Source organism: Sorghum bicolor, chromosome 4, assembly GCF_000003195.3.
Source record: "Sorghum bicolor cultivar BTx623 chromosome 4, Sorghum_bicolor_NCBIv3, whole genome shotgun sequence".
In the NCBI taxonomy this organism is placed as follows: domain Eukaryota; kingdom Viridiplantae; phylum Streptophyta; class Magnoliopsida; order Poales; family Poaceae; genus Sorghum; species Sorghum bicolor.
In genome coordinates this window covers 58,922,086-58,991,197 of record NC_012873.2, presented here as the reverse complement: position 1 = coordinate 58,991,197, position 69,112 = coordinate 58,922,086, and the positions used below count along the sequence as shown (strand labels likewise).

At 43.3% G+C, this 69,112-nt stretch overlaps 9 protein-coding genes across 12 annotated transcripts; 5 read left to right on the top strand and 4 right to left on the bottom strand.

Moving 5' to 3' along the window:
* Positions 1,519-4,908, bottom strand: LOC8068597 (U1 small nuclear ribonucleoprotein C-2). The gene is made up of 5 exons (XM_002452521.2): positions 4,761-4,908; positions 4,422-4,464; positions 3,807-3,848; positions 3,443-3,704; positions 1,519-2,220 (listed from the first exon to the last, which is right to left on the bottom strand). Exons 1-5 carry the CDS (start codon positions 4,766-4,768, stop codon positions 1,889-1,891), a joined length of 687 nt encoding a protein of 228 aa, XP_002452566.1. The 5' UTR covers positions 4,769-4,908; the 3' UTR covers positions 1,519-1,888.
* Positions 4,895-10,348, top strand: LOC8068596 (pentatricopeptide repeat-containing protein At3g16010). Of its 2 annotated transcripts, none has more exons than XM_002454259.2 (6): positions 4,895-5,118; positions 5,912-7,931; positions 8,033-8,132; positions 9,161-9,332; positions 9,662-9,730; positions 9,840-10,348. In XM_002454259.2, the coding sequence occupies exons 1-2, from the start codon at positions 4,923-4,925 to the stop codon at positions 7,744-7,746; spliced, it is 2,031 nt and encodes a 676-aa protein (XP_002454304.2). In that variant the 5' UTR covers positions 4,895-4,922; the 3' UTR covers positions 7,747-7,931; positions 8,033-8,132; positions 9,161-9,332; positions 9,662-9,730; positions 9,840-10,348. The 2 variants fall into 2 exon arrangements, with proteins under 2 accessions (XP_002454304.2, XP_021314610.1); XM_021458935.1 differs by having other exon boundaries at positions 9,613-9,730.
* LOC8068594 (melanoma-associated antigen 1) lies at positions 10,575-13,387 on the top strand. Of its 3 annotated transcripts, XR_002452135.1 has the most exons (8): positions 10,575-11,019; positions 11,111-11,360; positions 11,485-11,637; positions 11,721-11,826; positions 11,903-12,017; positions 12,669-12,725; positions 12,848-12,999; positions 13,137-13,387. XR_002452135.1 is itself a non-coding variant. In XM_002454257.2 (7 exons), the coding sequence occupies exons 1-6, from the start codon at positions 10,975-10,977 to the stop codon at positions 12,693-12,695; spliced, it is 696 nt and encodes a 231-aa protein (XP_002454302.1). In that variant the 5' UTR covers positions 10,575-10,974; the 3' UTR covers positions 12,696-12,721; positions 12,848-13,122. The 3 variants fall into 3 exon arrangements, 2 of the variants coding, with proteins under 2 accessions (XP_002454302.1, XP_021314611.1); XM_002454257.2 differs by lacking the exon at positions 13,137-13,387 and having other exon boundaries at positions 12,669-12,721; positions 12,848-13,122; XM_021458936.1 differs by lacking the exon at positions 13,137-13,387 and having other exon boundaries at positions 12,848-13,122.
* Positions 26,830-29,976, top strand: LOC8068593. Its single transcript, XM_021458415.1, has 7 exons — positions 26,830-27,493; positions 27,697-27,750; positions 27,882-28,076; positions 28,260-28,365; positions 28,456-28,497; positions 28,615-28,671; positions 28,963-29,976. The coding sequence occupies exons 1-7, from the start codon at positions 27,357-27,359 to the stop codon at positions 29,518-29,520; spliced, it is 1,149 nt and encodes a 382-aa protein (XP_021314090.1). The 5' UTR covers positions 26,830-27,356; the 3' UTR covers positions 29,521-29,976.
* LOC8075721 (DCN1-like protein 2) lies at positions 34,061-37,273 on the top strand. The gene is made up of 11 exons (XM_002454255.2): positions 34,061-34,306; positions 34,504-34,565; positions 35,034-35,167; positions 35,264-35,322; positions 35,806-35,829; positions 35,981-36,063; positions 36,166-36,230; positions 36,383-36,432; positions 36,538-36,639; positions 36,743-36,802; positions 36,934-37,273. Exons 1-11 carry the CDS (start codon positions 34,304-34,306, stop codon positions 37,042-37,044), a joined length of 753 nt encoding a protein of 250 aa, XP_002454300.1. The 5' UTR covers positions 34,061-34,303; the 3' UTR covers positions 37,045-37,273.
* LOC8068592 (kinesin-like protein KIN-4C) lies at positions 37,427-46,361 on the bottom strand. The gene is made up of 27 exons (XM_002452520.2): positions 46,176-46,361; positions 45,950-46,094; positions 45,452-45,598; positions 45,198-45,350; positions 44,856-45,106; positions 44,536-44,708; positions 44,315-44,439; positions 44,062-44,098; positions 43,770-43,975; positions 43,586-43,699; positions 43,207-43,293; positions 42,942-43,119; positions 42,427-42,527; positions 42,167-42,265; positions 41,974-42,087; positions 41,789-41,905; positions 41,633-41,713; positions 40,826-40,897; positions 40,658-40,748; positions 40,524-40,549; positions 40,344-40,429; positions 39,694-39,753; positions 39,372-39,599; positions 39,132-39,273; positions 38,938-39,006; positions 38,322-38,840; positions 37,427-38,197 (listed from the first exon to the last, which is right to left on the bottom strand). The coding sequence occupies exons 1-27, from the start codon at positions 46,217-46,219 to the stop codon at positions 37,865-37,867; spliced, it is 3,798 nt and encodes a 1,265-aa protein (XP_002452565.2). The 5' UTR covers positions 46,220-46,361; the 3' UTR covers positions 37,427-37,864.
* On the top strand, positions 51,252-53,397 carry LOC8075720 (RING-H2 finger protein ATL46). Its single transcript, XM_002454254.2, has one exon. The coding sequence runs from the start codon at positions 51,817-51,819 to the stop codon at positions 53,014-53,016; it is 1,200 nt and encodes a 399-aa protein (XP_002454299.1). The 5' UTR covers positions 51,252-51,816; the 3' UTR covers positions 53,017-53,397.
* Positions 56,064-57,081, bottom strand: LOC8075719. The gene has a single exon (XM_002452519.2). The coding sequence runs from the start codon at positions 56,924-56,926 to the stop codon at positions 56,432-56,434; it is 495 nt and encodes a 164-aa protein (XP_002452564.1). The 5' UTR covers positions 56,927-57,081; the 3' UTR covers positions 56,064-56,431.
* LOC8068591 (putative pentatricopeptide repeat-containing protein At1g68930) lies at positions 61,616-64,774 on the bottom strand. The gene is made up of 2 exons (XM_002452518.2): positions 62,416-64,774; positions 61,616-62,307 (listed from the first exon to the last, which is right to left on the bottom strand). The coding sequence occupies exon 1, from the start codon at positions 64,739-64,741 to the stop codon at positions 62,504-62,506; it is 2,238 nt and encodes a 745-aa protein (XP_002452563.1). The 5' UTR covers positions 64,742-64,774; the 3' UTR covers positions 61,616-62,307; positions 62,416-62,503.

The window sequence follows — 69,112 nt, the reverse complement described above, 5'->3', positions numbered from 1 at the left end:
CAGGCAGAGATTTGGAGGTCAAGGAGAACAAACAGGACGGCACACTGCATCTTTGTATGAGGGTGATGAACTCTGCACTAGTCTCTAACTACAAAGCCAAAATTGTTGAACTGAATGTCATCTTGGCAATCTGCCTCTGAACTAGCACCAAGACTGTCCTGCGTGCAGAGTCCAGGGTTTCCTTCTGTCTTCTACGAGTGTCGAGTACCATCATTTTCAGTCCTGACGATTTTTCAGGGCATGCTCCAATACATCAATGAGATATGATTGTATCTGCAATTCGGAGAGCTAGAAGTCGTGGAAACACAGTAGCAGTGATTAGCTGTCCAGCTTGTGGCCAGAAGTGTCTGTCCGAGCCCATCTATTCTTTGATTCCTGAATCATGTTTTGTAATTGTAATCGGTAGATAACAATAAAGGCTCCTACGTGTAATATGATTTGAAATTCTAGATCGTTACTAGTATATTGCTCGTGCTAACTGCTAACGCTATGGTGATGTCTAGAAACTTCAAACTTTTCTTGTTTCCAGCGACCGGTAAAACATCTCTATCCATCGGATTTTATGACTAACTACTAAAAGTCCTCAATGCCATAACCTTCTAGCAAAACCATAAAGTTTTAGCACCAATTGGCCCATATAAGATGTAGAGATCTTACAACATTAAAGAATCTCCAATATAAACATTGATAATCACATATTATGAAAAACAAAAGGAATACAATATACATTAAAAAAAAGAAAATATTGGGAAAGAAATAAAATGCAGGATACCTTTATACCCAAAAGGGTAGCTAAACATCAAATGCTTTCTTGTCCAGAATTCTGGTTTCAGATTGAAAAATCCAAGATAATTTTAATGGAGTCCACAATCTTTCACATTCACAGCAGTGCATGGATTAGAGAAGTTTTTAACAATATCCAATTATTTAAATAGAGAAATAAAGAAGGCAGAGGTTGGCTTGCACTTTAGCATAGCACGCTCGAGTATCCTGTGGAGGCCAGCAGCATATATCAAATATGTTTTCTCAAATTCCACAAGCAAACAACCAAGCTAGAGGGGCAGCACAGAAGGAGAGGATACTACCGGTTGCGAGAGAAGTTGATGGCGAGGCTTCTTGTTGTGTCAGCTATAGATCTTGTAACATTTGAACATCATCACTGGTTGATTTACTCAAGAGTTCTTCTCCATCTCCAGTAAAAACATAATCTCTGGTGCTTTATTTTTTTTTCTCTCTTTAATGCAAATAGCAACTGGTGGACCACACCTTCAGTAATAGCCAGGTTAGTGACGGGACCAAGAAGAGTTACTAATAACTCAATAGCCAGGTAATCTGTTCCCAATGGAAACCAGTGGTAGTGCACTATTGGCATAATGTGCCTGTACGCAAAACTAAAACAAGAAATATATCACTAAGCCATTAACCACCATTAACATCAGTTGAACACCAAACGCAAATGCAACAAATTTATGGAAAGTAATATATAACATATTTGCTGGTAAAAGCGAGACAAACATCTAAAACATGAATACTGGTGAATCATATAAAATAATAAAACATGAATACTGGTGAATCATATAACACATAAATGTGTTATTGAGTTCAAGCATCCCATGCCACATAAATTTCTGACAGGAAACCCAGTTTCCACCTTCAAGCGTCGTTTTTTTTTGAAATTGATATAGAAAGTCGATTACATAGTTAACCTACATCGACTAGCATACAGTGCCCCAAGCACTCAGAAAGTTTTTCTCAACAATCCCTTGAATTCAAGCTGGCAGAAATGGCCTCAGTTAAATGACGGCAACATCAAATTGCAAAGGAGCAAAGCCTTTCTGGCAACATCAACTTCATATGCCTCCCAAGTAAATGAGACTAAGGAACAGAATCAGTGGTTGCCCTCTGATGGCAGAGCATAGGAGAATGCAGGCTGTGGAGCAGTTGGTGGAGCTGGAGGAGCACCAGAAGTCGGACCTGCAGGTGCTGGTGGATTCGCTTGGTAAATGGCTGGAGGTGCTGCACTGTTAGGAATGGGGGCACCTGGGACTCCAGATGTTGGAGGTGGTAGTGTTGGAGGCCTTGGGAGTGGGGCCATCTGCATCGGCATAGAACCAGGTGGAGCGCCCGGTTGTGGCATGGAGCCAGGTGGGGCGCCTGGTTGTGGCATGGAGCCAGGTGGGGCGCCTGGTTGCGGCATGGTTGGTGGAGCACCAGGATAACCTGACATATTTGAAAAAAGAAAAACAGTAACACAAAGTAGTCATTGTTTGGTTTGAATAAGTGACATATATCAGGATATCAATGGTTTTTATGAAAAATGTAAAGGACATCTTCCAAAGGCCATAGGCCAACTTATCAGTTGTGCGAAGTCAGCACAACAATAAGCAACTACCTCCATCCACAAGTATAAGCATTTCTAGGAATTTTAGAACATTAAGGAGGAAGCAAAATGACTGGTAACCTCTAATCGATCGCTAAGATTACTGAGATGCAGTGCCTTTACAGAGATGCCAGATACATAAGGCTCCAATTAAAATTATAAATACCAACATCATGTTGATGCAAACAAATATTTTCTAGTTATGCGGGAGAGATAAGGTTGATTACACAGGAAATGCTTACATCTGTAGACAAATTTTGAATGCTAGAAGTAGTAAATAAGGATGAGGGAGAGGGAGGGTTGATTTACAACTAGTAAACAATGATGCTTATAACACTTGTCAATATGATCTATAACTTACTCTGTACAAATCTATCTTCACAATTACAGACACAGTCTATTTATCAACTAATAGAAAAATAGTACCATGGTTTGAGATAAACATGAAAACAAAAATATCAGAGTACTCTAATTTAAGCATTTTAGGTCTCCAATTCTCCACTCATCACAAACCACATGATTAATTGCTTTAGTAAAGGTAAAAAACTGGGGGAGTTTTTGTCCTAAAAAATTTGTTCCTTTCCCCAGGAAAAAAATATCAGTACAGAACAGTTTGCACATATTTGTTTCCTTGCAGAAAATGAAGACCAGTTTCTTCCGGATTGAAACTGTGCAAAGGGTTTAGAGATCATTTAAAGTCACTAGTAACTACAAACCAGGATGTACTCAAAACAAATAAATCCATGAAATTTCATGATACAAAATGAACCAGACCTAATTAACCGACATATGGTAGGTAATGAGCGTACCAATGCAGAAGAACCTGAATCGGGCCATAACAAACAAACAAGTAGCAGTCTTTGCAGAACATTCAACTTTTGATGTTTGTTCTGCTAATGTTGGAGGCAGGGGTAAATGTAGTTATTTCATCTTCAATGAAGAAAGCAATATATAATTAATGGGAAGAGGCATAAATTATGGGTTATAGACATGTACACATAGTAGCCATCATAATAGATGCTAGCAATCATGATGAAGGATACAAACAGCAGCCCTGTTTACCTGGAACACCTGGAGCTGGTAAAATCGGGGGCCTAACTCCTGGCATCAATGGTGCTTGAGGGAATCCATGAGGCATGCCAGGGGTTGGCAGAATTGGGAGACGAGGGCGGGCTACAGCTCCTGGGAATGCGAGCATATGTTGGTTGAAAGGGGCACCTGCCTGGAAAGCTGCAGCTTGTCCAAGATGCTCCTTGATTCTTTGATCAATTAAACTTTGAGTTTGCTGCTCCTCAAATTGCTGATAGTAGGTTCGAACATTAGCCTAGAATATTTCAAATAAGGTTCAGTAACATTTTATTATAGATGAATAGGCACGGAAAAAAAATTTGGGCTATGGAGACTATACAAAGGATAAAATAAATACCTTGTGTTTGTATCCAGCATTGTGTTGCTTCCGGACAGATGGCTGCAACATTTTTTACAAAAGTAGTCAACTCATGTTTCAAAAATAAGACAAGAAATAAAAACAGAGTACATGGCAGCAAAGAGCAAACACCATTCTTGGATTTATACAGTTTGCAGAAGCAACTATGTTGAAATCACTTGAGTATGTAATATACATGAAAGTCCAAAAGGGAGAACACCTATTTCAATTCAGGAAGCCAAGAGAATTGTAGTTTGTGAATATCTCATACATTATGCTAGCCTGAATATGCAGCTACCTAGTGCACGGCTACATAAAGGATGGAACACTCATGTCTATATCGAGCATCAATAATTTCAAGGACCACACAATGTCACAAAATATTCTTAGGGAGTTGGAAACAAAATTGAATTGAGCCACTTCGATGAACAAACATGAATAGGTGGCATAAATAACTCTTATTTCGCTTATGTTCATTAAAGCTTATACTTGGCAGCAACACAAATTATGCTTAGACTAGATTACTGCATGCAATCCTAAGGAAACCTACAAAGAAATGATGAGCCTGTTACATGTCTCTAGCCTTAGAAAATTGAAGCAAAACAAGACACTAACCGAGTCATGGGTCAGGTAGGTGTCGCAGTAGTCACAGTAATACCTGCACGATAAGAACAAGACAGAAGTCAGAACACGAGCTAAGACAGTAAATCGAAAGGAACACAACAACGCAGCACAGACAGAGGCAGGTAGTATCATCTAACCCAAACCCCAATCCCACCGCATCGTGGAATCGACAAGCCAGATCTTGGCGCAAATCATGGGACGCCAGTGCTAGGGCTTCAAATCCCACGCCTATCACCCCCCCCCCCCCCCCCACCCCAGTACCCCACAACTGTACCCCTGCGGATGGACATATGGACGCAAGTTTAGTAGCCAAGACGAAGAAGCACTCACCGAGGCATCGCAGCGGCGGATGACGGCGGCGGACTCGGTCGAGAACGGAGCCGAGAACGGACGGCGGCGGCAGAGGACGGCGGAGGACTCTCGAAGGGCTCGTGAAGCAAAGAGCAGGGCTGGGCCGGTCAATGGCATGTAGGCCCATCCAAGTCGGGCTCGATGATGGCCCATAATCTTAGTCCACGAGCCCACCGGCGTACCGTGTCTGCACAGCGAGTGGTGCTAACGACCTCGCCCTCCTCGGCGCAGCGCAGCCGCCGCTGGCTGCCAGAGATGGCTCGTCGCGGTGTACAGCTCCTGGTGGCACGGGGGATCTCCTCGTCGCCGAGCCTTTCTCGAAGGATCAAGCAAACAGGTGAGGCGCGTCTTTCTTGTTTCACTTATTTCGGTTTCCTAGCTCGCTTTCGAGAAACTGCGGGCAGTCTCAATACCCTGGCTATCAGTGTAGTGTTGGTGTATGGGTGTGCTTAGCACGTTTTTGGATTTCGCATGAAGTTTTAATGAGAACTATATTGCTCGGATTTATAGAGACCAGACAAAATTGGAAGCAGTGTGGTGGTAGTGGGGCTATGAGGTTGGGATGGATGTAGATTTGCGTTGTGAAACATGCTTTCAACTACCTGGTGTATCCAAAAGGAAAAAAAAAACGATGGATTCTTTTGATATATCACCAGAATGCGGAACATACATTAGTGAGGTGTCGCGATGTACTGTATATGCAGCAAAAATTGTATTGCAGTTTGTTTTATTTGGGGTTCTGTTAGAGTTTGTGGGAATTCACAACCTCAGCTTTGTATAATTGCAAAAGGGAAGATATTACATAAGTCAGATTTGATGAATTGCTGACACATAATATGTCTGTTGATATTTAGTAATGTAATGTGGAATTTGCTATGTTTAGTATGAGTAATTAATTCCTATGTTCAATCAATACCAGAAACCAAGTAGAATGAATTTCCTACAAACATAGTTCACAAGTTGTCCTTCCAGATTAGAAGCTGAAGCGAGTCTTGATTTGACGTGCATTTTGTTAGTTTTTAGTTCTAAGCAACAACAAAAAAGCTTTTCTAATGATGACTGAAATGCCATGTTTTTTCTTACTATCTTTTCCCCTTTCCTTGACCACTCTTGATTTTTTTGGCTTTCAGAAAGTGAGATTGTTCGGATGTTTCATCCTCCAGTTCGTCAGAGTGAGGAAGCAATAGCAACCATTGTGCCAAGATACGCGCATTCTGTGCGTGTCTTGGATGAGAGGTTCATTAGGATCCTGAAGATATTCAAGTGGGGCCCTGATGCTGAGAAGGCACTGGAGGTTCTCATGCTTAGAGTTGATCACTGGTTGGTACGGGAGGTTATGAAAACTGACATTGGGGTCAACGTGAAGATGCAGTTCTTCAGATGGGCTGCAAAGCGGAGGAATTATGAGCATGACACATCCACTTACATGGCATTGATACGTTGTTTGGAAGTAGTGGAGCAGTATGGTGAGATGTGGAAGATGATCCAAGAAATGGTACGGAACCCCATTTGCGTTGTCACCCCAACAGAGCTTTCAGAGGTAGTTCGAATGCTGGGGAATGCTAAGATGGTCAGCAAGGCAATTGCAATCTTCTACCAGATCAAAACGCGGAAGTGTCAGCCAACTGCGCAGGCATATAACAGCATGATAATAATGTTGATGCATGAGGGCCAATATGGGAAAGTCCATGAACTATACAATGAGATGAGCACTGAGGGTCATTGCTTCCCAGACACTATGACGTACAGCGCACTGATTTCTGCTTTTTGCAAACTAGGTCGCCGTGATTCAGCAACTCAGTTGTTGAATGAGATGAAGGAGAACGGAATGCAGCCAACTACTAAGATATATACAATGCTAATAACTTTGTTCTTCAAATTGGATGATGTTCATGGAGCATTGAGTTTGTTTGAAGAGATGAGGCATCAGTATTGCCGACCGGATGTATTTACTTACACTGAGTTGATCAGGGGCCTTGGTAAAGCTGGCAGAATAGATGAAGCATATCACTTCTTCTATGAAATGCAGCGAGAAGGCTGCAGGCCAGACACGGTTGTTATGAATAATATGATAAATTTCTTAGGCAAGGCTGGTCGTTTGGATGATGCTATGAAGTTGTTTCAGGAGATGGGAACATTGCGGTGCATTCCTAGTGTGGTGACATACAATACTATCATAAAAGCACTTTTTGAATCAAAATCTCGTGCTTCTGAGGTTCCATCTTGGTTTGAGAGAATGAAGGAAAGTGGAATCTCCCCCAGTTCATTCACCTATTCTATCCTGATTGATGGATTCTGCAAAACCAACAGGATGGAGAAGGCCATGATGCTACTGGAGGAGATGGATGAAAAGGGTTTCCCTCCATGTCCAGCGGCATATTGCAGCCTGATTGATGCTCTTGGAAAAGCTAAGCGCTATGATCTTGCTTGTGAGCTTTTTCAGGAACTAAAGGAAAATTGTGGCTCGTCCAGTGCTCGGGTATATGCAGTTATGATTAAACACTTAGGAAAGGCTGGACGACTTGATGATGCTATAAATATGTTTGATGAAATGAACAAACTTGGCTGTGCTCCTGATGTTTATGCGTACAATGCTCTCATGTCCGGATTAGCAAGAACAGGCATGCTTGATGAAGCTCTTAGTACAATGAGAAGAATGCAAGAGCATGGGTGTATTCCTGATATCAACTCATACAATATTATCCTTAACGGGCTGGCAAAAACAGGAGGACCTCATCGTGCAATGGAGATGCTTTCTAACATGAAACAATCTACAGTAAGACCTGATGTTGTCTCTTATAATACTGTCCTTGGTGCCTTGAGTCATGCTGGCATGTTTGAGGAGGCAGCAAAGCTGATGGAAGAGATGAATACATTGGGGTTTGAGTATGATCTTATTACATATTCGTCTATACTTGAGGCTATTGGAAAGGTCGATCATGAATATACTGGCCAAGGTTGCTGATGCGCAATAGATGGGAGTTGTTTGTTTTCCACGTAATACACCTAATGCGGGCTTGCTTTCTTGAAAAAAAAAATCTTTAGGAGAGCTTTATCTGTTTGCATGTGTGAAAAGATGTGCCTCATGCTTACTCAGGTGAATTGTTGTACAAGACAATACTGAAGACTGAAACTGATCAAACTGTAAAGGTGTATATTTCACTAATTGATCATGTCTCCTGTATTGTCCAGGCCTAGTGTCTTTTGCTAATACACAATTACAAGTCTAACTTCAGTTAGTTTTTGTGAAGGTGTGAATCATCGAAGAATTTCCTGAAAGGTTTGAGATCATTGAAGCACAAGCCTAACTACTATATGTTGAGATGTTTCTTCAGCAACCCACATTCACAGGTATACATTCCTGAAGTCCAAGCAGGTGTTACTATGCACAACTCTGATTTTTTTTTTTTCAATCATTCTATTACAGTGAAATAAAAATATGGAATACTTATTTGTCACACGTTTCTCTTGTGTGGCCATGTCCTGGATTTGGACATGGATAAATCCTGGTGTTCTTTTGATGTTAGCACTGCTGAAACTGACTTGTTATTTTCATTTACTACTCTAATGGTAATGGGGCCAATGTCTGGGCTTCGTCCTCAATGTATTATAACCTTTTGAGATTGGATTGTTTACATGTTTTTAAACAACCTTTTCACGCCCATGCACCTTATATTATCATCCAACCTGCTCCCTTTGTTGGAGAGGAACTTAAAATTCTTCCAAGATTGTTGACCTAACTCACAGATCACAAGATCACTAACTGTTGTCCATGGACAAAATATAATGTGATTACATAAAGTTCACTGTTTGTATTTTTTTTCATGTGAATTCTGGAATCTGGACGAATCATTATCGGGCGTTTATATATCGCATGCAAGCATCTGATAACCTAGTTAGCACATTTTATTATTTTTTTCATACGTGTGAATTCTGGAATCTGGGTGAATCATCATCTAATGTTATCCTATATCGCATGCAAGCATCTGATAGCCTAGTTAGCATGTTTTATTGTTTTATTGTTTGAATCATTGTATTTCTGCCTTAGGTATGGGCATTATAGTTTGCTTGAAAACAAAACATACAAGGTACTTAGCCTACCCTTGTTGTTTTAAGTTACACGTTGCGGATTTGAATTGGCCAGCAAGCACTTTTTTATCTGGAGAAACACCTTATTAGACATAGGGAGTCCATATAGCCATCTAGGCATATGGCACTTGATCAGAATTCGGAAGCAAGATTAAAGAATGGCATATTAAAAGTTGTTTACCCACATCTTGATCACATTACTGTTTATATGCACAGGATAGTGATCTTTTCCCTTCTGTTATTACTAGAATCATGATGCTAGTGTTATATTTATGACCAATTGTTTTCAGGGGGATTGTTATCTCACTGGAAGATGGTACATTGAAGTTTCTATGCTTGCCTCGGATTGCAAATGATGTTCCAGCCACTGGAAGGTCATTTGCCGGAACAAAAACTCAGGGTGTTGTAACTTATCAGTTGTCAGAATATTTGATTTGAGTGTCCATGCCTCAGAACCTACAGGTGTGTTTCAGTATCATGTCTCCCGTAGGCCATAGCTTCTGTCCATATCCTGCTCAATGGTACTGAGTACCGAGTAGCAAGGTTCCTACTCAAACCAGCTAGGCGAAGGTGTTTACCCAACTAAAAGTTCACACCACTCAAACCAGCTGAGGATAACTTAGTAGGATAATGATGTTCCTTTGTGCAGTGCTCAATTGCACATACTTGCACCCTTGGACCATTGCATGTGAATATCAGACGTTTACTCTTCTTTACTATTGACTTGAGACATGCATTTTAGGTAATTGTGATCAGGCTCAAACTTCTATGCTGAATTGGTGACTATACAGGTGAATGAATCACGTTTAGCTGAAGACTTGGAGCAAACTTGGGAGGTCTTTGCTGAGCCAATACAGAAAGTAAGGCCTCTGTTTTCTTCTGTCCATTTCCCCTTGAAATCTGTTCTGGTTGCTGTCAGAAAGTGCTTAGGCCTTGTTTGTTCCTAAAAACTTTTGCAATTTTTTTCAGATTTCCCGTCACATCGAATCTTGCGGCACATGCATAGAGCATTAAATATAGATAAAAAGAATAACTAATTGCATAGTTTACCTGTAATTTGCAAGACGAACCTTTTGAGCCTAGTTAATCCATACCGAACCTTATGAGAAGCTGAAGGACCTGACGAGAGGCCAAGCTGTCACGATCACGAAGGACAGCATGCAACAGTTCATTGATGGTCTAGACATACCGGAGGTGGTTCGATCAAAGCTTTGGGACTTGGGAGCTAACCCCGCATTCGTATACTGGGCTAGCGGAGGATTTGGCCAGAGACATCGAGAAGTGGGTTGATCTTGAATCTGGATTTCAAATCAAAGTGACTTTCCGTTTAAAAATGGATAGCTCTCCACATTTTTTTTTTCTTTTTGACAACGATATAGAGAAAAAAACAGACGGGAACACCCTGGAAAACAGAAGTTCAATGCTGCGTAGCCTTGAATAGTTGACCAAGATAATTTACGTGGTTCTCATTTATGATATTTTCGTCACATGTAAAATGCATCTCAAGGAATTATGTTAGCTGTATCTTCACGGAAAATTACCGAGCTTAAAAAGTTGCTTGCTCGATTTCTTGTAAGTACGGAGTTGTTTTGCAACGCCTAGTGCGGCAAGCTAAAAATGCTTATGTCACTATTTTTATTTAGTTGCCGGCTTGCCCGGTACTCTGGTAGCGGTAGTGAACGAATCTGGGTAACACGAATTCGATTTAGAACGGATTTGATAATAACAAGTCATTTTGGGAATTGGTGGTCGTCGGCGATTTCTTGAGCCGCAGCTTTGCCGCCTATGCCAACGCCAACCAAGACAAACGGGCCTCAAGCTTTCCAGTCTGGGCCGGATACCTTCGGGCTTGGCTTCCTGGGCCGTTTCGTCTTGTACTTTTCCTTCTGGTGGCTTGGCGCGCACCGTGACATCCAGCCAGCAACGGCGTCTCTTCTTCGACTCTTTTCCTAGTTCGCTTGACGCCGTGGCAGCCCGGCCTAGAGTCCTTCTCGCGCCAACCAAAGCGACGGCTCCTCTCCCCCGCAGCCTAGGGTTCCCCTCTCGTCTCCCGTCGGATCAGTGAGCACGTCCTGCCAAGATCTCCCCTCGCCGCGCTCTCCCGATGGCGACCAGCGACGAGCTCGCCCAGATCGACATCTCCAAGGAGGTACGCACGTCATTCCGCGTCGATCCTCATGCGCTGCGGAACGCCCGCCCGCGAGGTGTTCGACGGTTTGTCTGACCCACTGGTCCTGCAGGAGAAGGACAAGCTGGTGGCGGAGGTGATGCGCTACGTGCTCTTCAAGACGCACCAGAACTCCGACTGCCCCATCAAGCGGGAGGAGCTCACCGGGATCGTCACCAAGAACTACCGCCAGCGCGCCCTGCCCACGCTCGTCATCAACGAGGCCAAGGACAGGCTCGCCGCCACCTTCGGGTACGAGATGAGGGAGCTGCAGAGGACCCGCGCGCCGGCCACGCGCTCTGGCCGGCCGTCACAGTCGCAGCGTAAGGCGTCCTTATTTTTCTTTCTTCACATTTATTATTATTTTTTGTTCCTTTACTCTGCATCGGTCATCACAGTGGTTATGGACTGGCAATGACTGATGAAATTCGTGGGAAATGTCTTTAGTTAACGTGGAGGCCAAGAGCTATGTTCTGGTCAGCAACTTAGACCCTGAGGTGTACAGCAAGTATGTTGAGGACAAAGGCGCTGCCCATCTGTCTGGCTTTGCTTTCGCTGTCATTAGCACTATTCATCTTGCTGGTGGCAAAATGCCTGAAGGTAAGGAAAGGAGGTCAAATTACGTATTTTGGTTGGGAAACGTCATCCTCTGATGTTCCTAAGTGCATTCGATCACATTTCAGAGGACCTCTGGCATCAGTTGAAGCGGGTGGGTTTGAATGAGAATGATGAAACTCACCCTGTTCTTGGTAACAATAAGCAGAAGCTCGAACACCTAGTGCAGCAAAGGTTGGTTTGGTGTGTGGTTTGGAATCTATAGTTTACTGCAAAGAATTTGGTTGCTGTATCGGTTCCCTTGATGCAGGTTCCTGCTGAAGGAGAAAGTTGCTGGACCAGAAGGCCATTTCATGATGTATGAACTTGCTGAGAGGGCATTGGATGAATCCATCAGTGCGAAGATTAAAGATCATATTTCACAGGTTTGTAAGCATCACAATGTGGTGATAGCATTACACCTTTCTATCTGTTAAAAGTACTGACTTTTCCACGGTAACAGCAAAGGTGATAATGTGTCAGGATATATAAATAACAGCTATACAGACCATCATGCTTAAAAGTGATCCCAGATGCTTGTACCATTAACTGTGTATAATGCATCTTTATTTTTGAACCAACCCAAAGAATTTTATATAGTGTCATTACTCATGATTAAGATTGCTATGCCTTCTGGATTTCTTGCTTTCCTATCATTGGAGAAGTTAGTTGGCATTAATTTTCCTTAGCCTGTTAGCCATATGTATGTACAGGAGGTTGCTTGTTTTCTGCTTCTAGTGCCTAGTAGTGCACATGTATTTGTTCCATAAGTCTTTGAAAGATGAATAAAAACTGCAAGCAATTGCGGATCAAAATTTTATTTCACTTCTGATAACAAGCATCATAGAAGCAATCATCAGTAGGGAACTTGACATCCTGAATGCATTGGTAAACACTGAAATCAGATTCTAATGAGACCATGCTTGTGAAAGAATTATCCTTTTTTTCTTCTTATATTGTGAAATGTGAAATAACGTTGTGTGGTGTCTGCTAAAAAGAAACCTCTTCTTCTTTTTTTTATTCTTATTGTTGTGTAGGTTGTGGGCGCAAGCTTGCAGAAGTAGATCGAAGTGGATGGATATGACAATCAGTAGGTATTGCTGCTGCATCAGATATTTTCTTGTTTCTAGATCAAAGTATCACTCCATGTCCATTTCCTTCTAGGAAAATAATAAAGGTACTATTAGTAACATGTTTCTCTTATCTTATCTCTCAGCCTTGTAGGTTATCTGCCTTTGTGTTAGGAGTTAGGACAAGCTGACTCTCAGGCTGGGAAGCTATCTATCATCTTGCATGGATACGAGGCTTGTACTCTGCATGCAATTTTGTACAGGAGATGTGTGCATCACAAGCCGTGACAAATTTGGTGTTAGTATCCTTCAAATTAACTAAATTATGTGGACGACATGCTGTTGATCATCACAGCATGCTTGATACTACTACCTTTCGCAGTGACCTAATGAATGTCACAAAACAGTCAGCTTATGTTTCCATCGTCATTGCAGAAACCGTATTGTCAGTCATTGGATGCGTCGTCCTCTCTCATCTGTCTACCAGAACTTTCACCTTTCAGGGACCTGACCACAATGTAGCCAAACGTGTAGCGCTGTCTACCAGAGCTTTCACCTCCGGCTTTTCAGATGAGCTGTAGTATATCACTCATGGATGTATGATAATATCATTTTTCTAGCAGGATTATTCTAATGACCCACATAAAGCACAAACGCCTAGTAAATGGAGTTTACACAATTACCAATGTTTCTTTTTCAACTTGGTTGCCAATTAAGAGTAAAGATAAAACTAAACGTAGTAAATGGAGTTTCTGATAAGGAGCTATTTGAGAGAACAATACTTATATTGCATATAGACATTGAAGATGTAAAATGTTAGTAAATCATTTTGAAAAAGCACTTACACATTGTAAATATTTTCATAAATATAACATAAATAAAATGCCAAAGTTGCGTCTGAATAACGAGTGGATTCCTGGAACAACACTAAAAGATAACCAAAATAACCAAATCATAGTATAATAGTAGTATACCTGAAGAAACAGTGCATAATGATAACCAAAATGTTAGTACACTTGCTTCACATCTTTTTAAAATCTTGATTTCTTAGGTGCCATTGACTCCCAGGGTATGCATCATAGTTATACTCATCACCATTAACTCCGTTAGCACAGCAAAGGAGCAGGGACTAGAAGATTTCTTAAGCTATTGGTTCATTTACGGGAATGTGACTGCATGCTTGTGCTTTAAAATTGTTTATACTTGCATTTCTGGGTGATTTGTTTAGCGTGGCATAGTTGACTACTCTCTCCGTCTTAAAAAGATTGAAGTTTTTGACTTTAAGACATCATCTTTGATCGTTCATCTTATTCAAAAATTTTGTACAAATTATAAAATAAATAAATCATTATTAAACTATTTTAATGATCAAATCAGTTATATTAGAATAGACGATATTTATAAAAAAAAGTTTTAATAAGACAGATGGTCAAATAAAATGTCTGAAAGTCAACAACAACGGTCTTTTTGAGACGGAGGGAGTACTTTACAAGAGACACGTGACATAACGAATCTTTTGATTGGCTAGCTTTAACTAAAGCAGGCTTTGCCTACATTTTGGTTCAGACGTTCAGATATGGCCATCCAGTTCTTGTTTTACTTCACTAATTACATAGCGTCTAAGATATTACAGTTTGGGGGATTTGACTTGACAAACCTGTTTGCACAAGAACTGAAAAAAAATCCAATCCATCAGTAAACCTTGATGTTTCTGATGTTGAGAGGCCTGAAAGAGCAGTATGCATGTTGCACAGAGCCACAGAAGATGATCAGTGCTTACCACTTGAGCAACAACGCAGTCATATTTTTTGTATCGAGGGTGATGAACTCTGCACTAGTCTCTGTTTACAAAGCCAAAATTGTTGAACTGAATCTCATATTGGCAATCTGCCTTTGAACTAGCACCAAGACTGTCCTGCGTGCAGAGTGCAGGGTTTCCTTCTGTCTTCTACGAGTACCATCATTTTCAATCCTGATGATGATTTTTCAGGGCATGCTCCAATGCATCAATGAGATATGATTGTATCTGGTATCTGCAATTCAGAGAGCTAGAAGTCGTGCAAACACAGTTGCAGTGATTAGCTGTCCATCTGTGGCCAGAATTGTCTGTCCGAGCCCATCTATTCTTTGATTCCTGAATAATGTTAAATTGTAATCGGTGGATGTCAATAAAGCCTGCACGCGTGTAATATGATGTCGACCATGATTTGAAATTCTAAAGCGATACTGCAAGTGCTCGGAGTTAACCATTGACTCTTTCGGTAAAACTGGTGCTGACAGTCAAGTCTTTTTCACCCTGCTGTGCTTTCTTCAGGTTCAGCAGATTTGTTGCAGACCACTGACCAATGATCAACGAGGCGGGAATATGTCACTTGTCACATCATGTTCGCATCGGATACCAATTGCAGCTCAGCTCCATCATTTCAGCCGGATGCTAGTACTAACAAGGCCACATTTGGGTCGTGGTAGCAGGGAGGGCATCATGTCATTACAGAAAAAAAAAGCACCAATTTTTATGCTCCCAAATGAAGTGTCATGTATCCGGATCCCCAAGCCATGCATCCTCTCTGAACCTCTCGAATTGCCTCCGGCTGTCTGTCTGTCTGTCAGGCATCATGTTCTTATCCACGAGCATAGCGATAGCGAGCTCGACGACCAGCTCGGATCCACAGGCAAAAAAAGATGCCGACTGACTTGCGCAACCAAAACCTGGTGGTGGATCCCACGTATCTGAGAAAAGGAATGCTTGCTGGATCCAAAACGAGACAGCTGCAGCTGCCAATCCTTTGCCAACTATAAAGCCTCTGGCTCCTCTGAAACGGCAAGGATAACTTTGTACTGCCTCCGTCGAACGCACTTCTTGTTTTTTTTTAAATCAAACAGTTTAAAGTTTGACTAAATAAAAAAACTATTATCATCCATCGTTAGATTAGTTATATAATATATTTTTATACTAAATTTTATTTGGAGATATTATTTATTATAAATTTAATTAGACTTTAGTTATTTTGATTGGCATGGATTTTATAATTGTATTCTTTCCTCTACGAAGGCGTGAAAGCTTGGCCATACTCCTACTGCATGTCTATATCTCGGCATCTCCCCTGTCGTGCACAAGACCAGCATCTGCACTTGCACTGTCGCCCTCCAGCCCCACCGGTGCAAGCAAAAACGTCTCCTCGATCGCGACTGCAGAGACCTATCCATTAATTCTTCCTCCCTCTATTTCAATTTATAAGTTCTTTGAAGAATCTCGGAGAGTCAAAATATCTCAAGTTTGACCAATATTATAAAAAAAACTAGAAAGATTTATGATATCAAATAGATATTACTATAAAAATATAACTAGTAAAAAACTCAATGATACTTAGTTGGTATCATAAATGTTATTACATTATCATATAAATTTAGTTAAATGCTTAAAATAACTTATAAATTGGGATAGAGAGAGTATTTCCTTTGACAGAGCAGCAGCTAGCTAGCTATATATATATATATATATATATATATATATATATTCTACACCGAACTGTTATACTGAGGAAAATTCAGTATCGTTCAGTATTCATATTTCAGTGTTGTTCAGTATTTCATGGTCCTGGGTGTTGGACGGGATGATACTGAAGGTTCTCCAGTATTGCTCAGTATTTTTTCTACTCAGTTTTGACTTGCGGTGTAGAATAATATTCTACACCTAGGGTGTAGAATAGCGCTGTATATATATATATATATATATATATATATATATATATATATATATATATATATATATATTATATTATATATAGAGACACACACACACACATATATCTTGAAACTGAAACCCTTTGGTGTCATGCTCCGTATTTCCCTGTGAAAGCAGTAGTCCATTGTAGCATCGTCTGCTCTGTCGTTGGCACCTAGCTATTCAGTGCCACCGGGATGGATGAACAGCTGGGGCTACCATTCACGTGCACACGAAGGATCGAAGGAACGTTCCGTATCGCGTTCGTGTACGCGTAGTCAGGGTTCAAAATTTCGGCGAAATTTCGCCCGAATTTCGGTAATTTCGGTGGTGGCCGAAAGAAAAATCCGAAATTTTATTATATACTAATACATGTGCTATATAACTTTAGACTCATATTTTTTATTGTTTATATTGCATATTCTTCTATTCAATAGATGTGTAATCATAAATCATATTGATACTTGTTTAGATCTAATTTTTTAAAAAATAAAAGCATACTTCATGTGCTAGTCTCTAAAAAAATTTCGGTGAAATTTCGGCCGAATTTCGCGAAATTCGGTAATTTCGGTGGTGGCCGAAATTTTTACGATAACGAAATTAAAAACCTTGCGCGTAGTAGAGATATCTGTTTGGATAGGAACCGTAGAGAAAGACGATACGGCGGGGTCGCTATGGATATTGCGTGCCTCGTCGTAGTCGCCGTCGTCGTCTAGATAGTGTCTAGTGTCTACACTGTCTACTCCCTCCGCAATCCGGCCGGGGCTCCCGCCATGCATATGCATCGATCCGAGAACTGCGGCCGCCAATAAAAGGCATCGCCGTCGTTGAGCAGTGCAAGTTGAGCACGCGCTGTGCTCGATCGGCGGTTGAGCGCGGCCGCGCCGCGAGATCCTGGCCGGCCGGCCCGTGTCATCTGCATGCGCACCACCCATGCATCTGCATGGCAGAGAACGATCGGGAGACGGACGGCGATCGGCGTTGCATGCGAATGCGATGTTGTAGGAAGTAGGATCACGTTCGCGTCTGCAAATCGCAGGCTGGAGGCTGCAATGATATAGGTGGGAGCCCATGGTCACGTGACGGCCTTGGAATTTTCTTTACGATCCATGCATGGCGACGTTGTTGATGGTTGATCTATCTATATCTCGGGCTATTGGCTGCATGCAACTGCTGCCTACCTCCCTTTGCGACCTTGCCGGTTCCGGACGATCTGTCGAGTGATTTGTCATTTTGACCACAAAAAAGGAGTATTTACAGGCTAGCATTTCATATGCTAATTAATTTCCATTTTCGGCCTACTAGTACAGTACACGAGTAGCAACAGTAATCCAGTTTTAGACTTTTAGCATTTTTCCTTTTTTTAACAATTACACTGTTAAACATAGTCCATATATATACTCCCTCCAGTCCAGTATATCTGGCGTGAGGAGCCTCCTTCCAGATACCAAGGCTAATTCATTGATACACGCGCCACAATTAATCACCCGGCCGCTGGCCTCTAATCTCTTTGTAATCCTCTGGTCCCTTCCGTTGCTAGTCACGCATGCATGCATGCAGCACTTCGTTTTGAGTAATAGTGGAGCAGAAGAGTAGTTAATTGCCCCTCGATTCTTCATCTCGCCACATATTTTGGCCTAAGCTAAAAACCTGCTCACGCCAGATATACTGGACTGGAGGGAGTATAACACATACACACACCCACTATTATAAATACACATACGTAAACTCTATCCTATGAGTACTTTTAAAAGACTGAGCCGATAGATTTCAAGATTCACAAAGTCACCACTAGCATTGTTGGGTACCATAATAAGGGATACCCAAACCAGAGCAATAAAAAACGCAAATAAACACACTAACCACAATCATCAGGGCATCGGACGCAAGTTCCGACTCGCCCGACCCCTCAGGGCTTCGGACGCAAGTTCCGACTCGCCCGACCCCTCAGGGTATCGGACGCAAGTTCCACCTCGCCCGACCCCGTCCGGGCTCGGACGCTGGACCCCACTCCGCCTGGGCAGCAAGACTTCCACCGCACGGCGTCCGTACCCGCGACATGACAGACACGATGGCTTCCATATCGCGGCAGGGCAAGGCGATAACTATTCCAACCACCCTGGTCACTGTGGCCTTACCTCTGTCACTGTACATCCTTACCTCTTTCGCTGTAGCGTACTGTCGCACAGTAAAAAGCGAATGGGAGAGGTAAAATCAGCACCACTGTTTGGGGTCTTTTCCTACTATTGACGAGATGTGCAGCAGTGTTGGCGATCCGACCCCAGCGACCCGTACAGGGCTCGGTAACCCTCTACAGGAACAGCCATGTCGTCAACCATCCCTCAAGGACGAGGTGGACCAGCCTCAACAGGGTCGGGACTGTGGTTTCACCATTCAATAAAAGACATCCACTCATGTAAATACCTGGCCTTCCCTTGAGGCTATAAAAGGGGAGCCGGGGTTCACAATTAAAGAGGGGTCCAGAGAAACACACACGCACACAACACTCTTTCACAGAGCAGCAGCCCGCACTCTGTCCACACCAAGCCGAGACCTGGGACTTAGCCCTCTCTCGCAACCAGCTTGTACCCCCTACTGCAAGCACCTTTGGGTGCAAGGTTATACAGAACCCACAGCCACACTGGACGTAGGGCATTCTTGGCCCGAACCAGTATAAACCCTCTGTGTCTCACTTGCATCACCATCCAAGTTTGGTCAGTCACGCAGACTTATATTTGTTAGTGCCTAGACCGCGAGTCTAGACGCCGACAAGCATCATCTCGGTATTGATAGAAACGTCGCCTAACACTGACAAGCATAACGTCATTAAATCTTGAAATAAATTCAGAAAAATACGAATAGTCATGCTAAATCGAGGACCGAAACCTGGCCATCTATTTTGCTCTGGTTGTTCTCATCTGGGCCTTGTTTAGTTTCCAAAATATTTTGCAAAATTTTTCAGATTTCCCGTCACATCAAATCTTTAGACGCATGCATGAAGTATTAAATATAGACAAAAATAAAAACTAATTACACAGTTTGGTCGAAATTGACGAGACGAATCTTTTGAGTCTAGTTAGTACATGATTGGATAATATTTGTCAAATACAAACGAAAGTGATACTATTCATATTTTGCAAAATTTTTGGGAACTAAACAAGGCCCAGCTTCTGTTGCAAAACGGAAATGGCAGGAGTCGAAGAAACTAGTAGACAGGCATAGTGGCATACAGATACATACAGTACGCTTCTGAATTCTGAACAGTCACGATCCTTGTTCAAAAATTAATGGCGCAGATTCTCGTCGTACCACAGCGCAGCCGCAGCAGCGAGACAGCCTTGAATCTGGGCCTAAATTTGTCACAGTTGTGCCGTTCTCGTCCGACCACAGCACAGCGCATTTGGATTATTGGTTACAGTCCAACTGGCAACCCAGATGTACGGAGACCATTCTCATTCTGGTGAAGTGGTGATCACTCATTCATCTGCAAGTGTAGTAGGAGCTAGTACTCCTATATCATCTTCGCAAAAAAAAAAAGTACTCCTATATCAGAAGCATCTTCTTCTTCCACATACAAAAACCGTAATGTTCAGAAACATCACCTTTTTTCCTGAAAAAGATCAAGAAAGAAAATGCTTTCTAAATGAATACTGTTCTTTTTTTAGTAGAAAGGTAATAAATTTACTAATTGCGACCGGCCAGTAGATTATTACACTCCTGTTTCTCATTTTCCTCAAAATGTATCAGAGAAGACATTCGTCTCAAAGTAAATCAGGTATTGATTTCTTGCTATCTCTGTAGTCTGTGCTCGATCTGTACCACTCTATCAAACTCTCTGCGTCTCTGTCAATGCAAGCAGAAGGGATCACAATAGGATGCTTTTGTTGCAAATTTTGCACAACTGAGAACACTGCACCGGATCCTCGCCCATATTTCCCTGCCTGTATCTTGCGGATGTTCAGCCGTTGCTTGCGTACACAAGTTTTCATGAGACCTCGTCGTCAGCACTGTCGCGTTTGGTTTTGCGTTGGGAAGGGATGGCGACACTGATCGATCGAGAAGACTCAGGCCTTGTTTAGATGCATCCAAAAACCCAAAACTTTACAAGATTCCCCATCACATCGAATCTTGCGGCACTTGTATGGAACATTAAATATAGATAAAAAAGATAACTAATTGCACAGTTTACCTGTAAATCACGGTACGAATCTTTTAAGCCTAGTTACTTCATAATTAAACAATGTTTGTCAAATAAAAACGAAAGTGCTACAGTGTCAAAATCCAAAAAAATTTTGGATCTAAACAAGACCTCAGAAGTGCATACACTGGATGCAGGAGGATATAAATTGCCAGCAGTGCCTTTGTGATCTTGGCTAGTGTCCATTGCCATCTCTCAAGCCCATGCCTTTCCCCCACACCTTTTCACTCTCACAGCATCTGCATTCCCATGCATATTCATATGGATGGGGAGCAGTCAAGGGATAAGGGGGGTAGCAGCAAAAGGAATTTTTTTTTAAAAAAAAATGCAGGTATCTTGATTCTATATATGCTATGCAAGAGCAACACCAAGTATGCATGACTCTTTCAGCACTAATCCCTCTCAGACGTGTAGACAGGTAGCAGATGGCTACTGAAAGCCATACGGAAGGATTGCATATATGGACCCTCTTACTCAATCGAAGCTATGCCCTGTTTGGTCCATAGTATCTATCAGGAAATTTGGAATCACTCTGAAAGTGATAGACCTTTCAAATCTTTTGGAAATCATGAAGTTATTGGTGGGAAAACAACGACATATATCAACAAGTAGCTTCCTACAAAACCGTACTACACGGAGCTTTATGAACTGTTTGATTTGAGGAATTATGGAACTTTTGGATCTGAAAGATGCTACGGAGCTGATTACTACTTGTACAAGGCATTACCATACCCTGAGTTGATCTTAGATATTTGGGGTTTATCAACGTATCAGTTTGAACACTAGATTATTTTTTTTATTATTATTTTTACCGAGAGCTACCACGTCAAGAAAAGAGTAGTAGGAGCAGTAAAATTCTGTCACCAACCAGCAAGGCAAAGGCAGCAAGCAAGCATGCATATGAGCAACAAGTAGGGCAGGAGGAATTATTAAGGTGGACTGGTGCCCATCCTTGTCGATCACGACCAATGCTCGGTCATGCTTTTTTGGGGTTCCCTGACCTCGCTGATCATTAGCTCTTGCAGGATGCGCCCCATTTGCCATCAATTCCAGATCGAGATGAGCTCCAGTCTGCAGCAGCTCGTCATGCCTGCAATGATGCAAGCCTAGGACTCAGTAGGCTCCTGCTGTGATTGACCCATGGATTGGATGCAAGGTGCGTGTGTCGGTCAAAAGGATGCTGCTCTACTTTGCTGATGAGGCTTTCACAGTAGCTTTCTGATGATGTCGTCATGATAACAAGGAGGGAAAAAAAACTACCTTTGAAGCTTGTTTGGTTTGCATATCAATTCACCCTAATACGTACTCTTAACCTATGTGGGTTAGGTGGACGACCGCATAACGTGCATTTCCATGTACCAGTACATGGACAGCTTTCACTCCCCCCACGTACATGACTTGCACTCCAATGCATACAGAATTACAGATTCTGCAGATCTGATTTGGTTCAAACAACAATATTATTGGGAGAGAGTGGCGGTCCAGTTTGTCAGAACAACAGGGAGCAGCAGCCGCCAGCAGCAGGCAATTTCCCCATTCCCTGCTCAAGGCGGCAGCGGCGCCCCTTGGCCCTTGCATCTTTACTGGCTTTCAGGGCCACACAGACATATTGGCGCCGCAGACGCTAGTACCACTGTACCAGAGATCAAGAATGTGAATAATGGAATCTGTGCAAAAATTTTCTGAGATTTGTGTCGCGGTCTCGATCACTCTCTTCAGATAGACTGATAGAAGGAGAGCTGTAGTGTAGGGCCTGAGCTCCTCGTGTCGTTCTGTGGTGGTATGATGCTGTGTTGCTGATCCAGCAGAGCCCTTTATCTCCATCATTTGACCTCGGACGCAAGATGACTCCAGACTTACGCAAGCAGAGAAGATTTGCCACTGGAAAGTGATCAAGGTGAACGTTCCCAACTCAAGCTTCAGTTTTTCGTTCTGCAAACCAAATGTCCATGTGAAAATGGTGTGAATTCATTCATTTGAATCTGATGAAGGAATCTGAACTCTGTCCCTTCTGCCCTAGAGGCTAGAGCACAGCTCTTCCTCGCCTGTCCGCGCCTCCATGGCCTGTGGGCGCACGTCTTCCTATCCCGTGAAGCCCTGTGGCCGCCGGACCTGCTGTGGGCCCGTTTAAAATGAAGGAATAAAAAACTGAAAAGAAATACAGGAAACACATAGGAATACAGTGACAAAACAGAGGAAAAGAAAAGCACAGGAATTTTATAGAAGTGGGTGTTTGGAACATAGTAGGAAACAAAATATCAAAGCTTCCCTAATGAATTAGATGCTACATGCAACAAGGTACATGCATGGTTCTACTCCCACTGATGATGCACGCTGTGCCTTAATGAGTGAGTTTCTCTCGGACTTCCCAAAGGAAAAGAAACCCAGAGATTGAAGCGGAAAACGTACAGGAGCAACCAAAACTACAAGAATGCCAATTCCTTTGAAAATCATTTGAAATTTCCGCGATCCAAATGCAGTCTCAGCCTCGCCTCTCGAGAACACGATTCTTCTCTGTCCTCACCCTTCTATAGGTGTTCTTTGGAGTTGAGAGTTGAAATTGCATCTGCCGTAATGACCTTTGTATATACGTCAACGTTGTCTCAAAAATTACCTTATGCTACGCCTCACGTGATTACTAGTGATACTAGTCCATCGACATATGCATTTGCATTTTTATTATAATCTTGTATAGGATATAGATATTCAAAATTCGTCATATCCTTCATGGATATAGAGACCGGATTAATGAATTCATTATCTAAAAAAAAGATTGTTTTTAATACCTACATATAACAAAATTATTTACATGTGGTGCGCACATTCTTTTTTTTTTCTTAATCACACAAAAGATTTGTGCGTATTTTCATTAAGAAGGAAAAGTTTGAATACAAGCGAAGCGGTTTACATATGCATGATCGCTCTTCCTCGCTTCTCGCTCTAGTCTAGCCTATTCTCTGAAATAGACGCCCCAAATTCTTGGCTCCTGCAAAGATCCACAGCTCTGCTTGTTACCTGATCATGTCCTTGACCGCGCTGAGCTGTGTGTTTGCCCCACGGAAGCATCTAGTGTTCCGTTCCTTCCATAGCTCCTAGGCGATCAACACGAAGAGGAAGTCTGCTCCTCTGGCGTGTTCCGATGGCCATAAGCCTTGCCAAGCCTCCCACCAGTCGATAATTGCGCACATTCTCCCTATTTATTTTCTTACACAATACACATATTTTCGAAAGAATGAGTATAACGATTATTTTATATTCATAGTTTTCTCTCCTCTGCATGGTACATCCGTATGCCTTGAATGTGCATTTAGTTTGAGGTTAAGTTCGGTTTTCTATTGCAGCTATATGTCTCATGACGTCATGATTAGATTTTACTTTAAAATTTTTATCTTGTTTGTGACATTTTTTATCAACATGTTAAAAGTTTTGTGTTTATGGTACCTTTTATTTACAATTCTCATTTTATATGTTATTGAAAAAAAGAATTTAGGCTATAAGCTACACTACGAGGCACAATTAGATCGTTTGGAACTCTACCGTAGTCTAAATATCGGTAGTAGAGTTTGACAAGGGACCAACATTGCTAACCTCAAAAAAAAAATTATATTTAAGTATAATGATCACTTCTTCTCCAAAGGATTTTCAAAGGTCAGAGAGGTCGTAACTATGACCTAGTTAACTTATAGATACGGAAGTCCAAATGTTAAAATAAATGGGACTAAGGTTTTTTTTTTAAAAAAAAAGGAACTAGCAGACGTACCTCTCATGTTACAACGAAACTTAATAGTACATCTTATTTTAAAGGAGTAGGAGGGCAATGATGCTCCTCCTGAATATTATATTAGACCAAAGAAGTTACAAAGAATCTTGAACAAGCGAATAAACGCACAAAAAGAGAAGATCCAAGAAAATAAAAGGAAAATCATAGCTAACAAATTAAATGTTTTGCAACCATTCATCAGTCACGGCTAGATTAATGAGAGGGAAAAAATACACATATATGTGCCCCTCTGGTAAGCATTTGAACTCAACAGCCATCATTGTATTTGGAATGTTCGGGCGGTGCTTTTTTCCCTGGTGCAGGAGGCCAGAGGCTACGTGAATGAGAGTGAGAGGATCACAGATGGATGGATAGTGCTGTCAAACTGCATGCCATGGTTTTTTAATTGGTGAGTCCCTACCTAAAAAGCTGACCCCAACTACAATTACATAAATTTTGGGACAAAGTTTAAATAGTAGAATTATATTATTTTTAGAACCGAGGAAGTATTAGAGTCATCAGCAGTGAAGGTGTCCAGGCATTGTTGTAGGGATGGGTTGATTCCTTTGAAGATTAGATCATTTTTGCTCATCCAAATGTTCCATCTTAGAAGAATTCTTTTAGGAAACATCAGGGGAGGCCCCTACTTAAACTTTTGTATTAATATATCTGTACAAGTTACAAGACTTGCAAAGCCCAAAAAAAGAGAAAAAAGGGGATTCAAGCTTTGCAGTTCTATATTTCTCCTTCTAAAAAGATTCCTAGTAGTTAGTTTATGTGCTGATGCTATACATAAACCTGATACATCTTGAGATCGTTCATACTACATGAGTTGTTCAAAATTCTATGAGCACAGATTGTGGATCTCGGTCACATATGGGACAAGAAGGGTGTAAATTTTGGGTTAGCTTTATTGGTAGCATGTGAAAGAGCGACGAAAAAATTCTTTAATATTAGATATAGATATAGAATATGAAATATTTGGGTCTCCAACACTCACAAGAGAATGAGTATAGTCGTCCAATACGAATTTGCAACACTAAAACCACACTCCACTAATAAAACATTATTAAAGATGTTTAAAACTTAGTACAAGGATTAAAGACTCACATCTCTATTATATTATGTTTTCCATCCAAACTTGCTGAATAATTCCGTCATCATCACTTCCAACACGTGACAATCTTAATGAAGTTCTCGCTTCCTCTCTAGACAGTTGTAACGGTAGTAAGGGCCTGTTTAGATCTCAAATCTTTACATCCCAAAACTTTTGGCTGTAAACTTTACATTCAAATAGGTGTTTAGATATTTCCCAAATTTTTTGGTCAACAAGACACATGACACGGGTCCCTACAGTTTTGGGGCTCCAAGGTCCCAAATTCCAAATCTTTACAGCCAAGTTTTACAAGCCCCTGTTTAGATCCATTTTTCTAAAAAGTGCTCATTTCTCCAAAAGTTTTGGCAGTTTGGCTGCATCTAAACAGACCCTAAATCTCCCAGAATATGACATGCAACATTTAATGCGATACAATTTTGTTAAGACAACCTAAGCTAGGGCTAGATTATGGTTGTATTTGGTTCAATTTCTGATAAGTACGTATTTACACTGCCAAAAAGCAAAAGGTCAACTAAATGTACGAAATTTGAATCTGCTTTTTAGAGACCGCTGCTTTCACATACTACAATTTTCACGACCTCTTGAACCTTGCTTTCAGCTCTCTACTTTTCTAAATGGGTGAATATAGAGAGCTGATTCACACCTATTTCAACTGAGATTGAGAAGGGAGGTTGGAGGTCGGTTTCATAGTCAATTCTTCAACCGAACAAATTACAACTCTTCTAGGTCATATAGTTCATGGTAGCTTTTCTAAAGCTCATAGCATATAAGTCACGATAGTTTTTCTATGGCCTTGTTTAGTCTCACCAAAATCCAAAAAGTTTTTAAGATTCTCCATCACATCAAATGCTGCGGCACATGCATAAAGCACTAAATATAGACGAAAACAAAAACTAATTACACAGTTTGCCTGTAAATCACGAGACGAATCTTTTGACCCTAGTTAGTTTATGATTGAACAATATTTACCACAAACAAACGAAAATACTACAGTAGCGAAATCCAAATTTTTTTCGCATTTAAACAAGGCCTATAGCTCACAAGCTCACAGCTGAAGTAGAGGCCCATCCTATATTTGTTGACAGCTTGAGCTAAAAAAGGCTGCCAAGTTAGAGAGAAAGCTGTGTCGTCGCGAGCGGCTATCATATTTGGGTCTGATGCGGGCACCAAGGGGACAGCGAGGATCCTGTGCTCATTCATGATGGATGATCCCCTACAATGATCATATTTTCCCCTTAAAATAAAATAAAGTTATGCGGCATATGGTCCATGTCATGTTTGTGGAGGGAGAGAAGCAAACGTACCAGCACTAGCACCTCATTAAAGCGATGGCTGTAGCACAATGAGACTCTCTCTCAAACACACACACACACACAGAGAGAGAGAGAGGGGGCATGGTAGCTATGCTACCTGTATAAATCAGGGCAAGTGTGGTTGCTCCCCCGGTGGTGGTGGACTGGTGGCCTGGCCTCACAAGTCACAACCGGCTGATAGGTGCAGAGCGATCAAAAGTGGAGCTATAGCAAGCGAGAAAAGGAAACGCCTAGCTACTTCTCTCGTCTAGCTACTTCCATTCCATCCATCCATTTCCAGATTCTAGTCGCCCTTCAACTAGCTTATTAGTAGCTAGCTTGAAACCAAGTGCTAGTGCAGCTCCAGCATGCAGCGAGCTACTGTATAATTATGATCTCTGAAAAGTGACGGAACGAAGCTAGCAAAGCCAAGCAGAGCAGCTCGCCGGCCGGCCGCCCCGTACAAGGGTTGAAGTGAAGCTTCGTTCTCTGTATATATAGTAGTAGCTCCCATCCCATCCCACTTCGGAGCTCAGCCACAGTCAAGCTCTTCTGCTGGCTGCAATGGAGGAGCAGCTCAGCCCGCTGGCCGTGACGCACCTGCTCCAGCACACGCTGCGCAGCCTCTGCGGCCACGACGACGCGCAGTGGGTCTACGCCGTCTTCTGGCGGATCCTCCCCAGGAACTACCCGCCCCCAAAGTGAGTCGCCGTTCGTTCGTTTCGTTACGTTCGATCGATCTGCGCCCTGGTCTCTCGACCCTTCTCGTCGTCGTCGTCGTCGTCGTCCTTGACGCGCTCTCTGCGTCTAGTAGTTTGGTTTGTTTCGGCCATGGCCGTCGTCGCTTGCTGGGTCGTCGTCGTTGAATGGAGCTGATTAAATTGTTTATCCGCGCGCTGTTCAGATGGGATCTCCAGGGCGGCATATACGACCGGACAAGAGGGAACAGGAGGAACTGGTACGACCTGCTACCTCACGCTCATGCTCACACAAGTTATATTATTCCTCTTCAGTTTCTTATGGATTTGTGTGTTGTTTGTACGTGATTCCTGGGTTGCGAATCAAATCAAATCATCTATCTCTGTCCAGGATCCTGGCATGGGAGGATGGATTCTGCAACTTCGCAGCCTCTGCTTGTGACCACCACGAGGGCGCAGCTGCTCCTGTCGCCGCCGCCGCCGCGGCGGCCTACACGGAGTGTGCTACCGGGCAGGAGGCCGCCACGGGCCTGCAGCCTGAGCTCTTCTTCAAGATGTCCCACGACATCTACAACTACGGTGAAGGGTACGTGTATACCTAGTAGTAAGACACAATGGTTACTAGTTGAGGACTAAATAATACTAGTCAACCGCAGCGTGATTACATGTTAGCTACTAGTAATATAGTATCGATCGGCAAGTTTATTATCGCGGTCCAGTTAAGTTGCTTGTTGATGATGTGCTTGTGCTTGCGTTTAATTTATTGCAGGTTGATAGGGAAAGTGGCAGCCGACCACAGCCACAAGTGGGTGTTCCAGGAGGCCCAGGAGCACGAGATCAACCTCATCTCCTCCTGGAGCAACCCTGCCGACTCTGTAAGCATCTCTCATCGACCGGATCAAATTACTCCCAAACTTTCAATTGCATCACTAGTGTGATCACTCCTGTTTGTCTGCACTTCGCAGTATCCGAGGACATGGGAGGCTCAGTTCAAGTCTGGTATCAAGGTAGAGCCCGTCTCATCAAGCTTAGAGAGCCAGAGGCCACCAGAGCCCCATTTGTGTGATCATGACCAAAGCTGACCTGACCTTGCTGCACTTCTTTTATCGTTGCCCTCTTTGCAGACCATCGCTCTGATCGCCGTCAGAGAAGGCGTCGTGCAGCTTGGCTCCATGAACAAGGTACACCGGAAGCTAGGCCGATACACTGTTCTACACCCACTCCACTCCACTCCACTCAGCCGCTGTGCACTGCAGCGTGTGACTGCTAGCCAAGTGTGACTTGGTGCATGCACATGATTTCTCTCTTTCTCGCCTGTACCATCAGCAGCGTGCGTGCATGCACGACAAGACGTACACACTAATATGTACCATGCGTACGATCGATCGTGCGGTGTGCCACTGTGCTGTGCTAGCTACTGTGTTTGACGAATTGCTGCGCGTGCGTGATTTGCTCCTCTGCACCGTACGCAGGTGGCGGAGGACCTGAGCTACGTGGTGATGCTGCGCCGGAAGTTCGGCTACCTGGAGAGCATCCCGGGGGTGCTGCTGCCGCACCCGTCGTCGTCCGCCGCGTTCCCGGCGGCCGGGTGCGCCGCCGTCGCTGGCCCCGCCGCGGACGCGGCATGCAGCTGGCCGCCGGGACTCGTCGTGCCGCCGCCGATGATGGAGCTCTACGACCCCTACGCCCACCAGGCGGCGGCGGCGGCGCAGATGCACATCGTGCCGTCGATGAGCAGCCTGGAGGCGCTCCTGTCGAAGCTGCCGTCGGTCGACCCTGCAGCATCCGGCGGCATGGCGGCGGCGATGGCCAGCAAAATAGAGGAGACGGCCGGCGGCGTGGAGCACGGCGAGCGCCACGGCGGCATGGCCGACGATGACGACGGGGCCGCAGGCGGCAGCGGCCGCGGCGTCGCAGGCAACGGCGGCGAGAGCACCAGCGTTGCTGCCGCTGCCGCCGCCACTACTACGACTGCGGCCGCCGCAGTATCTTACTACGTCAACGTGGCCAAGCCCAGCGAGGGATTCTAGCTAGTCCGTCTCCGCGTCTCAAGTTGGCGCCGCATGCACGCGCCGATCAGCTGCGCGTAGGCGTCAGGGGGCGGGCAGGCATGGTAGTTGCGACGTCTTTTTTCCTTAGAGGGGCGCGCCGCGCGCGTTGCATGATTACTCTACATGGAGCCAATCATGTGTCGTGCTCTGTACGTACGTGTCCCTTGGAGTAGCCGTACCTCGACGTACGTACGTACAGTACGTGCGTGTACTGTACTACCCGATCAATCAAAACGGCTATAAAGGTCGGTCGACAGAGGCACCACGTAGCTAGCTTGTAGCCTAGTAGTACATTCAGTGTGGTCGGCATGTATATTGAACGTATGTATCTGTGATGCAGTGCTAGCTAGCATATCATCACCTAATCGAAGGGCATTGGCATGCACCACTGATCATCGATCCGTACAGTAATAGTAGCTATTTTGTTCTGGAAAATGACTTGTACGTAGCAACGCAAAAATGATGTATTGGGACTTCTCTTTCCTGGTGCACGTACAGTACAGGGATCACCACGGCCGAATCGATTCACACAGGTTTTTTTTCTGCAACAAGTAGTCTAAGGCATTGTTTAGATCCAAATTTTTTGGATTTTGACATTGTAGCACTTTCGTTTTTATTTAACAAACATTATCCAATCATGGAGCAACTAGGCTTAAAAGATTCGTCTCGTGATTTACAGATAAACTGTGCAATTAGTTATTTTTTTATCTATATTTAATGTTTCATACATGTGCCGCAAGATTCGATGTGATGAGAAATCTTGTAAAGTTTTGGATTTTTGGGTGTATCTAGACAAGGCGTAAATGAACAGCATGCAGGCCAGGGAGGCAGGGACCGAAGGCCACTATGGTCAACAGCTGCAAACTGTTGCGCATGTAACGAATCCCGCGAAAATTGATTTGCTGTTCCTGCCTCATTGAAAGACGGCACCGAACTTGCACCGTGCATGTCCTCCGATCCGCTGACATCGTTTTCCTGGGCGCTGTTCATGTGCCGCGCGCCCAACAGCTCGTGGTACGTACGTACTACTACGTGTCTGTCGTGGCAGCCGCACGGGAACGCCGAGGCAGCAGTACTCCTGCCGAGAACCATGCATAAAGAGTTGTCGAAGCCGAACGGGGTCGTCCCCGCCGGCCGCCGGCCGGGCCCCCGCGCGCGCGTGTCCGGGGCTCTGGGCGTACGTACGGCTGTTCCGTGACGAGATCAACAGAGGCTACAACGAGGACGGTCCCGGGGTAGCCCGTTCGTTGTTGCCGTTTCTTTCAACGAAACCGTACGGTACCCTCACCGGCGCACCGATCCTGTCTCCCGCCGCCGTCCTCTTCGTTCGCATGCTCCTGCATCCTGATGGACCGATCGGGCGAGCGAGGCCGCGCGCGTTCGTGCGCGCGCGTCCGCCTCACGAGTCACGACTCACGACGACCTCGATCGAGCACGGATCCCGCGCCGCTATCGGCGGATCGGCTGGCCCCGAGGGATTTGGGAAACGTGACACGGCCGAGGGCGAGAACGAATTGCGAAGGATCAGGCCGGCCGGCTAGCATCAGGAATTGGATGGGACACACTCATCAGGCCGTCTCGCTACGCATGTGCGGTCTTCACGTCTTTGACCGCACAGTGGCTAGGGGGGTGTGGACGACGGGAGACGGGGACATGTCCCTCTCGGCTACAACTGACGACAGGGAGCGCAGGCCACCGATTGACGGGCCAACCTCCTCTGACGACCTCGGGCGCGGCCGGCCGGTATGAGAGCAATCTCAATGTATATGGAACAAGTAGTCCATGTACATGGGGCCTACATAAGTAGTCCATAACTATTACTATTTGCTCACAATGTTCAGCCAACAAAGTAGTCCATAAGGTAGGGTCCACTAGAGATTAAAAATTATTCTTTCCAACCATCTCATGTATCATGACGAGAGAGCATGAAGAGAAAAAATAACATTTATTTATTGCTTATGGGTAGTCCATAAGGCTATGAGTATCTTTTGTTATAGACTGCTATATGGACTACCTCCACAATGTCTCAGTTAGCTGATAGAAATTATTTTATTCTTTATGGACTACTTTGCTGCTACATTGTGGTTGCTCCGAGACGAGGTGGCCATGTTCCTGCTTCCTGACCGATGGAGCCCGCCGCGCCGCGCTGCCGGATACTGCCGGTTTGTCCCGACGAACACGCGCCATGCTGCTCGCTCGCTCGGATAAGAATAAAGCTTAGCTAGCGCACGCGACGGCACTTGTATTGCTGGTTTCGCCCCAAGACTCGGGCTGGGTCGTTGGGACTTGTTACGGGGCATTGTATGCACGTCAAGGTCGGGTTCGGGGGACGCGGGAGCGGGAGGTGTTCCGGGAGCTAGAGCAAATTAAAGAGGTGCATTTAGTTTGTGGATACATAGACATCTTCTATGGAGATGTATATATGGTGGAATTTTAGATCTAATCACTGTTTTTACAATTTTTAGGGGTGCATTTGCACCCCTAGCTTCGCCCCTGGGCACGACATGAGATGATTTGCGGCATCGGCATTGCATAATGGCACGTCACTGTTGGCTCGATCCATCCGTCGGTCTCGTCAGCTTTTGTACGGAACAGTCGCTGTGAAGCAACCAGCCCGGTTGACATTGGGCCCAACTACTATGGCCCAACCAGCCCCATGACAAAAGGCTGCTGAGCCTTCCCCTAAAAAAAAAAAGCTGAGGCTGCTGAGATTGTTTGTTGATTAATAAAAAATTATAAATACTTTTGTACGGTACTTAACCATCCGAGAACATTTGTACAGTGTTGGATCCCACCACTGCAGACTGCAGAGCGAGGGCGACAAAAGCCTTTTCCACGCCGCGGCGGCTGGATGCACGGACACGCTGCGTCGACAAGCACTGTACTATAAACAATCGCCGCAGCCAACAAAGCTACCAAAACCCGAAACCTGACCACGAGGCGATAAGGTAGAAGTGGCTAAGCCGTCATGATCAATCACAATCAAGCAATCCACGTCCACTGCCAAGCCAGCAGCCGCCGCGCGCGGTTTGGCGTGGCTCGGCACTCCGCACCGTGCTTTCTTGGGCCATGTTTAGTTCCCAAAAAATTTTGCAAAATTTTTCAGATTCCCCGTCACATCGAATCTTTAGACACATGCATGGAGTATTAAATATAGACGAAAATAAAAACCAATTGCATAGTTTGGTCGGAATTGATGAGATGAATTTTTTGAGCCTAGTTAGTACATAATTGGACAATATTTGTCACAAACAAACGAAAGTGCTACAGTACCTATTTTGCAAAAATTTTTGGAACTAAACAAGGCCTTGCTATCCTATCCATTATTCCAAATTCTATATTTAGCGTAAGAAAAACTTTTCATTCCTTATTTGACATTGAAACCTCTCATTCCCATCTTATCTGATTTTCTTTTTTACTTTAATGCCTGGACACAGCACATTTGAAAACACACACGGGAGAGATTACGTTGGATTTAACGCCGGTACAACCAAAAAGTGAGGAAGGTCAAATAAAAGTAACATAAAGAAGATTTTATGTTTTGGTGTCAAATAAAGAATCTCTACTGTCAAACATCAAATTTTCTCAACAAAATCAAACCTGGCCTGTTGGGCTAATCCCATCGGCGGAGAGATCGACGGAACGAGGATTTTAACTCGTTAGATTTGTGATGCTCTAACCCCTTTGGATCTTCTCCAGTATTCTTCAATATATGTCCGGACTCCTTCCAACTAAAAAAGAGATTTCAAGACACTTCCCTCGATTATTCTATATGCACCAATCATTTTATATGGAGTGTCAAGAGAAGTTAATATATATGTCCGGACTCATTCCAACTAAAAGAGAGATTTCAAGACATTTCCCTCGATTATTCTACATGCACCAATCATTTTATATGGAGTGTCAAGAGAAGTTAATAGGAGGCTGCATGTATGCCTACGCCATAGAGGAGGAGTTGTGCCTTGGTATGTGGAGTAAGGGTCATTGCGCTTTGCAAAATGGTCCAGAGGAAGAACTTTTCTAGTCTATACTCCTGCTGTCTTCATAAAGGTAGTCGTTTTGGACAATATTTAAGTCAAATATTAAGAATATAAAATCATGAATAACTTTTAAGTTGTTGAGTTTAAAAATATGAAAACCATATAAATATATTTATCTTGAAAAATATTTTCATAAAAAAATATACACACACCACTTTTTGATATAAAAATAAAAAGTCATAGTCAAACTTTGGTGATTGCGTCGTTGTCCTAAACGATCAAAACACGTGTAGTTTTACTCATATTAGTACCCATAAGATTCTCTTATGCAAAACTGGGGTGTTTGGTACAGCTCGTCTAGAGGAGCCAGAGCCGTTTTAGAGAAGACATAATTTGTGGTTTTGTCAAAACGACTTTGACTCTTTTATTTTTTTACTTAAAAACAGCTTCTCCACGAAAATATTTGGCAAGACTGGTGTGGAGACCGGAGCCAAAGAGGTGCGCTTTTGAGCGTACACTGAAGGCTGGTTCCAAAAACGTCCGAACCGGGTCAGGTGGCATTTCGGTCATTGCAGAACCCAAGTCCGCCATCTGCGTGTGGAGCTTGGGGGACATTTCAAGCACACACAGTCACACAGAAAAAACCAAGAGGCTGAAGGCCAGACCGCCAGAGGCTGAGCCGCTAAGGCGAGGGCACAAGAGCGCTGAAGCTTCTCGAAAGTCGAAACCCTAGACCGTGCGGCCCCTCGCCCTCCGGCCTTCCACGCCCTATCCGATCCAAAATGGTCCGTCGTCCCTCCCCTCGTCCTCTTGGCAAGGCTCCGATTTGCCACAGATTTTCAGGATCTTTTTTTCTCATTTTTGTGCTTCCTCCAATCGGCTGGTTTTGATATGTCACAATCTATGTGATTTTCTCGTTTGATTCATACTACTCTGTGCGCGCGTGTGATTTTTGACGGATGCGTGTTTGTTGTGCGCACAGCATAAGCTTGGTAGAGGAAGCCGGGATAAGGTGCAGCAATTCATGGCAATAACCGGCGCAAGGTACATTTTTCAAACGTTTTTTTAACTGTTCGGAGAGATCGGTGTTTAGTGCTAAATTGTGGTTTGGTTGGTTAGTGGCGGTGGTCTGTCAATTTTGCGGGCCATTGGGAGGAAGTTCTTTTGGGGTGTAACATGGAATTTTGTATTGTCTTTTATTTATGTGGAAGGATGTGTTACCGCCTGATCTTGATTTGTGATTTTGCGATGGAATTCTGCAACGGGATGGTGGCATAATATCCTCCCCTTTTTGTTTAGGATGGACCACTTTTCCATCTTTTCCCAAAAGTTATCTTTTTTTTTTGTGCTGCAAGAGTGATCCATTGTCATTATCCTGAAAAATCAGTAGGGTTGTACATTACAGTCAGTCATGGGACCAACTGAACCTCCGAGGACTACTGTACATCTTTAGACACTGCCATCTCAACTGTATTTCTGTTAATTTTGTCAAACATCGCATATTTCACACAGTGAGAAGGCTGCGCTTCAGGCTCTTAAAGCTAGTGATTGGCACTTGGAAGGAGCTTTTGATGTTTTCTACAGCCAACCACAAATTGCTGTTGCTAATACTCGACATCTGGAAGAGCTCTACAACAGATATAAAGGTGAAATATTTTACTCTCTTTTGCACCTATCATCTTTTCTATGCCTTGTTGCTGATTTTTTTTACCTGTACATCATTTTGTGTCATGGTTGCTCAGAACCGGATGCTGATATGATAATGGTGGAAGGCATATCACAGCTCTGCAATGATTTACAGGTCATTTTTTTTGTTTTTTTTCCTCTTACTTTGAATGTATGTTACTATAGCCTGCAGTCACTTGTAATGCATAGGTATACTATACATGTTCGAAATTTGTGGACAGTGAACTGTGTTTGTTTCATTTATTCTGTGTTTTCATTTTTCTATGGAATACTTGAACTATTCAATTTTCTTCCTATCTACATTTGCTCTTGGTCTGTGAAGTGTAGTAAATTATAGATTTAGAATATCTGCAACAAACAACCTGTCTACCATGGCTTTGTGGGTTAAGTTTGACTATGTAGACTGGCATGATTGCTAACTTCAGCATTTGTTGCTTATTATTATTTTTGGCCCACAGTAGATACTGCAGGTGCTGCATGTATTTTGTTCCTATTATAAGGCCCGAGCATCTTTTATTTTGGTTGTCTATCTTGTCTTCATCTCTATGTCCTGTTATATGATTCTGATACGGAAATCATGTGTGTTTCCCTTTGTCAGGTGGATCCTCAGGATATTGTTATGGTACGTTCATATTTTATCTTGAATCTACTTTCTCTATATACTAACCAAATGCATTTGCTTCAAGTTCAAATACGAAAGATGACACTGGGATACTGTTATTTGTGTTATTTTGTCCATATATGCATTTTGATTACTTGTTCCCTGTTAACAGCTTGTCATATCGTGGCATATGAAAGCTTCCACTATGTGTGAGTTCACTCGCCAGGAGTTCATTGGTGGACTGCAGTCAATAGGGTGAGACTGATCTATGCAATTTTTATAATCATTTGTGCTACAACTTGAGATTCTGAAGTGTAAATAGATTGAATAGTTTCAAAAGATCTTACTCATTTTCAGAGTGGATTCAATAGAGAAGCTTCGCGAGAAGTTACCTTCATTGCGAGCTGAGCTTAAAGATGATCGTAAGTTCTCTTTTTTTCAGTTTGAACTGCTGCTATTGTAGCAAATATGTCATTTGAATACAAATGCTTGCATAAGCAGCTTGTTCAGCCAAGGGATAGACTAGTAATGAATGGTTTCATCTACCTATCACATACCTGTTCACTTCATACAGAGAAGTTCCGTGAAATATACAACTTTGCATTTGCCTGGGCAAGGGAAAAGGTATGGCATTTGCTGTGCACATTATTCATGAAACTGTATCAGAACATTTGTTTCATTCATATCTTGAAAAACTATATTGACAACATATTATGCTTGATTTTATAGGGCCAGAAATCTCTCGCATTGGAGACTGCTATTGGCATGTGGCGGTTGCTAATTGCTGAAAGGAACTGGTCTCTGATTGACCACTGGTGCCAGTTTCTACAGGTGTATACCAGCTTATTTTAGTAGCTAATCGCAAAGGTTTTTTTTTTCCTGCTTTGATATAAATTTATTGAATTTGTGTTTACTTGTTTGAACTTGGTTTCAGGTAAGGCACAATAAAGCAATCTCCAGGGATACATGGACGCAGTTATTGGAGTTTGTGAAGGTAACCTCATCCTCACTTATCCCCAGGAATACAATCGCGAAATGGATACCCATCATATTTAGAGACCATGCCATACTTAGTTGAATCTGCTTGTCGTGTAATGCATTTCTGCTCTTATCTTGTTGCTTCAGACAATCGATCCTCAGCTAACCAACTATGACGAAGAAGGTGCTTGGCCCTACCTAATCGATGAATTTGTGGACTACTTGAAAGAGAAAGGGCTTGTCCAGCATAGAAGGTGAACGGAATTGGGCTGTAGGGGGCAGAATTGGTCACCCATCAGGCCACCATCATTTGTATAACTGAATGGTTGGATGCTTGTATTCATTGCACTATTGGTAGTGGTAGCTAATGCAGCTTATGCGCCTGAGCTTATCCTCTATACCCAAAACTTGTGTTGAATGCTGCGATGTGCAACGAAGGCCAGTATGGACTTGAAACCCTGGTAATTGCCATTTTCGATCCTGATCACGTGCCTCGCCTGCTGATTATTGGTGAGATTCTGAGCTTGTTGCATGAACATGGCATTATTCTTGAATGTTTCACAGCGTAAATACTCTATATATACTGTAATAACAAACATAAATTGGGACATGCACAAAATATGCCTTTGTGACACCAGAATTCGAAACCAAGCGAGCCCTTCTGACAGTCCTTGAATTGGTGAAATAAGATACGGTTGCACAGATGACGCCTTAACCAATAGCATCTCTAGCAGTCAGTATCTATTGTCTAAGCATACAGATTGGCAGATTGATTTCCTAAGTATGTTCAAAAGGAACGGAGACCATTAACGAGACTGATATATAACTTAATCCACCATGTTTTGTTCACTACAAGATGGTTGCGTTCCAGCCAAAGCAGAGCTAAGGCGGCGCGTACAACGGTACAAGGCACAACATTGCAACAGAACACGCCATTGCCTTCGCAGTCATCATCCCTCAGGAACCCGAGAGAGCGCGAGCCCTTCCAGGGTCTACCTGCCTCTCCATAGGACGCCGAGGCAGCCTCCACCGCTGTTAAGACAAAAGACTTCCCCGACACGGATACTCAGCAATTGAATTATCGCAACTGGTTCTCCTTCTCGGTGGCTGCGTTTTTTCTCAGCTGAGACGGTGGCCTCGTGGCGGCAGTTCCGGTGCTATCCTTGTTGCCTGTGCTCACGGATTGGTGGGGCTTGGCAGCATTGCGGTCCGTGAGGGGGGGAGGGTTGCTCTCCGCAGGAGTCCCTGAGGACATGGCTCTCGGTAGCTTGAGAGGAATATCGGCTCTGTCCCGAGGAGCAGCTTCGGTGGTCTCTGGCTCCGACGGCAGGAGAGGCCCTGGGACGAGTTGAACTGTCGACTTGCGCCAGTTTTTCCTGGGCTTCTTCTCTGTCTCGGCAGTTTGGTTAACCTGAGAACACAACCAGTTGCACACGGAGTTGCTATGAATTATTCTGTATTAACTATAGTTGTGCAGATGGAATGATGGATGCAGTGGTTAGCTATAACACCAAAATATAAAGCACAGTACTTACCACATTATTACCAATGTTAGCCAAAGGCTTTCTTGGCTTTGCATCTTGGGCTTCCTTCTCAGAAAACGCGTTCTGAAGAAGCATGGCTCCCTGATTGGCCTTTTCTTTAGTAGAAGAAGAATCCCTGTTAGAACATTTGGAGTCCTTACAACCACAGCCTGCACCACATTGTGCACCTGAGCCTCTGCACTCGCACTTGTTGGTCTTGCATGATGAGGATTTTGAGCATGAACAGCCGTCTGATGGAAGATTTTTTGGCAGAATGCACTTTTCATCTGAGGGCTTCTCTGGTTCTGCATTGTCTTGTGTATTTTGACAATCCAGCTTATGATTTGAATTGCTAGACACTCTTCTCTGATGTTTTTTCGCTTTCCTGTTCGACTGTACCCAGTCTGAATCAGATCCATCACTCATACTCTCTAACTCGTCTGAGTGCTCACCATCTGAAATGTCCATATCGTCCACCCAATTGATGAAGTTGTCCTTACTACAACCAAAATGCTGGGAAGATCGAACGCTCTGCGTGTAGGAGGGATGTTCAGACATATTAACATGAAAAAACAGCAAAGAGTGCACTCACAAAGAAAAACTTGAAGGCACTCACAAAGAAAAATACCTTACGCTGAGCAAATCCAGTGCCATTTGACCTAGCAGATTTCTTTGCATTATTCAATGCAGTGAAAAGCTGCCGATTAGTAGAAACTAGAAAGTGTTAGCAAGTGCACGATCACAACCACAATCGTAATACACAATCATTTTATACTTCGGTGTCATCAAATTTGCACAGTACAAATCTGGGAGAATCTTTACCTGTGTATTTTGGCTCCTTAGATCCATCAGTTGTGTTTCTAACTGCCTCATTCCACTATTAAGCACAACCACCTTTTCCTTCAATTCACTAATGGTGTGTTCTTTTTCATTACAAATCACCTCTTTATCCAGTACTTGACACCTAGAAGCAAAATACAGATAAAAGAATCTGCAAATCAGGAATGTGCATACATAGCATACATCATAAAATCCTTTGAAAGAATGCAAACTACAGCATACCTTGCGGATGATGCTGACTGGAAAAGGTAGTTCATTATGTTCTTTGCCTCTGGGAGGGACCTGACATGGTACCATCTACCTTTACCATTGAATACACGCTCCCGCTCCTCTGCTTCTGACAGTTGAGAAGCCATAGACACCATGGCACTAGATGATGAGGATAACATGTTCTCTAATGCTGATATCCTAGAACTTCTAGCACTAGGAGACATAGCTTGAGGACAATCACTACAAAAATAACAACTAGTAAGCGACAATTCAGAGACACTGAAACAGATCAATTAACCCCTCATCAAAACAAAAGAGATGTAAATCACCAAACCTCATCTTGTGCTTTGATTCCTCCTTCAGCTTTGCTATTTCCTTGGATATTGCTGCTCTCCTGTTTTAAGGGGGGAAAGTAATTTCAAAAGGGGGCAGTTGTCCAAAGGTAATGCTGTGCAAAATGTATACAGAATCCACCATATTTCAATTGCAGTTCATGTATTATGCTGCTCAGATTAACCACATTTCAATTACAGTTCATATACTATGCTGCTGAGATTAGAAAGAAAAGGAGTGAATAATCGATATAGGTAATCATAAGGAATTTTGGAGACAGTTAATGATGCCACAGTTTCAGCAGGAATTTAAACATATTATGGTCAGTGCAAAATCTTACTAGTAGCCCATTATTTCTCCACATAATTATGTGTTAGGAAATCGATAGAATTGTAATATAACTATTCAACATTTATATGCACTGTCCTATGGATTGGCCCAAAGCTAATTCTCTAGTGGTCTAACCACAAGGGAGCACAATAGCAAATTGTTTTGGGTTCATATTTACATTGCATAACTATGAATCCATCTGTCTCATCACAAAAAAAAAATCCAAAAACAATGCACATATATGCATATAGCGCACCACAGATTAACAAAAGCACTAGAAGGTCAGGATGTACAAATTATCAATGCAAAACAAAGACTTACTCCTGCATTTGTCGCTCGTAATATGAGCGTAATTCGTGTGCTCTTACAGTGACTTCCAGTTCATCATCAATAGCTCGTATTAAGGCCTAGTGACACATAAAAAGAATGTTTCAGATACAGTATAAAATGCAGATGGGGAATAGTTTTTTCATTCCCTAACAAAGGTTTCTTGAAGTATACCTGCATCCCAGAACCATTTGCACCTCCTGAAAAAACAGGAAGACAAAACAAGTAGTAAAAGTAGTCAGCTAAAGAATGAGCACACATAAAACCTAATGGTAAAGAATATGAAGCCATTGGCCATGGCATCCTACCATATGTTTCACGTGATGACTTCTTTGCTTCCAGTAACTCCTTCAATCTTTTTGTAGCAGCTGCTGCTTCCTCAGTTTTCCTCTGTAGGACCTACAAATTTCAAGCCGAATGGTGTAGGCGATCGTGTTATTTTAAAGCTGAAAGAGGAAAAAAAATAAGAAACTTACCATTTTCTGCCTCTGATTTAAGGCCAAGAGCTTGTGCATCTCATATTCATTTCGTCTCCCTTCCTTCTTGAGCTAATTAATGGATATACAGCACTATCAGAACAAGATCTTTGAGAAAGAAGTTCGTAAACATGAACAGTGTTTTCAGGTCGTCCGATTAATCACGATTAGTCGTCCTGGTCAGTCCCAAGTGTTCGATTAGGAGGTATGACTCGACCAGCTCGACCAGAAAGCTGGTCGTCTGATTAGTCGACGACTAATCGCGATTAGTCGTCCAACCAGGACATGGACGACCAGTTTGGTTACTCTGTTTTTGGGCGTGTTTAACCAGGACATAGACTTTGGTTATGTAATATGCTGGCTGTGTGGCTGTTATGGTCTGCTAAATGTTTGCAACAGTGCTACTGTTAAGGTGTGTCAAGATCAAGACTGCATTAGTGTTGCTGCTTGCTAATTATTGTATTCCAGGCTTCCAGCAGCAAGCCAGCAAAGAAATGGAGTTTGGGACATGAATATGGACCTCTGGGCAGTGCAGAAAAGAGAGGAAGACAACTCTCATACATAAGTCAGCAGCTAAACACTAATGCAGTCTTGATGCTTGCTTTATTGTGTATGATATAGTATATAGAGAGAGGTATATATATATAGGTATATGTCCTGATATACATGGACGACCAGGGTCGACAAGGGTCGAATAATCGACCTGGTCGACGATTAATCACGATTAATCGTCTGGTCGGTCCCACGTCGACCAGGTTCGACCAGCCGACCTGAAAACATCGATCAACAACCTGTAAGAACAATTACCTGAAGTACTTCCTTTTCACGGGCAGCCTTCCAAGACCTAAATTGTTCAGATTCTTGCTTGATCTTTTGTTGAAGTTGAACCTACATGGAATGAAAGGAATATATGTCAGGAAAAAAACTTAAACCACACTCAGAAACATTTGGACGATAAAACACCTTCTGAGATTTTATACGATGAATATCTTCTTGTAAACGTTTTGCTGCCTCGTCACTTTTCTGTTTCTGCCTTAGAAGCTGTTGTTGAGCTTCCTGCTTTTTCTTGAGCTCATGGACCTGAAAACGGTCTGTTGTTAGAATTGATGAGGAATGCAATGAAACAAGCATTTAGCTGAAGTACAAACCTGGGATTCAAGTGCATTCAGCTTCTGAAGATAGTTTTCTTTCAGTTTTTGAGCATTGTCATCCGTAGAAGAAGATATATTGGTTAAAGCATGGCGAAGATTCTCTATTTCTTTCTACAAACAAGAATATTGTTACAACCATGTCAGGAAAAAAAATAAGAGCATAGTGTCAGCAAGGTAAGCTAGTAAAAACCTGAAGAGCTTTCTTTTCTTGCTCCAACTCATTTAACTTCTTTTCATAATGTTGCTTGAGAACAGAAGTATCACTCTTGGCAAATTGTTTCATCTCTTCCTTTTGAAACATGAAAAGGAGGTATAATTATACTCTACAAGGTGAATCAAGGCACAAAATAATGGACTACCAGATTGAGGATACATAACTACATCAGCAGGGATAGTGTTAGCAGGGCTTAACAAACAAAGGTCAAAATAGTAGAGACAGCGGACTAGTACCTCCTTTTGCTGAAGACGTTTATCTAGTTCCTGCAGCTCTTTGTCAAGTTGGTCTTGCATGGATGAATGTTCTCTCTCCTTTTCTTCTTCATCAACTTCACCTGAAGATAGTACAGTTATTGATAGTTTCGAAAGGACACTGGTGGTCTAGGCTGGAAAAATATTTGACAGTTTTAGGAACAAGTTTGGTGAATAAGAATGTGATACAAAAAAGGTAATGTTCATTGCTGATTTCTAACATCTTTCCAGGAAATGGTTAAACAAATAATCAACTAGAATATGTTTTTCTTTCAAGTGTTTTATGTAGTAACATCAATCTTAATAGCAAGCTACAGCACAACCTATATTCCCAAGTAAAGGTTCAACTTCAGAAGCGAAATCTAAATTAATCATCATGTGGAAAAACAATAAAAACATATTGTAAGCATACTCGAATAATTCTGAAAAGGGTCGACTGTTGGAAAGAAAGCTACTTCTCACTATAAATGATTTGAGGAAATGGCTCAGTGGCTTACTTGAAGCATCAGGTGTTCCTACTTCACATCCAGAACCCAATTCATTTAGTAAAATGTCCCGCTCCATGGCAAGTTGATCATTTAAGCCATGTCTGCAAGCATTGGAGAAGTTTTGCCGCATCAGTTCACTCTCCAACTGCTGTACTTTCGATATGTAGCCCTTCAAGAGGTCCATGTCCTGATAAGAACAAAAGAGGTTGTGGTGAGATGGCATAAAAGGGTGAGTATAAATCTGTTTACGGCATACAGATGTAGTTACACTCACTTGGTCATTATCAGCATTTTCAATATCATCCCATGATTTTCCATTCCTCGCGGATTCAATCTTCAGCATCAACTGATCCCTTTCCAACTGTATCAAAGTTGAATAAATGGAGGTCCTTAATAAATTTATCATTCTAAGGTGATATGTCAGAAGCGATTTTCATGTCTAACTGGTTGGCTCCTGCGCTATAAATTAACTGCATATGATTACCATAGAGAAATTTTACACAAGAAGACTGAGATCATAGGCATATACTGATATACCCAGCTAAGAGAAATGAAAATGTTTTTTTTTATTTTGAAAGGAAGAGAAACAAAAATGTTACATCACAAATCCAGCACATTCGAACAGAACAAAAAAGTTATAGATTCATAGATACCTGAGCAGCCCGTGCCCGCTCTGCCAACTGCTCACATGACAATTCCCTTTCCTTGAGTTCATTGTTAAGCTCAGAATTCTTTAGCTCAAGAAGAGAGACCTTTTTCTGCAGCAACTGAAAGACAAAGGAAAAAAATTAGGTCACAAAATCAACTGGTTGGACCAGCCAGTCAAGACAAACCCACCTGAAGTTCTTCTAACGCTGCACTCCCACTGCGGGAAAACAAAAGCTCAGTTTGCAGCTGCTCCAGCTGGCTCCTCAATTTTTGCATCTCTGCTGTAGCTGGATCACGGTTTACCACTGCTTTGTTTTGAATGTTCCGTGCGCGATTGGCATATTTGAGTGTATTTATGGTTTCTTCTGCATTTATATCAGCAGGGCTAATGCATGCTGCATGAAAAGAGTAGCAAAGCATGATTTAAGTGCCTCAAACACTAGGACTAGGACATATGTCTTGGGAAAAAAAATAGACCTACCAATCATGACAGTTTTGCTATTTCCTCCTAGAGAATCCTGCAAAAACGATTTATGTTTTGAGACAGGTCCAAATGCAAATCCAACAAACAAAGGAATTTGTAAGCCTAATACAGCCCATAGGTCCATGAATCTGGCACTAAATACCATAAGGAAATTCAAATGATGTGGTGTACATATAATACTAAATTGGCATGGAAATAAGTGCTGAAACATTGCATTACATTACATTACTATGAGCATAAGAGTTCTCACCTGTAAAAGACGGGTTAATTTGCTATCCCGGTATGGTACAAATGCTCCTTCTTTCCTTTTCTTTTCATCGCCTAGTGCACTTATAACATTGCCAAGAGCTAGAAGGCCTTTATTTATGTGTATCCCTGTGGACATGAAATAGACAACAATCTTATAACCAGTTGCACAATTACCCAATGGACTAAACCAACATGTACAAACGTTCGGTGAGCCTTAATCACCTTCTTTAAGCCTAAGTCCATCTGCTCCAGTACGTTTAGCCCTTTCAGAACCAGCAAGATCAACAAGGTGAAACTTCGATGATATTATGTCATAATCACTGCTGGCTGACTTGTCAGATGTACCAGATATTCTCTTTTGTTCGACGCATATTGTAAAGATGGCATGAGAGCGACTACAAATAAGCAGCACCATCCAAATAAGAACATTATTACTTTATTGGAATGCACAGCAAATATAGTGAACAAACAAAACAGCAATGTACTCTGCACTAATGGTCCTTGCAGAAAGAAAACATGTGTATGATGTTCGTACAGCGTACCTCGACTGCCTATTCATGTTTGTGCTTGCTGTTGCACGTGACGAGGACCCACGTGTCAAATATGATGCCATTTCTTCTTTTGACTTCACCTCAGCCTCTGTGACACCAGCAAGGGTTATGCCTCCAGTTGCAGTCTCTCGAATTTGAATCGGCACTCTGCCAGGTGCTGATGCTTTTGCCATAGAACCTGCATCAGGTCTTGCAGCAGCTTGATTTGCATCAAGCAAATCAAAAACATCTTCCTTGAATATCTGAAATTCATAGCAGCACAGCACACAATGATAACAAGCTAAGAGCCGCTGGTACAAATAAGAAAGAAACAAGTGCCACTAGGTATCTTACCTCAATAAAAGACACTCTAATTAAAAACTCGGAGCCATCCTTTGAGGTATCAACTTTTCTAAATATTGTATCCATAACTTGAGGAATTATCCCTCCAGAGTTGCCTTCACAACTGTAGTCAGTACCCATTGTGTATGTCTTGCCAGAACCAGTCTACAGTTATCAAAGAAAAACAACATAATTAGCCAAATAATCATCAAAAAGACAGTCATCTAACAAAACATTGGCAACTTCATCGTACAAAAGAAATGCACCTGGCCATATGCTAGGACAGTGGCGTTGTATCCGCTGAACAATGCATCAATCAACGGGTGCACGCATTGCTCAAATATTAATGATGATGAAGGACCCGAGCTGCCATAGACGTGGTCAAAGGTGAAGACATGGGGCCCAATTTGAACCTGAAACAGAACAGAAACAAATGATCATATGTCTGAACTTACAAACCATTTCGAAAATGTGTACCCTGCAAAGAGGCATGTGCTGAGCTTTTATACGTTCAAAATCTGATTCAACAAGTATATTGAAATTACTACTGCGAAATTATATAATACTATATAAGAGTCACGAAATCAGCAAATACGATGGTCCTGAGCATCCTCCACTGGAGATCTTCAGCACCTATGTCCCTTTGTGGATCAGCCCACCCAATTTTTTATACAAGCGATGCTGATGAACGCATCGATTCCAAGTCCCGGAAACATCAAGTTTTCCACAAGCAGACCAAACCAATCAGACACAACAATCGGTACCTGCGGTTCGCCGGGCGTGACGGTGACGCAATCCGTGCAGCCCTCCTGCAGCTCAGCCGTGATGAGCGGCCTTATGTTGACGGCCACCTTCACGCTATCCTTCTGCGGATGCGCGGCCGCCGCCTCCGAGGTCTCCATCGGAACCCTAACCACGAATTCCCAGGCTGATCAGGCAATCATCAGCGAATAACCTAAAATCGCCCCCAAAATGCGGGGAAAAACTCACCTCAAACCGGCGGATCGGACCGGATTGGCGACGCCCTGCAACATACAACGGCAAGCTGCGCGTGGATTGCGGGTTCGGGATGCGGCGAGTTGGGGATCGATCGCCCCTCGAGGAGAGAGAGAGACGAGCGAAATGGCGAACGGGTGAGAGCGAGAAGCGCCCGCTCGGAGGATTTCGAAAACTAGGGCGTCGCGTGAGCTGCGGCGGCTGCCTATAATACTCTTCTTTAACTTAACGTAGACCGTGTCTATGGACCGATACTGAATGGAGTTATACGGCCGTGTGTGTGTGAACACGGGACCGGTATCCGGCGGTGTATGCCTGTATGGACTAAGTGTATAGAAGTTTTGTGCCAGGTGACAAGAAACGGGGCCGCAACGAGCTGTGAAGACTCGACGAACCTGGTCTATGCGCATGGTGCATCTGCCCCGTCGATTTACAAATCCATTGCTAAATCAACCGTTCCTTTGCGGGGTGTGTTAACACGTTGTCTGAGAGCGTGGTCTATGGGCGTTGGAGAGGGTGGTGGTGGGCTGGTGGCCCCAGATGCAGCGATGCAGACAACTCCACGTTCTGGATGCGGTTTCGAATTCAAACGACAGGAAATGACGATTCTAGCCATGAGAACGGCTCTTTTTGTTGGGCAGTGCCCTGTTGGAAGGGAATCTCGAAGCCTAAACTGGATTAACAATCTTTGTTATTATTAAGGAGATTGGATCAACAACTTAACATTGACCTAGCTGTAGGGTCACACCCCTAATTGCTGGAGATGGGCACAACTGGGCCGTAATATATTGCTAGTTTTCATATGCTGATTTTGGAGTCTAAAGCCTAGTCATCTCAGACCTCGTTCAGTTTCGAAAATTTTTAGGTTTTAGGTACTATAGCACTTTCATTTTTATTTCATAATTATTATTCAATCATGAACTAACTAGACTTAAAAAATCCATCTCGCGATTTATAGATAAACTATACAATTAGTTTTTGTTTTCATATATATTTAATGCTTTATACATATATTGTAAGATTCGATTTGACAGAAAATCTTTAAAAAAAATGGTTTTTTGGATGAACTAAACAAGGCCTGATTTTTATGGTTTGTTTGAGCCTAGCTTTCACGTGACAGTGAATCACTGAAATGGAATATAAATGGAACCATGCTAGGATCTAGTTTCAAATTCATAAGTAGCTGTATGATTCAAGCCTTGTGCCTTAGTTAGGCCTAGCGCCTTGTTTACATTCTCCCCCTAAAGTTTACTCCATATTCCGTCGGATGTTTGAATACATATATGGAGTATTAAATATAGACTAAAAAATAACTAATTACACAGACTGTGACTATTTTATGAGATGAATCTTTAAATCTAATTAGTCCATAATTTGACAATATGATGCTATGTAAAGCTACACTAAACATGTGCTAATAACATATTAATTATGCTTAATCAATTCAGTTCACGGAGTACTGAGGATTTCTACAATTTGTTTTATGGTTACCATCCAAACACTCTCATATGGTGCTCGATATGGCAACCGACGTGACACTCCCAAAACTTTACACCCTGGATTTAAACAAGGCCATCTATTCAAAATGTCATGTTCATATTGGTCTACTTTGGATTTTTTTTTTTGAAAATTGTCTATTTTGGATTATAGGAGAAATAGATGGGTTTTAGTGGATTCGATTCGTATAAAAAAAATCTATGGGAGACTTCGGAATATGAAATCGGTATTATTATAGGTCCAGTGCCCATGTGTTTTCTTTCCTGTCTTAGGATTCCTATTTTTTTTCTCTCTATACCATCCAAATGCTGCTTCTTTCTTTTTACCTCCATGCATTCCAAATTATTTGTTGGATTTCAATTTCATATAGGCTCTCAAATCACGTCCTTTATCTATTCCTACATTTTAATAATCCCACGATCCAATAGTATCGCGATTGTGGGGGCAATAAAAGATGAGTTATCATGGTCAATAATAATGAGCCATTTTTCTTTATCAATCTCAATATGGTAAAGTTATTTTTCTTTTGCCCTTAGGACACATGCTCTCACCTTTCCACCTATTAGATTCGTATTGAGAAGTGTTACAAATCTAATGGATAAAAAGATAAGAGCATATGCCCTTGAGAGAGAGAAAAAAAAAGACTGGGTTCATCTCAATATCTACTAGGGCAATTTCTCATGGGCACCATAGGCCAATTTCTAAAGGGTTCTTACGATTCCACCAAGTATGTAAGCATATTTGCGTGCTTTTTAAAAGAAATAATGCATAGTTACTATAAGAAAATTTGTTGCCTCTACCCTAAGAAGACCAAAGGTGAATTATGTCACTTTAAACTACTTTGCTCCAGTTGAAAACTTGCACAAGATAAACATAAACCATTTTTGTGTATAGGTGCACTGAGATTTATTTGGTGTGACTATTTCTACCACAAAGAGGTTTGCGGCCTTGTGTAATGCCTTAGCAACTACATAAATGCAAGAATATAAATGTGATAAACAAAAAACGTGACGAAGAGAGCGCAAACTCATAACAATATTACGTGGTACCAATGAGAAAACACCATACCAGTCCACGTGGAAGCAATCACCAAGATTATTACTTTCGAGTGTTAAGCCTCTTCATATCACGATTCTTGAGCATTCCTCAAACCGGATGTGGCACAATGCAGAAACTACAAGTTGCAAGGCTAGTGTCAGAAGTGGCACCTCTCCCTCTCCATAACTGTTATGGTGTTCACTTTAGAGTTTGACCCACCAGAGAAATGATGTCCTCATCCTTGCCCAAGTTTTTTTTGCCTTCACTCAGCACCAGTCGACAAATTTGAACCACCAAGGGTATCGACGTTGCTTTCCTGTAAGCATAAGGTATATCAACTTCGTTACCGGAACTTTTAGCACTTTTTTAATCTTTGCATTTCTCAGCTTATCTGTCGAATATACCAGCCATTCAGCAGTGTTTTTTCTCACAACAAATCAGCAACAATAGTTTTAACCATGACTTATTAGCCAAGCAAAGAGAGAGAGAGAGAGAGAGAGAGCGTGTATATTTCCTCCCTCTATGGATGAAACACGTACATTTTTTAGCTAGGACTTGTTTGGTTCAATCCTCATTTGTCTCAGGTTTTTGGCCTCGTCAAACATGTTAGTCATAGTGATCATATTACGATCCAATCACAAAAATCACACAATATACCCAAACATGGTATTCAGTCAATTTTTTTCCTTTTCATGGCCAAGGTGGTTTTGCACTCGACAAACCCATTGACCCTCGTGAAAAGGTGTGTAATATTATTTCATTTCTATGAACGGAGGGTGAGAGCTTTTGCTTGTATTGTCTCTTTTCTGCTGGGCACGAATCTCAGAGCAAATCATATGAGTCCACAATGCAAAGGACATGTGCCCTTAAGGACAAAGAAACTACGTTCATATTAATAGGAGAAGATAATTAATCCAGTGAGAAAGATTGGCCAAAACAACACCACTTAGTTTGGATGTGCACCCGTGCTTTCACAAATGATTTATCTCTTGTTTGGATGCTGGTATTCAGCTTAGAACTAGGAAACTGGAATTGTATATCTTCAATACCACTTAGTTTGGATGTTTTGGAATTGGATCTTAGAATTTGACTCACAAGTCCACATGGTACTTTCACAACACAACAAGTCCCTAATACAGTCCTGCAAAGCTTAGTATTGTCTAGAATTTGAGAGGCAGAGCTCAGCTTATAGAGGGGCCATGGAGCTTGCCGCGCGCGGAGGAGACAAGCCGTGGAGCTTGCCACTATGGAGGGTTCGGGCTTGCCAACGCGCTTAAGGGGCGAAGCTCACAGACAGGTGGAGATTCCGTGAGCTCGTTGGTGTGTGTTTCGACAGAGATGGGGCATAAAAGGGGAGGAGCTCACTAGCGGATGGAGGCTCTGTGAGCTTGCTGCACATAGAGACACCGACGAGTGCTTGAGCTGATCTCACCGACCGATGGATTTGTGCGTGTTGAGAGAGTGAGGCTTACTGACACTTGGAGTGTATAGCTTTGTCGGCACGTGGAGAGGCGTGGCTCAACGGCCAAAAGGAAGACGAAGCACAACATAGAGGATGTCTAATTTTATGGACCAATTTACTAAATCCAAATGCCTAGAAATAGAATTACTGTCCAATACCATTTTAGCACGATATTCATTTGGAAAGCCAATTTCCTCGACCCAATTTCAATGTCAATATCCAAATGGATCCCTAGATAATACAACTTTCACAATAACATGGTTTATATAACCAAAAGGCTAAGAAAACCCCACAGATATTCCATATTAACGTTGTGTTTGATAATCTAAAGAAATCCAGAAAAAAGTTACAAGAAAACATTAGGTTCAAGAAAACAGTATGGGATGTGGCTGGTTCACATTTGTTTGTCCATGTAACCACTTGACAGGTGCTTCAAGTGTGATGAAGTCTAGTTCCAATCCACGACGCTCCTCTCGTGCTCGTGATGAATGACGACGGCATGAACATGTGCAGCACAGCGAGGCCGCTGGCGCCTTGCACATTCCTACGACAAAACGGCCAAAATTCGCTCACATGCCACGAGCTTGGCCGGCCGTGTCGCCGAGCAAAGATGAGGTCCCCGGTAAGACTGACAAATGACAACTCGCTGTTCCTTTGTGTCTGAAAGCTTGCACAAAACTGCCAATCTGCCATGGTTCATGGAGCCAGAGGAAGTCAAAATCCGTTGACGGGGACGGACGACGCTTTCCTGTGGAGTAGTAGTAGTAGTAGTAGTACATTTCTTGCTGTGGTGCACGAAGTCCTCATACCAAGCCTAGCCAAACCCAAATGTACGCAAGTATAACGTTTTTTTTTAAAAAACACACACACACACACACGCAAGAAATTTACAAAGCAACCATGGGGCGTTGCAAAAAACGCGGTGCCACTGGGCGTGGTGGCGTCGCGTAGTCGCGTGGCACGGGCATCGAAGGCCGCGATCCACGAAGTCAAACGGGAGCTGCACGTCTGCCGCAGCGTGCCACCGCCCCCACCTACGGCGGCCACGGGGTCCGTGCTTCCCATGGGCACCGAGACCTGTGAAAGTTCAGCGGCCGAAAGCGACGCGCACCCGTCCCCGCTTCCACTCGACCGCTCCCCACCCGGAAAACGAAGCCAAAAAAGCCACGCTCTTGCCACCGCCGCCGCTTCCGCTTCCGGGGCCACCGTCCCTTCCCCTTGCGGCCTTGCCTCCCTCGCACGCCCATCTCCGGCGTCACCACCGGCCCCCCTCGCCACCACTGTCAACTCAGCGGAGCAGCTCTCCTCCTCAAACTCTCGGTGTCTCGCTTGCTTACCTTAACCTTCCTCCGCTCCGCTGCAATCCCACTCCTGATCCTGGCTCCACCCGGAAGTGCCCACGCATTTTGGTCTCTTGTGCTTGGAGCCTTCTCGGTTGCACCAAATTTGGCCTTTTTAGGTGGGTGGGGAGCTCCGATCTTTTCAGCTACAGCTTTTATATTTTTCCTGTTTCTTGGTTGGGTTTGTGCCACAGATTTGAGCATCTTGGGCTGGGACGATTAACTCTGAGCCGTCCTCCTCCCCATATATTGATCAGATGAGTTGTGGGTGTCTCCTCCCAATCCAAGATTGCAGGAGATGGTTGTAGCAGTAGCTTCGTCCCAATCTTCTTCCACGCCCCTGTCACCTTACTCGTCTTCGCCCAGCCTCCGCAGCTTCATCAGGGACGCCCCGCCTTACAGCACCCAGACCCCGCCGCAGGTGCAGACGGCTGGTGTCGGTGGTGGCGGCGGCAATGGGAAGATCAGCCCTGCGGTGCTGTTCATCATAGTGATCCTTGCGGTTATCTTCTTCATCTCCGGGCTGCTCCACCTCCTTGTGAGGATACTGATGAAGAAGCAGCACGGCCGTGGTGCCGCCATGGGGGAGTCTGCGCCGTCGCCGCACCGGACAGGCGCGCGGGACGCGGCAATGGACCGGCAGCTGCAGCAGCTGTTCCATCTGCACGACTCTGGGCTCGACCAGGCGTTCATCGATGCGCTGCCTGTGTTCGCGTACCGTGAAATTATCGGTGGCAGCAAAGAGCCGTTCGACTGTGCGGTGTGCTTGTGTGAATTTGATGGGGAGGACAGGCTCAGGCTGTTGCCGGTGTGCGGGCATGCCTTCCATCTGCAGTGTATAGATACATGGCTGCTGTCCAATTCGACGTGCCCACTTTGCCGTGGCACACTCTTTGTCCCCGGGATGACTATTGATAACATGCTGTTTGATGATTTTGATGAGAGGTTGGAGGAGGAGCCTCTACCGGAGGAGTGTGAGGATGGACACCAAGTTTCCAGGCACAAACCCATGGATGAGGAGCAGCCAGTGGCCGAGAAGAGGGTGTTTCCAGTAAGGCTTGGGAAGTTCAAGAATGTTGGAAATCAGGGCGCCATCGGTGGTGTGGCTGGCAATGGCAATGAAGCTGGTATAGTGAGTAGGGAGGCAGGGGAGAGTAGCAGTAGCAGCTTGGATGCAAGGCGATGCTTCTCCATGGGCACTTACCAGTATGTTCTTGGGGCTTCTGAACTTCGAGTGGCTCTCCAGACAGGTCGTGGCGGAAACGGTGCAAGCAGCAGGTTTAAAGGAAGAGTTGCTGGCTTATGTCCTGTCAATGCTGACATTATGGAGGGCAAGAGGATTTGTGCGAGGAGCAAAGGCGAGAGCTTCTCTGTGTCGAAGATTTGGCAGTGGTCTAGTGTGAAGGGCAAGTTGCCAGCTCCTCCAGACACTTGCTCAGATACTGGGAGCCTACCATGGATGAAAATAAATGCTGCTGGAGATAAGTCTAATATGTGACTCTGTCTATAGTACTTTGTTTTTTTTTCTGCCTGATGTTGGCTGCTGAGTTGCTTAGCTCTAGCTATTTCATCTGATTTAGGGTGTCTCAACAATCATTCATCAAGGGATAATTTTTGACAGGCTTGCTATATTGCACATAGTTTGTGATTGTTCACGATGGTGTAGTCTATATTCCCGTGTTGTTGGTATTCCAGGAATTCCATTCAGAATCCTATCATCACTATGAAGTATCAATTTATACTCTATTTGTGTTATCAATTCTGGCAATTTCCTCCTTGAATGTAAGTATGTAACTATCAAACATGAGAAAATATTAGGCTACAATGTGATGTACGTCTGGACCATTGCAGTTATGATCTACAAAACTTCCTTGATAAACTTTCTATTAGTTATTACAGTAGCATTTTGAGTGTTTGCTCCTGAATGAACTTGACCATGGTAGCCCTATTATTCTTTTGCAAACTGTGTAGAAGTATTATTATGGCTATAAGTTGTTAGAAGGATGGGACATACATTGGTAGTTTGCGAGGCATCCTTTTTGAAAACATACATTTCTGAACAAGGAGTCTTCCTTAAAACAAACAGCTAGAAGAGGAGTTGGTTTGACATGCAATTGAAGAAGTAAAATGAAGTTCTGCAACGTCATTGTTAAAATTTTGTGGGGGTGCTAGGGTGGTTGGGGGAGAGAAGAGGAGTTGGTTTGACGTGCAAAGAAGTAAAATGAAGTTCTGCGACATCATTGTTAAGTTTTTGTGGGGTGCTAGGTTGGGTGGGGGAGGGTGAACCTATAGGGGGGGGGGGGTGAACCTGTAAGCTTGTTTTTCTTCTATAAACTGTGGCCGACTGTAACAATTATATATTATTTACTACTTAGTGATGTGATAAGTAATATGCTTTTGACTGGTGACTTCATGTCGAAATTACCTCCTCTTTTTTGCTTTATCACCTTTAAGCATTCGTATCTTAACTTCTAGAGCAACCTTTTGGATCTTCCATACACTTCTTTCAATAATCTCCTATTGCTCACATGGCAGATCGACAGTTTCTTTTGTTATTTAAAAATCAACGCATGATACTTTTCTTCATCCCTGCAGTCCTAGATGATTGATACGGAAGTTAACCTTTCTATTTCACCTCAACAAATGTGGACTAAGATATGACGGCTGTAACTGTCTAAGATTGCAGTAACAGTCTAAGATTGCGATTTGGTTTTGCCCATGCCATTGTGAATTTTGAAAACAATCTGAAATAACATTTGAGTGCTGGGCTCGGTTTGATTAATTTCTTGTCAAACTTAGCATAGAAGTTGCTATTATACTGTTTTCACTTTTGTTACATTTTAAATAAAAAATATTGTTTAGTCTGGGTCTGCCCTCCTGGTCAATGCAGCATGCCTGCAAGTGTTGGTGCATCAACTCAAGATTGGGCTGCCTTTTTGCCTATCGCACCAGGTGGTGATGACTAGGTTTCTAAGTGGATGGCAACTTTGTCCTCATACAATATTAGTATCCTAATGCACTAATAACTAGTAGTGATAGCTGATCGAAGGCGTAGTGGCATGGAAGCTTGTATAATGCCTATCACATTATAGTTTTTGGCTTATTTAATCATAGCCAAAGGAAGAAGTGCCAGCCATCACATACCTGCACTAACTAAGCAACAGGCATTATCGACAGGATTCCAGCATATTGCTTGAGTGATCTTAGCTAGGAAATCATTGGTTTGCAAATGATTTTCAGTCCTACCTGATAGTAATACACAGCTCATGCAATCATTACGAAGATGCTAATCTGGCAGCATTATTGTTGACATCATTGTTGCGGTTGCTGCTATTTGATCTCATATCAGATACTGTGATGTTGAGATTGGTTCCTTGGAAAAGCATATTCTGGGCCAATTTTCGAAGGCTTCCGTTGTTACAGTGGTTGTCTCTCAGAAACAATATCTTATTGGCTAACAATGGCAGCTGCAATGCAGATGGCAGTTTCTTTTTGAAGCGCCAACCTGCCAGCACAGCTAACTGTTTCTTTGCAATTTGTTTCTGAATAAACTGAAGCTTCTTTTTGTAGCTGGTATGCTGGAGTTTCTTCAGCTGTATCTTCTCCTTGTATAGCACTGAATTGAGACACCAGGATATACAATAGCTTCAAGGGCTGGTTCCATGCATGATTGAGATGGGCAGAGCATGACATGAAATGAAAGCAACAGATGTGGGTCATGAAGGATAGGGCCACTACTACATACACTGATACCATGATCGGTCTATATAATATACAATATTGTTCTTTTGTCTTGATGACTTAAAATCCAGGAGGTCATCAGATGGGTAGGACTGGCTGTCTGGCCTTTACTAGCTGGCATTCGATCCACCATCCATTACGCCATGGAGTGTGGATGGTATCAGTTGCAACCTATACCCACCAAGGAGTGTCTGATAGAGGAGCTTTGGGCTGGATGGGCATGGCAGCATCAATCAGTATTGTCAGGGACTCCATACTTTAGTCCGTGATACTCTGAATCCCAAGGCTGTACCATGATCCCCGTGATCATGCACAGTAATGAAGGCCGTGCTTGACCATCTAATCACACAACCTAAGTAAGAGTCAAAGATACCGTTGACAGTTTGACAGCATGGCTATAAAAGCGATTGGCCGTTCACGCGGAAGGCAAGATTATGACGAGACCTGATCTAGAAGACGAAGACTCGTTCATCAGTAGCAGTAGCATGTGGATTCGGGGAGGTGCTACGGTGCTGGGAAACACGCGCTCGACGAAACCACGGTTGGCCTGCTGTTTGCTTGTTGGACCAGAAACCAAGGTGTGCACGGGCGCAGCAAAGCGTCCAGAAGAACGCCTCCATGCAGGGTTTTCCCATCCGTGCGTCGCAATCAGTCACAGCTGGAAACACGGCAAGCTTTCGCACGTAGAATTAGAATTCGAATTCTTTTGCTTGCTCTAGCTAATCATGCAAGTTTCCGGCCCAGCTCCCCCAACTTGTGTTGGAAGCAAACAATGCTAACTGGCGCGATCACGACATTTCAAAATAAAAAATTGCAGTAATTTGTGCACTTCATTTCAATTGTTTGGGGGCAAAACTGGGACAGGATGAACGGATTCATTACAGCAGCAGTAAAACGACAATGAATGTAATAGCAATCTCATTTTTACAGTGGCTGGCTAACCAAATCAATCAACTGAACGGACGAAGGGGAGGAAGGAATTGTTTGTCGCAGCGATCTCGCTTACCATTCACCGGGGCACGCCCGCCCGCGGAATCGTCGAATCTATCCAATCCAATCCAAGATGAAAGGGACACCATGTTTTTTTCTGATATAGTTTCGGCACCCTTCCTTTGACCAATCAACCATCGTTCCTCCTCTGCTCCGATCCGATGACCGATGGGGCGGTGAGGTCAGGCCCGGCCGGCTCCGTCGTGGGGCGGCAGAGGCGGCGGGTTGAAGAGCGGCGGCGCGTCGCGGCCGCCGAGGTCCATGGACGACTTGGCGGAGGCCGGCGGGGCGACGAAGCGCGCGGAGAAGTCGCGGTAGCCGGTGTAGTCGCCCTCGGGGCTGGCGCCGTGGCCCTCGTCGAAGTTGAGCGCGTAGCTGAGCGCGTCGTAGTTGAGCTTGCGGCCGCCGCCGAAGTGGTGGTGGGGACGCGTGGGTGGCCCGCTGCGGCCGAACCGCCGGATGAAGGTCTTCCACCGCGGGCCGGCCACCAGCTCCGACCACTCGCGCACCTTGAGCACCGCGTCCACCGCGCGCTGCCACCAGGTCTCCTCCTCCGCCCCGCCGACCCGCTGGTGGGAGGAGGAAGAGGCGGGCCAGGGGAAGCAGCAGCACCGGCGGCCCCGGCGCGCGAAGAAGGCCGCCTCCGCCTCGTCCATGCCCGCGGCTTCGGTGTCCATCGCCCGCCGGAAGGTCGTGTGGCGCGGGCCCGGAAAACCCTCCCCTCCTGCGTTGGCTGACTCGGCCGCGGCGCGCGGCGGCTGGAGAGTTTTCGGGTGGATCTTTTTGGGGGCTCTTCTTGGGCTGCGCCGTGTGCGGGTGTGCGGGCGGGGGTTGGTTTTTATCGGGGAGGTGGTTTCGACGCGGACGCGGATGGTGGAGTCAACGGTTGGAGCGGCTCGCTGACGTGGGCCGGAAGCCGCGGGCCCGGGGGCCTCGCAACGTTCGCAAACCCGCTGCGCTTACTTTTTCTCTCCCAACGGATGGATCGTGCCTGCCGCATGCGAGTGAATTTCTTCTTCTTGGCGTCGTTCAAAACATGGCATGGATCATGGATGGGGTACTTGGATTTAGCACTAAATATACATACTTCTGAAAATAAATTGCAGGAGCCCTTCAGAAAAAAATATATACATGCGAGTTGGGCCATCATCATCATAAAAACATAAATTCACACCACATTGCTCTCGCTGACGTGATGGGATTATCAGCAGATGCCAGCTGGTTCTGTGTACTACTACTTAGGCCTTATTGAGTTGGAGAAAATTTTTGGTTTTAGATGCGGCACTTTCATTTATATTTAATATTTATTTTTTTAATTATGTACTAACTAAGTTCAAAAGATCATTCTCGTAAATTACAGATAAATTATGTAATTAATTTTTTTTAATATATATTTTGTGCTGCATACATATATCGCAAGATTTAATGCGATGGGGATGTGGAATTTTTTTTTTAACTAAACAAGGCCTTACTACTACTGATTAAAAAAATCCTGCATTTACACGACTACATGTGGATGCACCGATGCAGCAATGGTTGGCCGTCATCGACCGTGCGGCCGTGCAGGAGGGAGGCCCCCAAGCGTGGGGCGGAGTGGATTGGAAGGACAGCACGGGCACAGATCGGCGACAAGACAAAGCTGGCGGTGGCACGGCTTGCGTCAGTACAGGTACAGTTGTTGTCGCCGGGCTCGATGTGCCATTTGCGATCAGGTGCCTCATGCCGGGACGTGCCAACTGGTGTCATCGCAGGCCGCAGCTACGCGACGCCTGGCGCCGATGTTTTCACACTGCATTATTGAATACATATGACTGTCGTCTCACATTGTAATTCATTCTAACATTTTTTATCAAATTTATTTGAGAAGATAATAATATTTATGTACCATTAGATTCTTTGTTAATTATATTTTTATAGTATATATCTCTTTAATGTCATAAATTTTTGTAATTTTTTCTTTAATTTTGGCAAAACTTAAAATACTTTAACTCTATAAAATTCTTAGAATGACTTATAATTTGTGATGGAAGGAGTACTTCGTATGTGAGTACGTCTATTTTCATTTGGCTGAAAAGTTATATGCCTTTTTTACTTCACTAAAATTTTTAGATTCGTCTATTGTTAGCACTTTCGTTTGTATTTGGTAACTATTGTCCAACCATAAACTAACTAGACTCAAAAGATTCGTCTTACAAATACAGACGAACCGTATAATTAGTTATTTTTTTTATCTATATTTATTGCTTCATGTACGAGAAAAAAATATTGTTGAATGACTCACAGATAGATTTGACAGATAAACAATACTATGCTCGTGATACTACTCGTATTTATATTTATTGTTTGATTCCAAATGCAAAGAAATACTAGCTAGGAACGTAGGCCTTGTTATTAAAAAAAACAAAAACTTTTCAAGATTCCCCGTCACATCAAATCTTACGGTACATGCATGAAACATTAAATATAGATGAAAACAAAAATTATTACACGGTTTGTCTGTAAATCCCGAGATGAATCTTTTAAGCCTATAATGTTTATCAAATAAAAACAAAAGTGCTACAATGTTAAAATCCAAAAAAAAAATATGTCTAAACAAGGCCTAGTCCTTGCCATACAGGCGTGGGCCCATACCAGATTTCCTTTCCACGTCTCTAGATCCTCTCCTTCCTCTATTGTTCCCCGTACACAAATAGTATTTATTAATTGAGTATATATCTAATCCTATACTTTGTCGTTTGGCTGATAAGTCATGACAGAAACTACTATTGGCTGATTGTTGTGGGAGAAAAATACTGCTAAATGGCTGACAGATTCGACTGCTAAGGTCAAACAAACAAGATTCCGATTTGACAGATTCGGCGGTTGTTCTCCAGTGATTTGGTTTCGATTTTAAAACTGACAGCAGAATACAAATTTTGATTTGCGACAGCCATTACTAGAGATGGCCTTTAGCTCAGGACAGTTAGCTGTGTATCATCGAATAGCTGGCTGTCTTTGATATGCTGCTTACGCATTTGCCTGATTAAATGGATCAGTAAATAAAACCTCGATCTAGTTACCTGTCTTTGATGTGCTGCTTACGCATTTGTTTTCCCCGGTAAAAGTAGAGCAATAGGGAGATGGGAAAATCGTGCCCGCCACAGCCCGCAGTTGGGAAAAATAGTCCGGAGACTCGCCGGACGACTCGCGGCAACTTCCACCGTGTGGGTGCGCGTCGGTATCCACACGATTGCTTTCAAGTCAAGTCTTGGACCGCAGAGGTATTCTGTTGTTTGTTGTAGGCGTCTCAACTCTCAAGTCTGATTGTCTGAATTCCAGAAGTCTTAGGCGCAACAAGGCCCATCCGCTGATCCTAATCAAGGCCTGCATCGAATCACCCCCAGTACAGAATGATGCAGCGGAGTGGCCCGAATAGTCCGTTCTCCATTGGCGTTTAACGGAAGTCTGCTGCCAGAAAGTAGCGTCGTGCGTTCGCACTTCATCATCAGTTAGCTGTGATTTGCCAGACAACTTGCTTGTGCTTAAAGAACGGCTATTTCTCAGCCTTGTCCCTTCCAAAGTCACAGGATCAATTTGCATCCACATTCACATTTTTTTTTATCGGTTTGCAATGCTGCAGAGCACAAATTCTCTGAAGAGCTTCCGTTTATACCAATAAAAACAGGGATGCAAAGCTGTATATTTTCGAGCTTGATTTGTATAGATATCATCAAACTTTAAAGAGGAAACCTCATTGGTGATTTTGAATAGATATAATCAAACTATTCTCTTACAAATAACATCTGTCAAAAAGAACCCAAACGGATTTTTTTAATCTTGCTCTACGGTTCCCTTGAATAGCACAAAGTATAACTGAAAGAGTTGTTCAAGAGCTGCGCATAGCAAAAAACAGTAAATTGCAATGACGAAGCAAGGTACTTACAGAGCATTGCAATTTACAGCCATTTTTGGCTGGCTCGGCAACAGCTGTTTTACTTTAATTACTCTACGTTTGCCTTTTATGGCCCTGCAGCTGCAGCCTGTAGTGCTGCACAAGCACAGCCGAGCGGTTTGAACAAATGCGCTTCTACTTGTTCCCTTCCCCTGCATCGAATCCATCAGTTCATTTTATTAACCGAAGTACTGAAAAATATCATTCTGGAGACTTTAAGTGAAAAAGATATGGTTAACTTCAAACCCCGACGGGAAATAAGAAATTTTATAATGTTCTCCATCAAATGGCTACATACAAATGAACCTATAATGCATAGAGGTGATGAACAGAACATACAAATGACCAAACACAGAGCCCAACAGATAAGAAAACGGTATCTACTGCCACACTTGGATAGCTAGGCACCTATCCATTCTCCCCACTCACTAAAATCATGAATAAGACAAGGAAAATAACGTGGCATCTTTTCCAATCAGGTATGCTGACATTTTCTCCAACAATAGACTTTTCAGCTAATCTAAAAGGACGATGCTCTCCACAAACCGTTTATCATTGATACATCAGTGCTTAACTTTTCCATGATACTCAAACAAGAATCGTTGCACAGAAACTGTGAATAGAAGAGCTTATTAGGATACCCCATTGGGACTAAAAAGGCTTTGTTGTTGTCGTTGTTAGAGAAGGAAATACTGCAAATTTTCAAAGAAACAAATGGAAAACTGGATCCATCATTTTCAACAAAAATGGAAGTGAAAAAAGGGGTCCCTTCCCTCCCAGGAAAAGGAAATATTTGCCGAAGGGGTGGAGGTCCGATCATTAGATATCTCTGATACATTAAGATTTCCTATCAGATAAAGAAGGAAGAAACTATATAGTAAATTACAGGATTACCATTTGAGAGGAAGTAGTCTGTAATTCAGTATCTTATGTAAGACCAAAGGCATACCAGATTTGCTTGCTCAGAACAGACAGAGATTTTTGGGTTGTCAGGAAAGTTTATTGAAATAATGGGAAGGCATCAGAATTTTCATTATTATTATGTTCTGTACTTAATTTTGAACATTAAACTATTACGCTACAGAAGATCAGAAACCAGACAAAAAGATCATTCAGTCACAGGTTGGTACCATTCTACTGCATCATTAGTATAGTTCACCATAATAGAACATAAGAATTTACAGTAAAATAGAGATGGAACGGTGAATGAGGTGTTATGAGTAGTAACCTCATGTAGGTTTCCACCATAGCAATGCTAGGGACAGCCTTTAAAAAGAATGCAGAGGTAAAAATGAACATCAATAAATATTTGCTTAGAAACATACATTTCTTATGGTGCGGATACTTCTCTAGAAATCTGAAGACTAGAGATCATTTCACAAGGTGGAAATAAATTACTTCAAATAATGTAAGTAAACCTATGGTGATTTGAATATACATAATTAGATAGATTCTTTAACGTGATATATTGTGTATTACAGTAATATTTAAATCATACCCTGGTTATAAATACTTAAACAAGCGAGTGTTAGTTAGATCCACATAAGCACTTGCAAGACCAACTAAAAAAGGTAGACAAGACTTAAAAATAGAAAAATAGAAGGAATCAACTTAGGAACTTAGGTCTTGGCAGCAATTCATGTTTGGTGAATCTACCTGGCCAAGAAATATGGTCGCTTCACGCAATCTTCAGACAAAGATTGATAGACATTCCAGAAAGCAATGTCATTGACATAGGCTCATCATCATTGTTCTTCATTTGACTGCATATTAGCCCCTTGAATTAAATCTGCTATTCCAGCTGATGTAAACCAGACATTAATACTTCACAAGCTGGTTGTGCCAAAGTTAAGGAGAGAACCTAGAACAGCTTTGTCACCCTCTCACAAATATATGTCCACCTGATTTAAGCTGCAGCAATGTTTTTTCTCGAAAACAACTGCAGCAATATTGTATATCCACAACTATTTCTATGGCATTCAATTGAAATAGAGAACACCATGGAAAAATGCTCGGGAACAGACCTAGCAGTAGCTCTCTCGATCAAAGAACGTCTGCATTCCCCGGTTGCAGCAAGAGCAACACCGGAAGCAATCTCTGAAGAACTGAACACCACGAATTCAGCTTCTGCAAACCCAATTGTCAAACTTTAGTGATTGGTATCTACCAAATTAACAAATCCTACATGGCGATTGAGGGGAAGGGATCATATGTGATTAAGTCTTAGAGTTGTACCTTTAGCAGTGCTCAATATATTGGTCAAACTCCCAGTCAAATTTCATGCTTGAATGAATGATATTGGTCACAGTCAGAAAGATTGTCATCACCAGAAGTCTCCACAAGAGCATACCCCATCGCTGAACTTGTGAAATCTAACAGCATCCCTCACAAGAATATCACGGCCAGTAATCTTAGATATGAACTTTGTAGCATTGTGACAATCTACACAAACCCGCAGATTCTTGACAATTCGAATTGGCATTTCCTGTGGAACAAATATTAATCCGAAAGCAATCGCAAGCTTTTCGCTGTGATGGCTGACCATGTGAACCTTATCAGTATCTGCAACATCATGCAGCACTGAACTGACATCAGGTTTGTATCCTTCTTCAAGCATCTTGGAGTTGAGCCACTCAAGCTTTTCATAAATTCCCTTGGAGCAGGGGTGAGACTGGTCATCAGCAGAAAAGATGTGAACTTTATTCTTATACTTGATCCAGCTACAACCTGGCTCCTTCTTCACTTGCCTGTCCCTCATTCCACGCCTTAGCTGGGCAACCTCATTCCATTGACCTTTAGCAGCATGCATGCTGCATAGCAACACGTAGCTTGCCGGGTTCTGAGGATCGATTTCTAAGAGATTCTCAGCAGCCCATTTGCCGATTTCCATGTCACCACGCAACCTGCAAGCACTCAGCAATGTTCCCCATCCAATTGCGTCAGGGTGCATCGGCATCTGCTTTATGAACTCCTCAGCTTCTTTTAATTTCCCAGATCTGCTATACAAGTCAATCATACAGGTGTAGTGATCATCTATGGGCACAATACCATGGTCCTTCTGCATGGAATGGAAGTAGCTGCGGCCTTTCTCAACAAACCCGGCACGACTGCAAGCAGAAAGAACGCCGATAAATGTTACTCCATCAGGCTTCACGCCCTTAGCCAACATCTTCTCAAACAAATCGATAGTTTCTTTTGCCCTCCCAAACTGAGCGTACCCAGAGACAAGTGCTGTCCAGGAGACTTGATCGTGAAACGACATCTCATCAAACAATCTGTGTGCATCCTCAATGCTACCACACTTCCCATACAAGGTAACTAGTGCATTGGACACTGTGATGTAATGCATCAATCCTGACACAAGCGCTAGGCAGTGGAACTGAGCTCCTTCCTCTAAGCTTGCTAGGTTAGCGCAAGAACTTATAACACTTCCTAGGGTGTAATCATCAGGATCAATGCCATCCCTTTGCATCTCAGAGAACACCCTGACAGCCTCCTCACTGCACCCATTCTGTCCATAACCAACAATCAATGCAGTCCACGAGATGATGTTTTTGCACGTCATCCTCCTGAAAACAGTTTCTGCCAGTTTGATGCTCCTGCACTTTGAGTACATGTCAACAAGCGCACTCCCGACAAAGACATTGTCATCGTAGCGAGTCCTAATTATGTAGGCATGGATCTGTTTCCCCTGTTCCAAGGCTGAAAGGGCACCGCAAGCTGTAAGGATGCTTCCGAAGGTGTACTGATCAATAGCAATGCCCTGAAACCTCATCCTCCTAAAAATTTCAAGAGCCTCTGACTCCAATCCATTCTGGGTGAACCCCGTAACCATTGTGGTCCATGTAATGGAATCTCTGTCCGTCATTACCTCAAACAATCGCCTTGCTTCTTCAACCATCTTGCATCGGAGCAGCCCGGTGATCATCGTGTTATACATCACCACATTCTTGCTGTCCACTTCATCGAAGGCTCGCTTGGCATCTCCAACGAGGCTCATCTTGGCATACATATCAACCAGTGGGCTCCCGACAAAGGCATTCGCCCCAAACCCAAGCCGCAGAATCTGACAATGAAACTGCTTACCAAGGGCGCGGTCACCCAAGGCCGATGCTGCCATGACCATGGTCGACATTGTGATTCGGCTAGGCCTGACGCTACTATCCGCCTGAAGTAACGCGAGGTACACCCTGACTGCCTGAGCATGCGAGCCACCACCAGAGAAGCCGGCGATGACCGCATTGTAGGAGACAATGTCGCGCTGTGTCATGGATGCGAAGAGGGCCTCCATGTCACTGAGGAGCCTAGCGTGGGCGAGAGTGGAGAGGAGCGCGTTGTAGGTGAAGAGGTTCGGGTGGGGCATTGCGTCGAACACGCGGCGCGCGCGCGCGTGGCGGCCAGCCTTGCCATAGGCGGTGAGCAGGTGGTTGAGGAGGTAGGTGGGCGGCGGGTGTGGTAGGGTCCTGAGGATGACGCAGTGGAGTGCGCCAGCGACGTGCGGCTCGGTGCGGGCGGCGGCAGAGAGGAGGGCGGCGTACTGGCTGCTGAGCGGGCGGGACATGGCAAGCGGGGCGGGGAGGCGAGTTTGCTTGTGGAAAAACGAAGGAAACGAAGCGCATAAGGACCATGGGCCTCCCTCCATCCAGCAAGCTTTGTGTGAACCCAAGCCCACACGACGGTATTGCCAAATGGGCCAGGTACATTAGTTGGGCCATGCGTTGCTTCGTCCCCACCAAAATATTTCCAATGAACACCTGGCTGGACATATTTCGGCTTAGGAGCTGATGCCATGTGATTGCATCAACGATCAGAGTTTAGGTTGTTTACAGTCACGACTCACGTACTGTCCGCAGCAGCACACTATTCACACAAATAACGACGTGGTCTCCACAGCATATATATATATATATATATATATATATATATATATATATATATATATATATATATATATAGGGTATGTTTGGTACGGTTCTTTATAAAACGGGTGAAGTTGTTTTTCTTCTCCTCTCATAACAACATGAATTGAGATGACTTCCTCATCTATCTCTCTTATCTATGCAAGAAGTAGTTGATGAAGCTATTTTACCAAACAATTTTTTCAAAATAGTTCAGCTTTATCTAGAATGTTATTCATGAAGCTATTTTTAAAAAAACGACTTTACTGCTGAACTTAAGCTACGACAAACAAGACCATACTCTACGATAATGGACATTCATACAGAGATCACCCTGATACCATTCTTCCGGCCAATTACGTTTGTGCAATAGCCTGACACGAAAGAACTGACGATTGCGCACCAAAAGTGCCATGCTACAGGGGGAGAGCAGTTTGCATTTTGGGCCTTGTTTAGTTCACTCAAAACAAAAAAGTTTTCAAGATTCTCCGTCACATCGAATCTTACGGCATATGCATAAAGCACTAAATATAGACGAAAATAAAAACTAATTAAACAGTTTGTCTGTAAATTACGAGACGAATCTTTTGATCCTAATTAGTCCATGGTTAGATAATATTTGCCACAAACAAACGAAAAGTGCTACAGTACCAAAATACAAAAACTTTTCACAACTAAACAAGGCCTTGAAGTTCTTGCTTCTTATTAAGTTCTTAATAGGCATAGCTGCCGCTGATAAGATGTACTTGTTGCAACTGTTGCCTTATTTAGTTTCAATTTTTTTTGCAAAATAGATATTGTAACATTTTCGTTTGTATTTTACAAATATTATTTAATCATAGACTAACTAAGCTCAAAATATTCGTCTCACAAATCTATATTTAATATTCGTCATAGACTAACTAATTACAGATAAACTGTGCAATTAGTTTTTTTATCTATATTTAATGTTTTATGTATGTGTCGCAAGATTTGATGTAACGAAAAAACTAAAAAACTTTGCAACATTTTTTGGGAACTAAACAAGGCCCGTGTATCCAAAATCTCCCAAGAAACTTGCAACTCTGAGCCTTTCAGTCTGAACTCTGAAAAAACTTCAGGTGTCCGCGCAACACTTAAAGACTGTACGGGGATAAGAATCAATCCATTGAATCAGGTCACCATCATCATGCCGTTAATCATTGTACAAACAGTGACCAAATGATTGTTAAGTAATTTATTGATTTGCTTGCCATACCACGCCACACGCTAGACGCTAGACCGATCCATGTTGCTTTCATTTTACTGTACATGACTAACTGCACGGCGTAAATGATATACGGCTCTGAATACTGTACGGGTACAGCATTTGCTGCTTGCGTTACGCCACTGTTTCGCTGATGAGCCGACAGTTACAGTGCTCTCTGTTTCTGTGGAGCTATTCACGGGTTGACGCGGCCTTGGTTTAAATTTTTTTTGCAAAATAAATATAATATTTTCGTTTGTATTTGATAAATATTATTCAGTTATGAATTAATTAGATTTAAAAGATTCGACTAACAAATTACAGATATACTGTGCAATTAGTTATTATTTTTATTTATATTTAATGTTCTATATATACGTCGCAGGATTATTTTTTTTATAAATTTTTTTAAAACTAAACAAGGTGAAGCCGGTTGTGAATGTCCGTAGGAGAAGCTGGAATCTACCACACGGAAGTGAACATTCGGAGCAGCAGAGACACGCATGTTCCGTCCATCATCTGGTCATCTCGATCATTTGCCTTCCTCTCGTGTCCATTCTCATGCAGCAGCTTTTAAATGCGGGCCGGGTAGCTGCTGTCCCCCCTTTTCGCCATGATGGAGTTCATCAGCTGCTACATCGAATGACTTGTCATGTGATGATGCACTCTATCCTCTTCGTTAGGTGAGGCGTGTCTGTCAGAGGATCTGGATGTGTTGTGTGTGTAGTGTAGCTAGAGAGGTCCTGGGTTATGGGAATGCATGGCACCACCGAGCTTTCTGAAAGTTCCAGTGCAGAGGTGTGTTGGTATGTCTGCTGGATCTTTCTGCCTTCTTCAGTTTTTCTCATCTTCTGATTATAACATTACAGCTCTTTGCCTCTTTGTTCATAATAAGCCAGTAAAGCATGGATCCCTTTTGTCAAAAAGGGAAATAAAGGAAGCTAGTACCTTAGAATAGAGCCGCAAAAGTCACACTGGAAAAACAAAAACGATCTAGATAACACGGTAGTTACCGGCCTGTCGGCATTTCGATCGATCTAACCTACACATCAGAAAAAGATGATCGATCCATTCTGTCGGAATCCGAACAGTGAGCTTGTGAGTCCAGCATCACAGTTGCAGAAACACTGAACCTTGCTTAAGGTTCCATTCAGCTTTGATGCTGCCGGCCCAAGATTGGTCCCGCGACTGACTGAAAGATGCCACTGAACACAATGCTCAACGTGCTAACCTCCAAGTGCGTCCGGGACTTGATGAGTGGAGGGTCCACTCATCTGCTGCGCTTCCGTTTCCCGCCAATGTCTGTTTCCTCTGAATCACTTCCACACTTGTAACAAATAAACTCTCTGAAAGTTGCAGCTATCACTAACCAAGTAAATTAATCATAGATGAGAAAAAACAAAATCCACTCGCATCCCTCTCGGCTGTGATCCTCCTGCCGGCAGGTGATGCGTCACACGTACATGCATGCCTTTAACTTGCGCTTTGCGTCGGTAAGTGCAAGCTCTCTCTATTCCTTTTTTTGGGCAGCGCGAGCGAACTGTGGCCAAGTGACAAGTCCTTCTTTACGAAAATGGTTTCACTTTGCCTTTTGATACCTGCTGATGACATTTCATCTGCCTGAGGCTTGACAGTCCGTTAATGCACTACATGTAAGCAGTTTTGTTGCCTCTCACGCCAAAAAGCCTCCCCGACAAATAGAGAGCACTTGTGCGTGCGTTGATGGGACCTTTTCAAAGTTTAAATACCCGGCGAGGTCGTTCCTAATCTCAGAACATGCGCTGATTACACATATTGAAACTAGTATATACTAGGATTAAGATAGCTCAAGTGGCGGCAGGCAAAGGTTAGTGACCACTTTGCTGTCTGGCACCCGTGAGAGACAGGCCCGCATAATCTACGTCCCTTCGCATCTTTATTTTTGGCTATTGCGATGTGTATATGTTTATGCATATGCCGGGTTAGTGTACGTACACGATGCCGTTGCTTGATTCGTGCTGTACGTTTTGTGACGGTGCGAGGCTACCTGTTTTTGTAGTGTTATCTGCGTACATGTACATCCATCCGTCCTATTCAGGTGGCATATAAGAATAAGAATCTACGGATTCGTGGGCGTGCCTCCGTCGTGGCCAACATCGGAACCCACCACCGCACTATGCCTCTTCATCCTGTCTCGCCAAAGGCTCCCCCGCTGCTGCTGACCTGCTGTATTGCTTTGTCATCTAGTAACTGCATCCGCACAGGATATGGATTTTGTTCTGCAAATTGCATGGGTGGTCTGGTCTGGTCTGGTCTGATGCTGCCGAGTGCCGAATGCATGGCCCTCTGACGTGTGCTTTCGCGAGCCTTACATACATCTCTGTAAGGGAACACAGCTCCAAATCAGATTCATCTTCTTCTTCAAAGAAAAAAAAAACAGCTTCAAATCACCCTGGATGAATTGCTGCAGACCTGCTTGGTAAATCTGACGAAATCGATTCGATAGAGCGCAGAGGCTGAACACTGGTTGACACTGAAACTGGTTTAGTTCCTTGAAGCTGTTTGGTCGCCCCACCCTGGCTATTATTGTGCAGAGATTATACGGTACTACCTCTGCGATCATCATGCCCGCAGCATGCATGGAGCCCTCATAGGAAGGTGCACTGCACCCATGGTCCATGGACACGCACCACAGCGGACACAGATCAGCGGAAGGTGGTCGCGTTGATTGATTGCCTAGTGATTACCGCGGCAGCGACCGTCGTGGTTCACCTGCTCAAAGCAAGAGACAGGGTAATTTCCAACAAAAAAAATCATCCCGAATATCAAA

Coding starts and splice junctions, on each gene's coding strand:
- LOC8068597 (XM_002452521.2), bottom strand. Junction 3,849..4,421: donor CCTACCTGACCCATGACTCG/GTTAGTGTCTTG, acceptor AAAATGTTGCAG/CCATCTGTCCGGAAGCAACA. Junction 3,705..3,806: donor ATGCTGGATACAAACACAAG/GTATTTATTTTA, acceptor GAAATATTCTAG/GCTAATGTTCGAACCTACTA.
- LOC8068596 (XM_002454259.2), top strand. CDS start 4,923: ATGATGGCCCATAATCTTAGTCCACGAGCCCACCGGCGTACCGTGTCT. Junction 5,119..5,911: donor TCGAAGGATCAAGCAAACAG/GTGAGGCGCGTC, acceptor TTTGGCTTTCAG/AAAGTGAGATTGTTCGGATG.
- LOC8068594 (XM_002454257.2), top strand. CDS start 10,975: ATGGCGACCAGCGACGAGCTCGCCCAGATCGACATCTCCAAGGAG. Junction 11,638..11,720: donor TGGTGGCAAAATGCCTGAAG/GTAAGGAAAGGA, acceptor ATCACATTTCAG/AGGACCTCTGGCATCAGTTG. Junction 11,827..11,902: donor GAACACCTAGTGCAGCAAAG/GTTGGTTTGGTG, acceptor CCCTTGATGCAG/GTTCCTGCTGAAGGAGAAAG.
- LOC8068593 (XM_021458415.1), top strand. CDS start 27,357: ATGGAGGAGCAGCTCAGCCCGCTGGCCGTGACGCACCTGCTCCAGCAC. Junction 27,494..27,696: donor AGGAACTACCCGCCCCCAAA/GTGAGTCGCCGT, acceptor CGCGCTGTTCAG/ATGGGATCTCCAGGGCGGCA. Junction 27,751..27,881: donor AGAGGGAACAGGAGGAACTG/GTACGACCTGCT, acceptor ATCTCTGTCCAG/GATCCTGGCATGGGAGGATG.
- LOC8075721 (XM_002454255.2), top strand. Junction 35,323..35,805: donor AGCTCTGCAATGATTTACAG/GTCATTTTTTTT, acceptor TCCCTTTGTCAG/GTGGATCCTCAGGATATTGT. Junction 36,803..36,933: donor AGTTATTGGAGTTTGTGAAG/GTAACCTCATCC, acceptor TTGTTGCTTCAG/ACAATCGATCCTCAGCTAAC.
- LOC8068592 (XM_002452520.2), bottom strand. CDS start 46,219: ATGTTGCAGGGCGTCGCCAATCCGGTCCGATCCGCCGGTTTGAG. Junction 45,107..45,197: donor TTAGAGTGTCTTTTATTGAG/GTAAGATACCTA, acceptor TATGAATTTCAG/ATATTCAAGGAAGATGTTTT. Junction 43,976..44,061: donor TAGCAAAACTGTCATGATTG/GTAGGTCTATTT, acceptor CTTTTCATGCAG/CATGCATTAGCCCTGCTGAT.
- LOC8075720 (XM_002454254.2), top strand. CDS start 51,817: ATGGTTGTAGCAGTAGCTTCGTCCCAATCTTCTTCCACGCCCCTGTCA.
- LOC8075719 (XM_002452519.2), bottom strand. CDS start 56,926: ATGGACACCGAAGCCGCGGGCATGGACGAGGCGGAGGCGGCCTTCTTC.
- LOC8068591 (XM_002452518.2), bottom strand. CDS start 64,741: ATGTCCCGCCCGCTCAGCAGCCAGTACGCCGCCCTCCTCTCTGCCGCC.